Source organism: Xenopus tropicalis, chromosome 1, assembly GCF_000004195.4.
Source record: "Xenopus tropicalis strain Nigerian chromosome 1, UCB_Xtro_10.0, whole genome shotgun sequence".
NCBI classification, from domain to species: domain Eukaryota; kingdom Metazoa; phylum Chordata; class Amphibia; order Anura; family Pipidae; genus Xenopus; species Xenopus tropicalis.
This window is the reverse complement of record NC_030677.2, coordinates 37,461,558-37,533,646: the sequence shown is the minus strand read 5'-3', so window position 1 is coordinate 37,533,646 and position 72,089 is coordinate 37,461,558. Positions and strand designations below refer to the sequence as shown.

The following is a 72,089-nucleotide window of genomic DNA, read 5'->3' as shown; positions in this document are numbered from 1 at the left end:
CTAAAGGACAAACCTCTGCAGGCTTCTTGTGTATGTAACTTTATCCTATGGCATTACCTACTGTATTGTGATTAAAGGCTTCCTCAGAGGGGAAGGCCAAACCGACACAAATATTCAATGCAATCATTTGTTTTTTTGTGTTATAATATTTTTGTTGATTGTAAAAAGGCACACATTACTACAAAGAAAAACATCTACTGTAGCTGTATAGGCCCTAAGCCAACTCACTCTGCTCAGTGTTGGACTGGGGTACCTTGGGGCCTACCAGAGAAACTGACCTATAAGGCCTTCACCAACAACTGCTGCCACACCTTCCCATTGGGGCAAAAGGACTGGTGGCAGGTAGTGGGATGGCAAAGGGCTAAGCTTGGGGGGTCAAGGTCCACCAGAATGTCACCCAGTACCCCGGTGAGCCAGTTTGACCCTAGATTGGCTCCTCTACGTGGGTGAAAAAGAAGTAATTCATGCTTTATAGATTAACCAAAAGTAGTGGTTCCTACACTGTAGGACTGGCACCCCTGGGGTGGTGGGTTGGAGCATGGACCTCCATGCATTAACTAGGGATTTACAGATAAAATATTCTTCCATAATTTGGATCTTTGGGTACCTTAAGTGTTGTGAAAAATCTGTTTTTTTCAGAGTTTGGAGCTTTCTGGATAATGGGTTTCTGGATAACTGATCCCATACCTACATTTGGCTGTTACCTTAGCAGCAAAGAAAATATGTGATATCAAAATTCTCCTATAAACATTAATATTTGGGATATTTTTATTAAGTAGTCTGTTGGTTTTTTTTTCAGAAATATTGGGCAGTATATAGTAATATAGATTCTTGACCAGAAACTTTAAACTTGAAGACAAATCCACCATATCTGCAATACTGTTTCTTCTTGCCACGTTGCCTACAGCATTCTTTGCTGATTTCAGTCTTTCATTTATTTAAATAAAGTGGCACCATGTACTTTTTATGAAGTTTCTAAAAGTGATTTAATGAGCTATGAGACATAGATTCCGTATTAAGGATCAAGTCCTTTAGTGATTGTCTTGTTAAGGTCTTTCCCCCATGCTGTGACGTAGGGCAGAAAGTTCTCTTTATAGAAGGATAAGAAGAAATTGCCATACGTTAGATGTAAAGGATTTGTTCTAATCCTGTAGAAGTTTTCCCAAATTTGCACTGCATACAGTATTTCAGCTGATCCTTTACAAGCTCTTCTACAAGAAACTGAACACCAGTGTATCAGTATATCCAGTGAATGACAGGTTAAGTTTAAACTTCCAGACTACTATTCACTGGATAACTGTTTACAAATTCTATAATAATCTATAATAGTAATCTGGTACTGGGAGATGGGTAAATTATTTCTGCCCCCTCCATGTGATATATAGTTTGCTTAGAGCTTCATAGATATATGCAGAAACCAATATATTTTACATGACAGCAAGTGGTTTTATGCATAGCCATTTTTACCAACTAGAATTAGCAATAAAAGGTTTCATCTCTTTGTGTTAACAGCACAAAGGTTCTTCTGTAAGTGCTTTTTTTATGATATCAAATGTAGAGACATTGATGTACTTTGCAGCAAATGTAATGTATCTCATTCTTACGGAGATTGTGGATTGAATGTAATACCTCAGGCACCATGTCATTTGTAATATTGTCAGTGTTCACATAATGTAGGACAGAAATATTGTACAGCTAAGGTCATAGGGAGTGCTGTGTAGCACCTAGCACTAGTCATTTATATTGGTTCAAGTACATTAGAGGGGATTATAGGCAGATAGGGGGTGTTCTTTTTTCCCATAAAACTGACCAGCACACCGGGGGCCCCCTCTTTAGATTCGAGGAATGGAGTTTCCATTTGAAGCAGCGTAGGGGGTTTTCACAGTGAGGGCAGTGAGGTTGGGGAATGCCCTTCCTAGTGATGTGGTAATGGCAGATTCTGTTAATGCCTATAAGAGGGGCCTGGATGAGTTCTTGAACAAGCACAGTATCCAAGGCTGTTGTGATACTAATATCTACAGTTAGTATTGATGTTTGTATATATGGTTTATGTATGTGAGTATATATAGGTCAGTAAGAATGTGTGCATATATGGGTACTGGGGTTCATTTGGAGGGCTTGATGGACATCTTTTCAACCCAATTTAATGCTGTCTAAATGCATGTCATAGAAAAGTATCCAGCAATCCTATAGCTCAGCGTTTTTCAACCGCTGTTCCGCCGCGAGATGTTGCCTGGTGTGCCGTAGGCAGGGCTGCAATTTTTACTTTCAAAGGGGGCCCGGCTATGCTACAGTTTTTCTTAGTAGCTCGGGCCCCCTTTAATAAAATCCGGGCCCTGTCATTGGTTGCGGCCCGTGTGTACGGGTGACGTCAGTACGCACGGGGCGCAACGTTATAAAAGGGCCTGTGTGCGGTCGCGTGTAGGCAGAAGTGCAGAGGCGGCGCGCGTGAGGGGAAGATGCTGCTGAAGCCGCCGAAGAGTAAAATGCTGCTGGGCACCAATGTATTAGGGGGGGCCACGGGGCACACTGACTTATGGGGGCTCTGCTGCTGGGCACCAATGTACTAGGGGGGCTGGCTCTTGGCACCAATGTACTGGGGGGCACTGCTGCTGGGCACCAATGTACTAGGGGGGCACTGCTCTTGGCACCAATGTACTAGGGGGGCACTGCTGCTGGGCACCAATGTACTAGGGGGGCACTGTTCTTGGCACTAATGTACTAGGGGGGCACTGCTGCTGGGCACCAGTGTACTAGGGGGGCACTGCTCTTGGCACCAATGTACTAGGGGGGCACTGCTGCTGGGCACCAATGTACTAGGGGGGCTCTGCTCTTGGCACCAATGTACTAGGGGGGCACTGCTGCTGGGCACCAGTGTACTAGGGGGCACTGCTGCTGGGCACAGAGTTACATTTTTTAACATTTTCTAATGGTGGTGTGCCTCGTGATTTTTTTCATGAAACAAGTGTGCCTTTGCCCAAAAAAGGTTGAAAAACACTGCTGTAGCTAAACTGAAGATATTATAAAGCTAATCTTTTTTGCATAACCAGCATTCACGTGTAGGCTTGCGTATGTCTCTATATATAAGAAGTCTTGTTTTACACAAATAGGGGCCTAATTATTATTCTCCATAATAATTGGAGAAGTTTGCTATCCAAATGCAAGATTTTATGCCATCATTTTATGTAAGAAAAATTTTACATAAGAAAAAAGTGCATTAAAAAATTACACAGATTTTAAGGCATTTTTTACATGGCGAAACCTGACGATGTGTGACAAATTTTGTCGTGTTTTTGTCACAGCATAATAAATCTGCCCCTAAGTCTCTTCTGAGTAGCTGATTGCCATAGGGTCCAGCTAGAAGGTTGCACAAGGGAAATCAATCCTAGAGGGCTTCTCTTTTATTTGATTATTTTGATTTTATTTTTATACAGAACAAGGCAGCACAATCTATTGCTCCTGGGAGCAAGGCGGAGGGGGCACAATAACAACACAGCCCAGGGCAAAAATGCACTATTAATATACCCTTCCAAGTCTCTTCAAAATATAATCTATTGTGAATTTGAAATTGACCTATACAGTGATGAAATGGGAAAAGTAAGGATTAAATGAGGAAAAGAATAAGGTATTGTTATCATTTTACCAAGCTGCAGTGATGGTTAGTAATAAAAATGTAGTCAATTCAAAGTGCTGGGGTATCCCCATATATGATACATGATTTATTATGAATAGCAGGACTGACCTGTGGCAATGTATTAAGACCTGTGTAAGGCAGGGGTGGTTATCTTCCTTTACACTATAGGGGTATATTTATCATGCTGTGTAAAAAGTGGAGTGAAGCATTACCGATGATGTTGCCCATGGCAACCGATCAGCAATTAGTTTTCAACACTTATAAAACCAAAGCAAAGGCATGTGCTATGAGCAACATTTTTACACAGCATTAGTGATGAGCAAATTTTTTTGCCAGGCGTGGATTCGCATTAGCGAATTTCCACATTTCGCATTAGCGAATTTGTTTGTGCAAAACTTCTGTGAAAATACGCCTCAGAAAAATTTGGCGCGCAAAAATTTTGTTGTCGCGCGTCAAATTGGGTGCGGGCGAGAAAATATAGACGCAGGCGACAAAAAAGACGCAGGTGACATAAAAAAATTGCGTGACATATGCTTTTCGCAAATTTTCTAGCCGTTTCGTGAATTTTATGGCGAAACGGGACAAATTCGCTCATCACTACACAGCACAATAAATATACCCCTTAGTATTAGCAAGAGACCACATGGACTCTCTGAGGAGGACAGATGGATCTTCCTTCATAAGTACTTGCAGAAGTGCAATAGTAAAGGAGCCCTATGTAGTATGGACTAGTGAGTCCCAGGTAGTGAGTGGATAATCAGACTTAGCATAACGGGTTGCTTTTCATGAAGTAGACAGCGTAGCCTTCTGGGAATAATATTGCAGTGGCAAAATTCCCCATTTAGGGTGATAGCCTGCCTAGTGTACTGAGTTGTGGCAGATGTTCCTCCGCTGCATTATGGAAGGTCAGCCAAGTGCTCTCTGCTCGCTATCTGCCGTACTTATCTTGCTAATCAGCTTAATTGTATTTACTTTTGAATTAACTTACTGTCTGAGTTGCAGAATCCCTAGTGGCCAAGTTGCCTGTGGAAGTGTATAATCAGGCTGCCATGTTCCTTCCCGAATATAATGAAGACAAAATATATAAAGCAAAAAAACAAACAAGCAGCAACCTTGCTATGTCTGAGCCCCTTGCTGTACTTTTAACTTGAGGGCATGATTAGAATTACTTGTATTACAGTAAATTTCACTTCTGGTCTGTGAAAAGCAATGTACTGTTTTCCCTTTATTAATTCTACCTTATTATATTCTGTGCCACTTAATATTTATTGGTCCAGTGGCAAATACAGTGTGTATAGAGTAACAATCAGGCTGAACGTGCTGACGATGAACCAAACACTCCGAGGGACACTCAGGATTGTACTTGTTTCTCCTTTCAGATGCCGGTGGGGGGGTTTAGGGAATGTTTCTCACATAAAGCGCTGAGACCTAAGTGCCCAATACACTGAGCTTTTTCTGAACATCAGCAGCTTTTTATGTCTGTCCTCATTATCAACAAAAGAACTTCTGGGTTTTTTTGCACAATAAAGGCTAAGCCACTTCATTTGCTGCTTTCAATAAAATATTAAATAAACCATGGTGTCGATTAATGTTGTCTAATTAAAAAAAGAGAATAACTAACGATAAGTTTGCAATTTACATTCCCATGGCCTATAACAAGCCATAGCAAATTAAGCAATTGCTTAATTAAACATAATTTCATGCCTTTGAGAATGTTAATTAATATATTTAGAATCATTAAAATATGGAAATGCAACATAATGCTTTATGTGTTTTAATGTTCTCAATAGTATCACATAATACAGGCAGAAATTATTATAGTATATATAATAAAGTTGAGGTTTATTACAAAAAATATAATTGCCCTTAGACTGGAACACTGTGTGCAACAAGTATAGGAACACAGCTGTCCCGCTGATTGGCTATTACTTGTTGCTGATTGGCTATTACATGTTGCTGATTGGTTTTTACTTGTCGCTGATTGGCTATTACATGTTGCTGATTGGCTTGTCATTTAATTTGCAACCAAAACTGTCTCGGCAAAATGACATTTACTTTTGAAATTCCATTTAAATTCCATTTCCCTAATTATAGAGACTGAAGTACGTCCCTCACATGGAGTCAGCAGGAAGTAACAACTCAAACACTCCTTAACCCAGAAACGTCAGGCCTGTGTTTTGTGGCTAACCGTGGTGCTTTTTTTACTACTCTGTGGCCCCAGATACTTACCTGACTTAATGAATATTATTCTTTTAACTCCAGGTTTGTATTGGGCCGGCAGAACACTGGGAAAGAACCCAGTGGGCCCTGGCCCTTGTAGGCCCCTCCAACCCAGGCCCGAACTGTGCCAGTAAGTTATCCCTCCCCTAACAACATGCCGCAAGCTAAAGTAGGTGGCATGGAGTGTAATGCGGCACAGTGAGTGGGGGAGCAGAGGAGTTGCACCTGAAGCTTGGGAAATGGGGGCCCCCGAGGTGGCAGCCCGGGGACACCCCAGTCTTATTCTGTTTAACTTGGACTTCCATAACATTTGGGCTAAACTGCCTTTGCCAATATCTGTTCTTAGACTTAGGTAGATTGGTAGCTGCTACTTGTAACCATCTGGAAATTATTTTTATTGTTTTTTTATGGGAAATGTTGTATAATTATGAACTTTTTCCCTAGAACAGGGATTCCAGACTGTGGGGCTTTGAGCCATGGCAGGGGGTTGTAGGCCAATAAGGGAAAATTGGGGAGAATAACTTTACTGTTTTAGGTACACCTGAAAGCCAAGGTTGAGGGTCAGGAAGGGTGAGGTTTGGGCTGGCTGTGTATTATTGGAACTATGGCTGAATAACTGATATTTTCCTATATATTTGACACAAGCCACTGTGGAAACACTGGAGCTACAGCCGCCCCAAAATCACAGGGTAGCGCCAGGGTTCCCACAGCAGCCTGTGTCATACGCCAAACCGCAGTTGCACCAGAAGAATCCGTAGCCTTGGATGGTGCATTTTGGAGAGGGTGAGCATTCAGGATTGTGACTGGGTGGTGCCCCACAGATTGGCATCCCTCTTCCATAGTGAACTGGGTTATTATTCATTATACGTTAAAGGGGTGGTTCACCTTTAAGATCATTTTAAGTGTGTTATAGAATGGCCTATTCCTAGCAACTTTACAATTGGTCTTCATTATTTATTTTTTTTATTGTTTCTGAATTATTTGCCTTCCTCTCCCACATCTCTTACAGCTTTCAAATTGGGGTCACTGACCCTGGCAAGAAGAAAACTTTTGCTCTGTGAGCTTACAGTTTTATTGTTACTGCTACTTTTTATTCCTTATCTTTATATTCAGTTCCTCTCCTATTTGCTAAGATAAACAGGACCCTAGCAACCAGATAACTGCTAAAATACCAATAAATAAACAAAAAATTAAAAACAATTGCAAATTGTCATCGAATATCAATGTCTACGTCATACTAAAAGTTAATTTAAAGGTAAACAGCCCCTTTAATTTCCTTCAGCTTATGCCTTTTCTACTACATTATTATTTGCCTTACAAATAGTGAATGTCTCCTCCTAAGCCTGGGCCGATGCATTCACACACCGGTAAATTACATTTCAATCATTTTCACATGAATATATTTTGCAGTTCCATGTGAGAGGCTGCATACAGATTGATTAGCTGTCGGCCACTTGCTCTCTACTTGGGACGCAGCACTTTTCATTATAACACCAACATCTGACAAAGAAGACCAACTGTTACGTAAATTAACCTTTTAATGCACAGATGGGGTAGATTGCAGTTTTCTATTAAACCTGGCAGTTTGTACACTGGGAATTGTGCTTGCACATCAAAAAGTAACATAGCGCCCAAAGTGGCTAAAATGTGCTGAAAAAGCCCCAAATGAATTTATTTACAGTGTAGTACACAAATGACAGTTCATATTAAAAAGAAGCTAATGCAGGAATGGGTTCTATTATCTGGAAACCCATTATTGAGAAACCTCTGAAAAAACTTGACATTTTCAATAGATTTTCTACTTTTATTAAATCTTATTTTTTGACTGTTTTTCTAATACAAGTAAGGGATCACTTATCCGGAAACCAGTCACCCAGAAAGCTTATCCACAAGTTCATCTCCCTTAGACTTTAAATAATTATGAAAGTATTTCCTTTTTCTCTGTATTAATTAAACAGTAGATTGTAACTAACTTGCATGAATGTATATTGAGGGCAAAACAATCCTATTAAATCTTTAAATATTTTTAGAAGCCGTAAGGTAGGGTGATTAATGACGAGCGAATCTGTCCCATGTGGCTCCACCAAAAAATCCATGAAACTGCCGAAAAATTAGCAAAATGCATTAAAGTCAATAGGCCACAGATTGTACTTCAAATGCATTAAAGTCAATGGCTGTTTTTTTATCAGCAACATTTTTTTCTCTGCGTCAGTTTTGTGGCTGCAAATTTTTTCACAGCAAATTGCGGAAACATCTTGGGGAAACATCACGTCCCGGCCATTCTATACTTCTGTGCTAACAGTAATTGCATATTATTGCTGTGCCCGTGATGGGTAGAGATAAAGCAAATAATTGATATTCCCAAACAACATAAATTTAAACTTGTTTAAAGGGCTACTGTCCCTTTAGTTTATTTTTTTTTTCTGTTCGACCTTAATATATATTTGCTATTTCCCGCTTCTATGAAGGCACTAGTGGCTTAACTTGCAGTTTAATATTATGGAATGTCTCTGAAGCTTATTGGCCTCAAGTTTTCAATGCCAGTGTGACCATTGGCTAGATGTAAGTGGGGGCCTGGCTAGCTGAACAGAGTAATGAATGGAACTCTCCACAGCAGAGATCTGTACAGAAGAATACCCCAGTTCTATGCCTGTGCCACTATACCACTGCACTAACTATAATTCTGCAGGATTACACTGGAGAAGAGGCGCTTAAGAGGTGACATGATAACTATGTATAAATATATAAAGGGATCATATAATAACCTCTCTAATGTTTTATTTACCAGTAGGTCCTTCCAACGGACACAAGGGCACCCACTTCGTTTAGAAGAAGGGAGGTTCCGTTTAATATTCAGAAAGGATTTTTTAGTGTGAGAGCTGTGAAGTTGTGGAATTCCCTCCCCGAATCAGTCGTACTGGCTGATACATTACAGTATATACAGTGGAGGAAATAATTATTTGACCCCTCACTGATTTTGTAAGTTTGTCCAATGACAAAGAAATGAAAAGTCTCAGAACAGTATCATTTCAATGGTAGGTTTATTTTAACAGTGGCAGATAGCACATCAAAAGGAAAATCGAAAAAATAACTTTAAATAAAAGATAGCAACTGATTTGCATTTCATTGAGTGAAATAAGTTTTTGAACCCTCTAACAAAAAAAGACTTAATACTTAGTGGAAAAACCCTTGTTTGCAAGCACAGAGGTCAAACGTTTCTTGTAATTGATGCCCAAGTTTGCGCACATTTTAGGAGGAATGTTGGTCCCACTCCTCTTTGCAGATCATCTCTAAATCCCTAAGGTTTCGAGGCTGTCTCTGTGCAACTCTGAGCTTGAGCTCCCTCCATAGGTTTTCTATTGGATTAAGGTCCGGAGACTGACTAGGCCACTCCATGACCTTAATGTGCTTCTTCTTGAGCCACTCCTTTGTTGCCTTTGCTGTATGTTTTGGGTCATTGTCGTGCTGGAACACCCATCCACCACCCATTTTCAGTTTCCTGGCAGAGGGAAGGAGGTTGTCGTTCAGGATTTCACAATACATGGCTCCGTCCATTTTCCCGTTAATGCGAATAAGTTGTCCTGTGCCCTTAGCAGAAAAACACCCCCAAAGCAAAATGTTTCCACCCCCATGCTTGACGGTGGGGACGGTGTTTTGGGGGTCATAGGCAGCATTTTTCTTCCTCCAAACACAGCAAGTTGAGTTAATGCCAAAGAGCTCTATTTTGGTCTCATCAGACCACAGCACCTTCTCCCAGTCACTCACAGAATCATTCAGGTGTTCATTGGCAAACTTCAGACGGGCCTGCACATGTGCCTTCTTGAGCAGGGGGACCTTGCGAGCCCTGCAGGATTTTAATCCATTGCGGTGTAATGTGTTTCCAATGGTTTTCTTGGTGACTGTGGTCCCTGCTAATTTGAGGTCATTAACTAACTCCTCCCGTGTAGTTCTAGGATGCTTTTTCACCTTTCTCAGAATCATTGACACCCCACGAGGTGAGATCTTGCGTGGAGCCCCAGAGCGAGGTCGATTGATGGTCATTTTGTGCTCCTTCCATTTTCGAACAATCGCACCAACAGTTGTCACCTTCTCTCCCAGCTTCTTGCTAATGGTTTTGTAGCCCATTCCAGCCTTGTGCAGGTCTACAGTTTTGTCTCTGACATCCTTGGACAGCTCTTTGGTCTTTCCCATGTTGGAGAGTTTGGAGTCTGCTTGATTGATTGATTCTGTGGACAGGTGTCTTTTATACAGGTGACTAGTTAAGACAGGTGTCCTTAATGAGGTTGACTAATTGAGTAGAAATGTCTACCCACTCAAAAAAACCCAAAAAAAAGTTCAAAAACTTATTTCACTCAATAAAATGCAAATCAGTTGCTATCTTTTATTTAAAGTTATTTTTTCGATTTTCCTTTTGATGTGCTATCTGCCACTGTTAAAATAAACCTACCATTGAAATGATACTGTTCGGAGACTTTTCATTTCTTTGTCATTGGACAAACTTACAAAATCAGTGAGGGGTCAAATAATTATTTCCTCCACTGTAGCTTTAAGAAGGGGTTGGATGGATTCTTAGCAAGTGAGGGAAAACAGGGGTATGGGGGATAGCTCTCAGTACAAGTGAGGGAATACAGGGGTATGGGAGATAGCTCTCAGTACAAGTGAGGGAATACAGGGGTATGGGAGATAGCTCTCAGTACAAGTGAGGGAATACAGGGGTATGGGGGATAGCTCTCAGTACAAGTGAGGGAATACAGGGGTATGGGAGATAGCTCTCAGTACAAGTGAGGGAATACAGGGGTATGGGAGATAGCTCTCAGTACAAGTGAGGGAATACAGGGGTATGGGAGATAGCTCTCAGTACAAGTGAGGGAATACAGGGGTATGGGAGATAGCTCTCAGTACAAGTGAGGGAATACAGGGTTATGGGAGATAGCTCTCAGTACAAGTGAGGGAATACAGGGGTAGGGGAGATAGCTCTCAGTACAAGTGAGGGAATACAGGGTTATGGGAGATAGCTCTCAGTACAAGTGAGGGAATACAGGGGTAGGGGAGATAGCTCTCAGTACAAGTGAGGGAAAACAGGGGTATGGGAGATAGCTCTCAGTACAAGTGAGGGAATACAGGGGTAGGGGAGATAGCTCTCAGTACAAGTGAGGGAATACAGGGGTAGGGGAGATAGCTCTCAGTACAAGTGAGGGAATACAGGGGTATGGGAGATAGCTCTCAGTACAAGTGAGGGAAAACAGGGGTAGGGGAGATAGCTCTCAGTACAAGTGAGGGAATACAGGGTTATGGGAGATAGCTCTCAGTACAAGTGAGGGAATACAGGGGTAGGGGAGATAGCTCTCAGTACAAGTGAGGGAATACAGGGGTATGGGGGATAGCTCTCAGTACAAGTGAGGGAATACAGGGGTATGGGAGATAGCTCTCAGTACAAGTGAGGGAATACAGGGGTATGGGGGATAGCTCTCAGTACAAGTGAGGGAATACAGGGGTATGGGAGATAGCTCTCAGTACAAGTGAGGGAATACAGGGGTAGGGGAGATAGCTCTCAGTACAAGTGAGGGAATACAGGGGTATGGGAGATAGCTCTCAGTACAAGTGAGGGAATACAGGGTTATGGGAGATAGCTCTCAGTACAAGTGAGGGAATACAGGGGTAGGGGAGATAGCTCTCAGTACAAGTGAGGGAATACAGGGTTATGGGAGATAGCTCTCAGTACAAGTGAGGGAATACAGGGGTAGGGGAGATAGCTCTCAGTACAAGTGAGGGAAAACAGGGGTATGGGAGATAGCTCTCAGTACAAGTGAGGGAATACAGGGGTAGGGGAGATAGCTCTCAGTACAAGTGAGGGAATACAGGGGTAGGGGAGATAGCTCTCAGTACAAGTGAGGGAATACAGGGGTATGGGAGATAGCTCTCAGTACAAGTGAGGGAATACAGGGGTATGGGGGATAGCTCTCAGTACAAGTGAGGGAATACAGGGGTATGGGAGATAGCTCTCAGTACAAGTGAGGGAATACAGGGGTAGGGGAGATAGCTCTCAGTACAAGTGAGGGAATACAGGGTTATGGGAGATAGCTCTCAGTACAAGTGAGGGAATACAGGGGTATGGGGGATAGCTCTCAGTACAAGTGAGGGAATACAGGGTTATGGGAGATAGCTCTCAGTACAAGTGAGGGAATACAGGGGTAGGGGGATAGCTCTCAGTACAAGTGAGGGAATACAGGGGTAGGGGAGATAGCTCTCAGTACAAGTGAGGGAATACAGGGTTATGGGAGATAGCTCTCAGTACAAGTGAGGGAATACAGGGGTATGGGAGATAGCTCTCAGTACAAGTGAGGGAATACAGGGTTATGGGAGATAGCTCTCAGTACAAGTGAGGGAATACAGGGGTAGGGGAGATAGCTCTCAGTACAAGTGAGGGAATACAGGGTTATGGGAGATAGCTCTCAGTACAAGTGAGGGAATACAGGGGTAGGGGAGATAGCTCTCAGTACAAGTGAGGGAATACAGGGGTAGGGGAGATAGCTCTCAGTACAAGTGAGGGAATACAGGGGTAGGGGAGATAGCTCTCAGTACAAGTGAGGGAATACAGGGTTATGGGAGATAGCTCTCAGTACAAGTGAGGGAATACAGGGTTATGGGAGATAGCTCTCAGTACAAGTGAGGGAATACAGGGTTATGGGAGATAGCTCTCAGTACAAGTGAGGGAATACAGGGGTATGGGGGATAGCTCTCAGTACAAGTGAGGGAATACAGGGGTATGGGAGATAGCTCTCAGTACAAGTGAGGGAATACAGGGGTATGGGAGATAGCTCTCAGTACAAGTGAGGGAATACAGGGGTATGGGAGATAGCTCTCAGTACAAGTGAGGGAATACAGGGGTATGGGAGATAGCTCTCAGTACAAGTGAGGGAATACAGGGGTAGGGGAGATAGCTCTCAGTACAAGTGAGGGAATACAGGGTTATGGGAGATAGCTCTCAGTACAAGTGAGGGAATACAGGGTTATGGGAGATAGCTCTTAGTACTAGTTGATCCAGGGACTGGTCCGATTGCCATCTTGGAGTCAGGAAGGAATTTTTTCCCCTCTGCGGCAAATTAGAGAGGCTTCAGATGGGGTTTTTTGCCTTCCTCTGGATCAACTAGTAGTTAGGCAGGTTATATATAGGCATTATGGTTGAATGTGATGGACGTATGTATTTTTTCAACCCAACTTACTATGTTACTATGTAGGAATACATAATGGCCCTCCCCTATTGTCTCAAAATGCAAATCATCATTGAGAACCATGGGCAAAAATTTGGACCCCCAGTTATAGGGGCGCTGCTGCCACAAGTTTCTCAACTCGCCAAAAGGCAAAAAGCCGCTCCTGGTAACTTTAAGAGCCAAATTTCCATTTTTTTAAATGAAAATTCAGCTCTGCTAGTGCCCCTGCCTGGTTCCAACTCCTATGCTTTCAAGCAATAATTATAGTTTTTCATCTTTAATAATAAAACAGAACACTGCACTTGATGGTAACTAAGCTGCATGAACCCATAAAGGTGGCAAAACAATCCTATTGGGTTTATTTCATGTATAAATGATTTGTAGCAGATCCAAATTATGGAAAGATCCTATACCTGTACATAACAATTTATATATTTTCAGTCATTACAATATTTTATACTCTTCTTTCAAGAAATAGATTTTTTTTCCATAAAATGATTTCTTTAATTTGTGAGAGGAGGGAAGACAGAACCAATTAAATCACAAGCTGAGCTGAGCATACAGCACTTGTGCTTCTTTGTTGTTGTTGTTCAAATTCTTTGGCAAATCTTAATGAAAACAAATGGGAAGAAATCAAATCAGTGGAGTGCGGCAGCGTTTTCGAGCGGCTTCCTGAAACACAATGAGATTGATCATTACAGCCGAAGATAGAGATGTTATAATGCAGTGTTGGAGGAAATATTTGTTGTTCAGCAGTGAGGCATTGCAGGATTCAAGCTCCATTTGCCCTTAAGGTGGCATAGAGACATATTAAGATACTTCTGTTTTTAACAACAATTGTGGCAAATTGACTGGCAGCTGTTATTTATTATCCAAAATGCCTACTGATACGTGCCAGGCTGATTGATTTCATCACAGAGCTACTTTTTATTTTGTGGGTTATCTTACAATTAGTAAAGTTATCAAATGAATGAGAGAATTCTGCTACATAAACTTCAATACATGTTGGTAAAAGTTTAAAACAGACAAATTAAATACATTTTTTTAAAAATGCAGCCGGACAAGATGTGTAAAGAACAGCACCAGGAGCACCAGGGTCAGCCCCGTCTTTAGCATCTGCCACAGGATAGGTAGTATGTATGGGCCCCGTTACGGCCTGCATCTTGGGCTGCTCTTAAAGGGATACTGTCATGATTTTTATGGTGTACTTTTTATTTCTAAATTACACTGTTTACATAGCAAATAATTCACTCTACCATTTACAATTGTATTCTTGAACCAACAAATGTATATATTTGTAGCTGTAATATTGGTGTGTAGGCTCCATGTCAGTGCATTGTGCCTGAGTCTGAGCTTTCAGAAGGAGCCAGTGCTACATATTAGAACTGCTTTCAGGTAACCTATTGTTTTCTCCTACTCCCATGTAACCAGAGGAGTCCCAAGCTGGACTTGGATTTCTTACTATTGAGTGCTATTCTGATACCTACAGGGAGCTGCTATCTTGCTCCCTTCCCATTGTTCGGCTGCTGGGAGGGGGATGATATCACTTCAACTTGCAGCGCAGCAGTAAAGTGTGACTGAAGTTTATCAATGGTTGTGGCACCCTGGGAAATGAAGAATATGGCTAGCCCCATGTGAATTTTCAAAATTAAATATAAAACAAGTCTGTTTGCATTTTTGAAAAACAGATTTCAATGCAGGATTCTGCTGGAGAAGCTCTATTAACTGATGGGTTTTGAAAAAAACATGTTTTCCTGTGACACCTACATGTTTTGGGGGTCTTTTATCTGCTGCTGCTTTTAAATATGCAAAAGGCATAGATGGACAGATGATAGATAGGATTATGCCCAAGGGGGGGGGGCATTTACTAACGCTGCCTTAGAACAGATGGGGCTGCCTTTCTTTCCTTTAATGTGTTACAAATGTTTATTATGGTTTATGTGACCAGTAATGTATGCATGCAGTATAGTCATTTTCTTTAAGTTAGAACTTCCCACTGTAGGTAGCAAATAAAAGTACAATGTGGAACAAGCTGATTTGACTTATTACCCATAGGCACAGGGTCTACATGGCCTTCACTAAAGAAAATACAAATATTGAAAAGTGGTTGGACAATATATTAAGCTGGAATATGTAAGTGCTTGCAGGCAGGGCCATTATTGCTGTAAATGTTTATCTTGTTATATCCCCTTATGTACAGTGTGGTAGTAAAAGTTGGCGCTTTAAAAATAAATGAAATAATAATAACAGAAGGTGAAGTGAGCAACAGGGATAAGGCAAAGTTTCATATGATAAAAGCACTGCTGGAAAGGCTTGCTACGTAAATAATGAATATAACCAGCACCACTCACCCCCTATAGATTGTGATGTGTTAATGCGAAGAGAAGAGCCTCGTTTGCTCCCTGTATTGATTGCATGCACGAGAATTGATGCTAATGCGCTACATTAATCATGGCACCATTGGCTTTACATTTGGAAAAGGAATCCTTTAGAAAGGGCAAATTACTGATCTTCCTTCCCCTCTAACTGAAAATGGTTCTGTGGATAAACCATACAGAATGTTATATACACAACTAAGGTTACCCAGTTACCCAATCCTAGGGAACTACTGATAAAGTGGCTTCATCAGGTCTAAACATTGATGGGAAATAACCTGGCTCCCTTAACCTAAGGGGTACTCAAGGAACCTTAAGTTGTGACCAATACACTCACTATTTGCTCTTCTCCTCATGGTTGATACTGCTGTACTCTGTGCCTAAAAGGTGAAAATAACCATAATCAGTGCAACATTCCCTGGTGTCTTCTGTCTTGCCCATGCTCAACTACATATGTACAGGGGTTGCTGCATCACCCCTTTAACACCGGGTGCATATGGAATCCACATCCTGCAGGGATAATTAGCAAACAATTTAGATGCATGTTGCAGACTAAACTGTTCAATGTGCAGCCATGCACTATGCATCTAAATTTTTCATTGGATTTAACCAGGATCAGGATTTAATATGTGGTTGGACTTTCCCCTTTAAGCCAAAACTCCCCCCAACAGTCAGAATTACTGGGTAAATATGAAGGTGTGCAAGTTATATCCCCTTAATATAATACTCACATATAAAACAACATCTAAGATTTAAGAGGAAATGTATTGTGGGCAAATAATAATGTATTTTTTCCATTGCATTAACACATGACACTGATCTGAAAAGGAAATAGGGAGAATCCTAAAATAGACTTTGTGATGGGTCTGTATTTGATAGAGTTAATGAATTCCTCACAGTGTGTATCCATGCAGAAATGCAATTAGGGCAGTTTAATTGCAGTTTAATTAATAAGTCCTTTAAAGAGGAATCTTTACAAATGACATATGAATTCTAAAGGAAAGTAGAGCAGTGTATAATAGACGAGGTTCCTACGCCTGCCCCTGATCTGCTGAAAGCTTAATATGCTATGAGCCTCTATTTATTATCAAATTATATCATTTTATCTCAAGATTCCTATAAATAGCTGTGCATTATTCATTAGCCAGATGCAACTGGTCACAGACTAATCCATTACAATTAACTTGCAAATTAAAGAATCAAATTAAAGCCCTCACCAAAATCTCCCTGCCCAAAATAACATTATTCCATAGAATTTCTATGCAGTATAGCATTATATTTATTATATATTATGTATATACGTCAGGTGGCTCACCATGTTTTACAATATAACTAAATATAAACCCTATTTCCACTGAAATGAATGCCAGGACATGATTTGTCACTGTGTAAAGACCTTTAACAATAGGCCCAGCCTGGTGGGGACAAATGTGAAAGTTTGTTTCATTCGCCAAACAATATATTCAGGATGAAAAAAAATGCTGTCAGTAGTATGACTTCCATGCTGCCCGCAGGACATACAGTATGAGTAGTGAGGGCAGAATAGATGGTTATGTCTGGTGCAGTAATTATAGGCCAGTAGCACACACACACACATACAGGTCCTTTTCAAAAAATTAGCATATTGTGATAAAGTTCATTATTTTCTGTAATGTACTGATAAACATTAGACTTTCAAATATTTTAGATTCATTACACACAACTGAAGTAGTTCAAGCCTTTTCTTGTTTTAATATTGATGATTGTGGCATACAGCTCATGAAAACCCAAAATTCCTATCTCAAAAAATTAGCATATTTCATCCGCCCAATAAAAGAAAAGTGTTTTTAATACAAAAAAAGTCAACCTTCAAATAATTATGTTCAGTTATGCACTCAATACTTGGTCGGGAATCCTTTTGCAGAAATGACTGCTTCAATGTGGTGTGGCATGGAGGCAATCAGCCTGTGGCACTGCTGAGGTGTTATGGAGGCCCAGGATGCTTCAATAGCGGCCTTAAGCTCATCCAGAGTGTTGGGTCTTGTGTCTCTCAACTTTCTCTTCACAATATCCCACAGATTCTCTATGGGGTTCAGGTCAGGAGAGTTGGCAGGCCAATTGAGCACAGTAATACCATGGGCAGTAAACCATTTACCAGTGGTTTTGGCACTGTGAGCAGGTGCCAGGTCATGCTGAAAAATGAAATCTTCATCTCCATAAAGCTTTTCAGCAGATGGAAGCATGAAGTGCTCCAAAATCTCCTGATAGCTAGCTGCATTGACCCTGCCCTTGATAAAACACAGTGGACCAACACCAGCAGCTGACATGGCACCCCAGACCATCACTGACTGTGGGTACTTGACACTGGACTTCAGGCATTTTGGCATTTCCCTCTCCCCAGTCTTCCTCCAGACTCTGGCACCTTGATTTCCGAATGACATACTTTGGACCACTGAGCAACAGTCCAGTGCTGCTTCTCTGTAGCCCAGGTCAGGCGCTTCTGCCGCTGTTTCTGGTTCAAAAGTGGCTTGACCTGGGGAATGCAGCACCTGTAGCCCATTTCCTGCACGCGCCTGTACACGGTGGCTCTGGATGTTTCTACTCCAGACTCAGTCCACTGCTTCCACAGGTCCCCCAAGGTCAGGAATCGGTCCTTCTCCACAATCTTCCTCAGGGCCCAGTCACCTCTTCTCGTTGTGCAGCGTTTTCTGCCACACTTTTTCCTTCCCACAGACTTCCCACTGAGGTGCCTTGATACAGCACTCTGGGAACAGCCTATTTGTTCAGAAATTTCTTTTTGTGTCTTACCCTCTTGCTTGAGGGTGTCAATGATGGCCTTCTGGACAGCAGTCTGGTCGGCAGTCTTACCCATGATTGCGGTTTTGAGTAATGAACCAGGCTGGGAGTTTTTAAAAGCCTCAGGAATCTTTTGCAGGTTTTTAGAGTTAATTTGTTGATTCAGATGATTAGGTTAATAGCTCGTTTAGAGAACCTTTTCATGATATGCTAATTTTTTGAGATAGGAATTTTGGGTTTTCATGAGCTGTATGCCACAATCATCAATATTAAAACAAGAAAAGGCTTGAACTACTTCAGTTGTGTGTAATGAATCTAAAATATATGAAAGTCTAATGTTTATCAGTACATTACAGAAAATAATGAACTTTATCACAATATGCTAATTTTTTGAAAAGGACCTGTATATATATATATATTTATTTACACTTGCTGGCTAATGCTATGTACACACAACAGTATTACTTTACCTACTGGGAAACAAGGTTAAAGGTGCCCTAAACATGTTATGTTACTGCCTTTCCTTCAATTAGTTTTATGTTTTTCAAACCTTTCTGTATAGAAGGGGGCAATAATCAGTGCTTAAAGGAAGTCGAAAAAGGTAGAGGGATTGCAGGGTGCAGCAAAAAAGCAAAGCCAGTGTGTTATAAAGTGTATTAAAGCCACACAAAGTACAGAGTGCAAAAGAGAAAAGCTTAAAAAACCCCAGTGCAAGTGCAAAACAGGCGTTAGAGTGCAGCAATTTGCTGTCTAGTAACACACTGGAACCTGTAGCTTTCTAAATGCAGCAGCAGAAAGAGAGAAAAATGTAAATGTAATTTAATAAATAATGACAGGGGATATTGGTTTGTGACCCAATTCCCATTGCCATTTTCCCATGATTTACCCATTTAGCATTTTCCTAGATAATTTGCCTATGCTGCCCACCCATCCCATTGGCTTATTATTTACAGGTTCCATGAACTAGCTTGTGGGTACCCCCTTGTGCTGCTCAGATCACTGCATACAGATTAATGAACTTTTTCTGGAGATTTCTCTACTGGGATGTGCATATGCCATGTTAGAACTGCTACAAAGGATACCTGGGAACCGGGAAGAACATGGAGGCAGCACACTCTGCACAATTTTTTAAAAAAGAGGAGTAACTTTGTTGGTTGGAGGGATGGCAATTAGAATCACTGAGGGGTGCCTAGCAAAGTAGTACCCTGGTGATTTTACATTGAAATACGCAAGTTTTTAAGTAGCAATGAAGCAATGTCATTCTTTTATTCAGACTGTATCCCTATTATATAGTATTTGGTATTATATAAAAACATTTATATTCATTAATAGTGAAAATGAACATTAAGCAATGACATTTCCAAACTTGGTTGGTTAAATTGGTCTTTTTTAAAGTATACCATCGCCACCTGGTGGCAGTCATGGGGTTTTTGTGGGTTTTTTTTACAACATATCTGTTACAGAAAGTTGCAGCAATAAAAGAAAAGTTCTGTCTGTCTACACGTATACTTTACATATAAAATTTATTTTAATTAAGGATATAGTGCTCAGATAAAGGGCTCATGGATTACACTGACCATGCCCTAATCAACACGGCTGGCCATTTTGGCCCACACGTGTGCGCAGTGAAGACACGGAAGGGGGAGATAGGAAACTAGCGGGCAAGGGCCCAGACTGAACATTCTGGATAACAGGTTCCATACCTGTACTAATGTTAAAGGAAATGGAAATTCTCAAAACATATTAATGCAGAATTAGTGAGTTACTTTTTCTAATTTCTATATATTAGCAGTTTTTAAACTGCTAATATAACCAACTGAAAACAATGGCTACCAGCAGTCCATTCCGGCTAACTGGCTGTGACTGAAAATGAGTCAATAAAGGAACATGTGGTGATGCTGTTCTGCTTAAAAGAGACCAGACGAATGTCATCTGACTTTTGCAGTCTGTTTGTGTTGATGCTTTTACTATCATTATGATTCAGGTCAGGATTTTTTTCCCACTGTGGCAACAAATTCAGATGGAATTGTTTGCCTTTTTCTGAATTACATAGCGGTGTAAAAGCAACGGGATGAGCTTAATGGACATGTTCATGGGCAGATATACTAGATACCTCACTAAGTCACCCCTATATGTCCCACTGATTACTCAGGAAGTGAATGCAGAACAGGGCAAGCTCAGATACAGAACTGCAGAACTGCTGAAATATAAATATAGTTCCAAAAAATGCACTTCAGCTGAAAAACAGAACCAAAGTCAGACAGACCAAAAGTCAGCATAGCAAGTCAGCAATCAGGGGGAGGAAGGGCGAGAAGCAATCAGGAGAGAAGTCATAAGGGGTTCCAAGCTGAGAGTCAATCTGAAGAATATTCAGCAACAAGCCAATGTCAAAAACCAGAGCCAGCATAGCACTGAGGTGGCCTTTGGTGGCTATTTAAGTAATGAAAAGATTTAAATCGTAATTTTAGCTGCAGCCACCTGCATTTATAGGTGCTCTTTTGTGTCAGGCAGTCATTGATCAGCAACACTGACTGCATCATTTCCAACAAGCCTGCAATAGCTATATATGCTACTTGTCTTTAAATGTATTTCATTAATACAGAGGTCTATATGAAAGAAAATTCCTACCAACAACGGCACTGATACTGTGCAATTTTATAGGAAATAAAGCATCTTTTTCATATTAACTCACCCAGGATGCCGAGGTTATTGTTTTGTGTATTTTGGAAAAGTCATTTACTTGTTTAACAGCTTGAGGCAGCCGAGGAGGACTGGAGACTGCAAATTCTGATCAGCCTTAGCAGTATGACTCTGTATTATATATAACCTATATATATATGTAGGGACCCATAGGTTTTAGAGTCCCTATGGCTTTAATTCCCTACTGCCTCTTTTTTATTACTGTTACTGGGCAGAGTCCCATGTATCTAGTTCACTATACCTTATGCCTTATTGGTTTAGTTAGGATGACCCCTCCCCTTGCAGACTGATAAAGTGTCTAGCAAGGAGGGGTGGCTTCCTCTTTGGCTGCCTTCTGACTCTCAAGGAACAACTCCATTGAGCCTGGGATCAGAATAGGCCCCAGTAAAGCCACCTGCCCTAGAGTAGCCCTCTGTACTCTAGTGAAGTGGGGGACAGGGCCCCGTGAATGAGGTGAAGTAAGTGGTAGGATTAACTCTGTTATAGCACGCTCTAGGGAGTGTGATATAGTTAGGGATATCTAGTAAGAGCAGCTGTCGCTCCAACATAGGAGAAAGTAAGGGTTTAGCATACCCAGGCTCTGTCTGCCTTACTGTAGGGACCTCAGTTAAGACACAGGTATCAGGCTAGTATCTACCCCTGAACCATCGTTGGCTGTAGGGATCCGGCCCAGTAAAAGGTACTCATCCTTGGGACTCCTAGCTATCAGTCTTATCTCTCTCCGCTGTGGTGCTGCACTGTTTTCTGTGTTTCACAACTGCCACCGACCATTGTGATAACCTACCTCAACTATTGTGAGTAAAACCCTGCTTCAACCTTGTCTGTGACAATAAACCGTTCTACAGTTATTCATCAAGAACCTTCTGGCGTCCTATTTACTACATCTACACCACACAGCATCAGTGAGTTGTAGTTATACTACATCCTCATCCCCGATCCAGCTCCTATAGCCTATCTCCCACATAGTGGAGGCCCATCCTGGGAAAGGGGGTCACATGTAACACATGCTCTACCATATTCTAGTCTGGATTAACCCCTCCTTTGCCAAACAAGTGTTACATATATATATTATATTGAGGCAAAATGTCTAATAAGAACACTTTTAACCTTGCAGAATTTGTAGCTTTTCTGTTAAATGCATGTACATGTGTGTGGGATCTGTTCTGCCGCTGCTCCGAGTCCAGCTGTACACTTCTTGTCTAAATAATTGATTTAATAGCGAGCTAAGCACTCCAACTTTCTGTGTAGTGTAAATAATTCAAAATGTTTCTCATCGAGTGCTTTTGAGGTTTATTATGTGGGTTAGTGGAAGGGATTAGTATTAGTGAAGAAAAAGCTTAACTAGTATTAAAGGAGAAGGAATTTACTGCCAATAGATTCGCCACATTAGTGCCACCTAGAACAATATATTTATTTTGCAGAAAGCTTTACTGTACCTGAGTAAACAACCCTAGAAGATCCCTAGCAGCTCATACCAGATAGTAGAATAATTATTAACACTGTCCCCTTGTACAACTGTGCTAATTCTAGGTTACAGTGGCCATTTCTAATGTCACTATTCAGGTGCAGCTTGAGGTGGAAAGTGCAAAGAAACAGGTGTAATCCCCCTACACGCTGCTACCTGCACTGTACTGTAAATTGGCAATGGTTTCTGTGCCATGAAAGTGCATAGATCTAAGTTCCCCCAGTTAATACAGGGCTGCCTGGGTTTAGCAGCATTGTATCCTTAAGTGACTGGTGGTTGCTGGTGGTTTCTGCCCTCTAGCAGTCACATTCAGATGCACAAGCTAGGGAGGCTGCAATGGAGCCCTGTACTTATTCTGTCCTATGGTGACAGCGCTGCCTCAGAACTTGGTGCAGAGAACATCCAGACCCCGGGCACAAGTGCTCTTTTTAATGACCACCAAGTGTGGTGCTTTTGTGCCACTTTGCTCTTTCGCATTTGTGTCCAAAGTCCTTCCCAAAGGTGTTAGTTTCAAGACATAAGTATAATGTCAGGATGTTATTAACACATACCAACACATTCCCCTACAAACCTATGGTGCGTAGTTTAAAAAGTTATAAAAACAGAAAATTATGTTTTCTGTTTAAGAGCCAAAGAGGACCTCCATCCTCCATCCTCTTGTGTCTTTGACTCTTATCTTATTACAATTGTATCTTTTATTTATTTGTGCTTACTGTAATACTTTGTATTTATCTATTATCTTAATACCCCGTTTATATTAATGTATTCTACTGTACAGTGCTGCGTACAGTACATACAAAGACAAGAGAGTTTATGCAAGTTCACAATTATTTCTTGATAATTTCCAGTCAAGTCATATGACTTAAAAATAAACATTTTTAAAAAAAATTATGAAAGTAAACACATATGTAGAAATTTGTTTTATTGATGTTAATGTCATTCTTTATATATAAAAAAGCATGTATGAAATGATATTGCAAAATGAGGTTAAGCAAAGGGCTTTTGTGTGTGAATTATCCAGCACAGTTTTTACAGCGCTGTAATCCATTTTCATTACAGGCAGTGCACTTCAGAGCTTTAAAAGAGTCCGTGAAGCAGTTTCGGAACACTGACATCTTGCTGCCATGGCACACTAAACAAGGAAGGAAGCCAAAGCCACCGCAGAAGGCACAGGCATGTGGGTGCTGAACTCTCTGGATAAAGGGGGAAGAAAGGGAAACATAAAGCTTTAACACTTGGGATAAAGGTAAATATAAATTGAATACAGGTAGAAATGATGGTCACCTCTATCTTCATTAGCAGGTCTTGCAACTCTCCTGATTCATTCATTGCTAGTATTTTTTCAGCACCCTAAAAATAACACAAATAAGAATTTAGAATGTGATATTACTGTGACCCAGTGAGGGGCATTTATAAACACAGAACAGGTTACTCCACAGCAGTTTTGCATTTGCTAGTTACTAACCCCCCCCCCCCCACACACCATCCAGCCTTTAGGGAAAATGATCATTTCTATGTACACTGTCACATAAATTGGCTCAGCTGATTCATTTGGTATCTCTTTTTTCGACACTTTGGGGCACATTCATTAAAGTACAACAGGTCCGATTACTAAACATTTGCATTTTTTCTAAAGTTTAGAACTTTTGCGCATTTTCTACGATCTTTTCGTTAATTTGCCCGACTTTTCCGTACTTTGCGACAATTTGTTCGACAAAATCGTATTTATTGCAATAAGTATGAAAGTTTCGGATTCATTCAAACTTCGGTATTGTGACTTTCCTTGGGTCAGGTTGGAGCAGCAGAGTGCCATTGAGCCCTATGGGAGACTTTCCTTGGGCCGGGTTGGAGCTGCAGAGTGCCATTGAGCCCTATGGGAGACTTTCCTTGGGCCGGGTTGGAGCTGCAGAGTGCCATTGAGCCCTATGGGAGACTTTCCTTGGGCCGGGTTGGAGCTGCAGAGTGCTATTGAGCCCTATGGGAGACTTTCCTTGGGCCGGGTTGGAGCTGCAGAGTGCCATTGAGCCCTATGGGAGACTTTCCTTGGGCCAGGTTGGAGCTGCAGAGTGCCATTGAGCCCTATGGGAGACTTTCCTTGGGCCAGGTTGGAGCTGCAGAGTGCCATTGAGCCCTATGGGAGACTTTCCTTGGGCCAGGTTGGAGCTGCAGAGTGCCATTGAGTCCTATGGAAGGCTTCCAAAATCATGCACAGAAGGTCTGAACTCCCTTTACCTAAACCAATGTATTACAGCTGTCTTTACAACTATCCAACTCCGACACAAAGCTGTGTGAAGAGAGACAGATTGCTGAGAGGAGGAGATTGATGAGCAACATGATTAATTCAGAATAGTGATGAGTGAATTTGTCTCGTTTCGCTTTGCCACAAGATTTGCAAAATAGCGAAAAGTTAGCAAAATTCAAAAAATGAAGTGCGTCCAAAAAAATTATTTTTGCCGCACATCTTTTTTTTGCCGCTAATCCATGCCTGCTGAAAAATTTTGCTCATCACTATTTCAGAAACACAATACAGAATTTTTAAGTAAATATATTTAGAAACGTCCTTATTTCCATGAAATGAAGCTCATACTAAATGTTTATTTTCATCACAGTGCAAAACCCACAGAATAAAATAAAGTAATAAATAAAGAAATTAATACCAACTCCAAATTGTCAACAAGATGAAAAATGAAATTTTAATGCAAACTTCATATAGCGACATAGATGTCCGTTTACTAAGGTGCGACAGACAGCGATAACACATGAGCAGGTTTATCACAGTGCAAGCATTTCTGCCACTAGGGATCTTCTGGTGCACGTATACACTATTGCCTATTATCACATTGATTCTACGGAAGTTGTCTCACGAGGCGTAATAAAGATTATTGCCAGAAGTGTTTTCAAATATAGACAAAATTGTTGTCAATTTTTATCACCACCTGGAGAGTGGCGTTATGTAAAAGAAAGACAGATATTGTTTCATGGGAGTGAGCAGCAAAAATTAGAGATTACACTGGGAAAGAATGATCCTTATAATTGTATTACAGGTATGGGACCTATTATCCAGAATGCTCAGGACCTGGGGCATAAGGGATATTTCTGTAATTTGGATCTCCATAACTTAAGTCTGCTAAAAATCATTTAAATATTAAATAAACCCAATAGGGCTGTTCTGCCCCCTAATAAGGGGTAATTATATCTTAGTTGGGATCAAGTACAGGTACTGTTTTATTATTACAGAGAAAAGGGAATCATTTAACCATTAAATAAACCCAATAGGGCTGTTCTGCCCCCAATAAGGGGTAATTATATCTTAGTTGGGATCAAGTACAGGTACTGTTTTATTATTACAGAGAAAAGGGAATCATTTAACCATTAAATAAACCCAATAGGGCTGTTCTGCCCCCAATAAGGGGTAATTATATCTTAGTTGGGATCAAGTACAGGTACTGTTTTATTATTACAGAGAAAAGGGAATCATTTAACCATTAAATAAACCCAATAGGGCTGTTCTGCCCCCAATAAGGGGTAATTATATCTTAGTTGGGATCAAGTACAGGTACTGTTTTATTATTACAGAGAAAAGGGAATCATTTAAACATGAAATAAACCCAATAGGGCTGTTCTGCCCCAATAAGGGGTAATTATATCTTAGTTGGGATCAAGTACAAGGTACTGTTTTATTATTACAGAGAAAAAGGAAATCATTTTTAAAAATTAGAATTATTTGCTTATAATGGAGTCTATGGGAGATGGCCTTTACGTTAATTGGAACTTTCTGGATAATGGGTTTCCGGAAAAGGTATCCCATACATGTATAAGTGAATGAAAAAAGAATTATTAATGCAATGTGGAAATAATGTATTCCTGCTGTTACTTTATTTGCCATAAGTATGTTTAACAATATTAAAAAAAAATATATTAAAACATATTCATAAATTGTTAATAGATACTATTTTATGTAAACTATTCATTAACGTGGCCACTGGCAGTGGCACCCTAAAAACTCAAGATTTAGAGCCGATTATGCAGTTTACCTAAATGAGCGCCAAAACACACCCCAGGCGCTAAAACTAACGGCTCCAATTGCATAAATATCGCTGCTTATAATAACACATATTTGTCTCATTGCACTTTGAGTAAACATGGGAGTAGTGTTCATTTTGTCACAAGAATATTTGTAGTGATAATGGGTAATGGTTGGTTTATAGACAATTTTTATGAACTTTAGTAAAGGGACACCATAGTTCTACTTTGAAATCGTGCGTGTTGTCCTTACCCCAAGATAATGGCCATCAATAAACACCACAGGTAATGATGGGACTTCAGACACTCGCCGACACCGTTCATCAAGTTCTTTGCCAAAGTCACCATTCAGAGCAATGTTCTTCTCCTCAAATTTTACTCTGTGGTTTTGGAAGATTTTCCTCACCATTTCACACCTTTCAAAAGTGTTTCGCACGACGCGCAGACTTGTGGTGTATATTACTATTCGCCCATATTCAAGTGTTGTGGAGGGCTGCAAGACAATTAGAAAATACGTTTAGTTGCAGGTATTGCAGAGTATAATGCTGGGGCTAAAGAGATTCATTTTCAACAGATTTTCTATGAAAACAGGGCCTAGAAACTTTTACAATTATATTTCCCAAATATTCCAATAGAGTGTTCCCCTGGTCTCAATACTAAAAGACGTGGGCCCCTCCCACCTTAGCCACCTTCTCCAGAAAAAGGCAAAAAATAAAAAGGTATTTTTATTTACTGTAATTATTTGTGATTGTGAATACTGGTAGGCTGGCCAGCCACGTCTTAACTTGTTTTTAATGCAGTAGTTATACTCAATACTAATAAATTGTGTTTCCTAGGAACTTTTACAGGCAGTGAATATTTCATTCTTTTATTTGAAAGAAGCCCAAGCTACATTTTATTTATGCATGAGAACACAATGCTGGATTTTACTGTGCTATGGAGAAACATCAAAGAAAAATATAGCTTTCTTCAAAATCAGGCACCCAATACCTGCAGGATTCAGTTCAGAATTCGGCCACGTCTGAGCAGTTTTTTTAGGATCTGAATTCAGCAGAATGTAACTGAATCAGAACCATTAAATGAGGTTGTTGAGGTGTTGGTCTAGATTTCTGGATTAGATGATAGGGTCCCAATTTTTAGATGTTGCAAGTAATTTGGATCATTTTTCTTCTCTAAATCCACAAATTAGGGTTCAGATTTGGTTTGGTATTTAGTCACATCTTTTGTGAAGGATTCTGTATTTGTTTAAATCCAAAAATTATGAATTTTCTGTATCTCTATTCAAAAAGGCAAAAAACACACTCACAGCCAGTTTGGCAAAGAGGCCAAACATGGCAGCCAGCAACCCTGCTAGGCAGCTCTGCCTTAGGATGACAGATATGGGGGAGCAGGGCTGTTCTCGGTAGCCATGTAACAATTGGAAAGGGAAACCCGGTACAGCAATTGCTAACTGAGGGTTCATGGCATCACTGCCAGGCAGGGGTTAATAGCTGGGTGTAATGTGGCCATACATGGTAGGATTCACTTAGGTTGCCAAACAAGCAAATCTTTCCCCCGATATGCCCACCCTGGGTGGCCAATATCATGCTAATGTGATCATTTGCCCGATGAGGTCCTTGATCCGACAGAAAAATCAATCCTGCAAGATTGACATCTGCCCAATTTTTGGCCAGATATTGTTAGGGAGGCCTGTCGGAGGGCCCCATACAGGGGCAGATACGCTACTGAATTGGTCTGAATGGCCCAAATCGGCAGCTTAAATCTGACTGTGTATGGCCACCTTTAGTTGTGTAGCATTGGGGGGTAGAGTATTAGATGATTTAAACCGGGAGCAGTTAGGGAATTCAGAGTCCCACTCACTCTCCCATTTGCTACTCTTTGTGCTAGTTGTTACCATTGTGGCCAGAGTTACTGGGATCCAGGCTAAGTTGACCCAGGAAGGCGAGTATTCTGGGGCCACAATTAGGTAAGGGTTTAAAGGAATATAGTGCATTGTCCCTGGTAATAAAATTAATTTGTTGGCAGCACTGAGTTCAGCAAGCTCCCAATTTATTCAGAGGGACATGGTGTTGCTGTTACCTCTCTAAGAGCAATAGGTCTCAGGGACGTGTTACGTTATATATATAGGTTCCTTAGTTGAAGCATGTAATCCTGCGTACCCACAATGCTGGAGGGCATAAGCGGCTGGTCACCTGGTACGATTGTCCTGCACCTACTTGGGTTCATTGCCAGGGACTTTAGAGCTTCTAAGTATTACTGACTAAGAAGGGCAGGTATTTGGCCCTACCCATGTCAAGGGGGGGCCTGTGCAGGGTACCTGTGGTCTGTAATTGTGTTTAGTTTATTTACAAACAGTCTTATATTATTTTGTTTAGAAATATGAAAATTTCTCAAACATGTGACCTGTCTGTAATATCCTTTAAATGAGAAGGAAAGGCTAATAAAGAGTTAATCTCAAGCTGCAGGCATACCTTCAGTCCTCTCAATAGTGCCCTTAAGTCTCCCCATACTTCACATGTTCAGAAGATCTGAAGCCAAACAAGAAGAAAAAACGCTGAGCTGTGTAAAGAGGATTCCCATAATGCCTCGCTCCTGCATTGACTATGTGACCGGGACACTGTAGGTGGCGCATGCGCATTGCTCGTTTGACAAGCAGGCGCGCTCCCCCCTCCCCTCCCCTCCCCTGGCTCATGTGACATGCAGACACAATGAGAAGCACAGAAGCACAGGCAAGCACTCGAGCAAGCGACGGGGGGGGGTTGCAATCAGGGTGCTGTTTGATCGCCAGAGGTGGGGTGTGAGCGGGGGGTCTGTTTGATCGCCATGGGGGGGGGGGTGCGAGCAGGGGAGTCTGTTTGATTGAGTGGGGGAATCCAAGATGGCGGCCGTGAGAGGCTGCAAATATACAGCTAAATTAATCCCAATTTTTGAGAGAAGTGACCATTATTTTAAAAAATAAATTTGGCGATTTGCTATGGGCATGGGGGCTCTACACTATGTTAAAGGGACAGTAACACTAAAAAATGAAAGAGCTTTAAAGTAATAAAAATATAATGCACTGTTGCCCTGCACTGATAAAACTGGTGTGTTTGCTACAGTAACACTACTATAATTTATATAATAAGCTGCTGTGTAGCCCTGGGGGCAGCCATTCAAGCTGGAAAAAAGGAGAAAAGGCACAGGTTACATAGCAGATAACAGATAAGTTCTGTAGAATACAATAGTGTTTTATCTGTTATCTGCTATGTGCCTGTGCCTTTTCTCCTTTGAATGGCTGCCCCCATGGCTACATAGCAGCTTATTTATATAAATTATAGTAGAATTTCTGAAGTAAACACACAACTTTTACCAGTGCAGGGCAGCAGCACATTATATTTTAGTTACTTTTATACACTTTCATTTTTTGGTGTTATAGTTCTTTAAGGGCTACAGTAGTAGCCTTTCCTTGCTCTTTAAGTAGAGTATACATTTTCTAGTCTTTCACAATGTGGCATGTTAGGTTAATCTGGAATCTTTATATAGCTTATTGTACATTTCACATTACACATTATTCTGTTCAATTATATGACAGAAGGTCTTTTTATTTTTGTCCATCAGTTTAAAGAGTTAATATCCAGATGAGAATCTGGTAGCTAAAATGATTTTCAAGGACAGACGGCTATGTATAATGCCTACTTGAACTTTTTCTCTTTCTGTGGTAGTGTCGTTATTAATGCTGGCTGCTCACAATGTGTTAGTAATTATGACTTAAACATATATATATATATCATTTATAGTAAAGTTTATTTTGTCTGACTAGCACAATAGAAAAGGATTTGGAATGATTTCTTAGGGCGACAGGTCCCCTTTATTTAGAAAAAATTCATATCCACAATATAAGTCATGTTAGTTCCCTTAAAGGGGACCTGTCACCTTGAGAAATAATTACAAATTGTTTTCTATTGTGTTTGTCAAGCAAAATAAACTTCACGTACACCATATAAATTATTTTAATCTTATTTTCTTCAGCCTTGGAATTCACATTTGCAGCAAGCAGGCAGGGGCCATTTTGTGGACACTGTTATCAAAGCAGGCATTGCACCCTGCCAATATCTTGTTTCTGTGCCAGTATGGGGGGGCCTGATGCTCATGCCTATGCACTGGTTACACATTTAGATGGTGAGGAGGGAGGGGGAATGTGAGCAGTGCAGCAACATCTAAGAAGTTCTGAATTGAAAGTGAAAGTAACTGTCTGCCTACGGCATAGAGGAGGGGCAGGTATTATATGATTGACAGCTGGGATATTTAAATGCCTTTATAATGGGTTTGGATGTGGTAATAAAAAAATGATTTGGGTTTCTTGTTTAATTTGAAAAGGACTTTTATTATACAGCTTTTTATGTCTGGGTGACAGGTCCACTTTAAGATACTAAAATTGAACGCACACTCTGTAAAGACTGAGTGCATTTAATTCTGCAGAATATAGGGTGTATGTTATAGATTTATTATTTTTTATTTATATAGCTCTTGCTCTTTATATCATTCATATCAGTGGAGTTTATAATCTAAGTCCTAGCCTTACCTTCAGTTAAGGTGGCCATACACGCACCGATATTATCGTACGAAACCTCGTTTCGTACGATAATCGGTGCGTGTATGGCATGTCAGCGAGCCGACCGATATCGCAGGAAGCTGCTGAAACGGTCGGCTCGCCGATCGGCCAAGTTAGAAAATTTTGATCGGGCGCCATAGAAGGCGCCTGACCAAAATTCTCCCTTCAGAGCTGAATCGGCAGAAGGAGGTAGAAATCCTATTGTTTCTACCTCCTTACCTGCCGATTCAGCCCTGAATGGTGTGTGGCGGATCTGACGATGTTTCGTGCGACCGACGGTCGTACGAAACATCGTGAGATCGCCACGTGTATGGCCAGCTTTAGTTATTTAACCTAATCTTATCATATAGTCACACACACTGTGGTCAATGTTATCAGGAACCAATTTACCTGCCTATAGATTGTTGGAGTATGGGAAAAAGCCAGAGCACCCAGAGGAAACCCACAGAGACACTGGGAGAACATACAAATCCCTTGCACAACAAGATGGTGGGGTTTAACCTAGGGCCCAGCAATGTATTGCAGCAGTGTATTACACAACCACGTTGCACATAGTAGTAGTATTTGCCTGACTTTACAAACATGCACATATTTAGCAAGATTCATTTACAGACCTAAAAAATAACTTTGTTTCATACTGTAAGATAAGACAGCCCCTTGGTGCAAAGCCAAGAGCTAAATAGCTTCAGGAACTATTGCATTTGTGCCCTGCATTTCATAGGAAGACAAAACTATGCCATTCAAAGGCTGTCGAGGTCTTTCATCATTTTATTGTGGTTTCAAAAAACTCTAAACCTACTTTAATCAGAATGTTGATAAAAGGGCCTCCTCCTGTACAGTATGATTAAAATACAGTATGTTGCTTCTAACAGGGAGTGGGGATCCTAGCATTACAGGCAGAATAAAATCCACTTTGTCCACGGTGACAGATAAGAGACAAACCTTACACACAAATCAACAATTATTTCCAATATATTTCCATATTGCACTCCTAGACTGGTTAAAAGTTAAAAAAGACATATTTTCACATATCTTTGTGATATACAGATAAAACACTTGACATTAAACTTCCTGTGTGATCCCTAAAGATATGAGTTTTGTACGAGATCTCCTTCCATTTCAATGAATCAAGTTCATATAATAAGCCCCAGGAGATCATTTACTACACTTACAATGCTCTTTTTTCCATTTGGCTTTTTTTGCCACCTTTTGGCTAATAGGATTTATTACTGGCAATCTGTGGGTTCTGGCAAATGCCAGAGGGGCTGCTGTAAGATGCCATAGACAGTCACTATTTAGTGGGCTTGTGAAATGCCAGGGCCTATTTTGAATCCCAGTCCGGGCCTAAATGAGGGATATACATCTAATAATATACAAAAAAGAAGTAGCTCTGTCATAGAGAATAGCTATTGCTTTGTGCGGGTGAGGTTTTGCCTGAGCTAGGATCATTTGCAGTTCCTAAATTGTTTGGCATATTTTTACCTGCCTGAATAGAGTTTTCTTCATGGAATGAACCTCTATGAATCATTTCTTGGTACACCAGCACAGGTTGGGCAAGATCTCTGAGCCAGTAATTAGTTACACTGATTTAGAATTAGGAGCCGTTGGAAGCCTAAAGGTGGCCATACACGCACCGATATTATCGTACGAAACCTCGTTTCGTACGATAATCGGTGCGTGTATGGCATGTCGGCGAGTCGACCGATATCGCAGGAAGCTGCTGATATCGGACGACTCGCCAATCGGACCAGTTTGAAAATTTTGATCGGACGCCATAGAAGGCGCCTGACCAAAATTCTCCTTTCAGAGCTGAATCGGCAGAAGGAGGTAGAAATCCTATTGTTTCTACCTCCTTACCTGCCGATTCAGCCCTGAATGGTGTGTGGCGGATCTTACGATGTTTCGTGCGACCGATGGTCGTACGAAACATCGTCAGATCGCCACGTGTATGGCCACCTTAACTCTTATAGTGGCCATACAAATGCAGATAAAAGCCGCAGACTTGGTCATTCCAGGCAGGGTACAAAGTGCAAAAAAACTGCTGCAATCCTCTACATTTCTTTTTTCATGCCCTGTTTCCACTAAATAAAACTGCACGCGGCTGGGGGTGTGGCGGTGCGACGGTGCGACGAATGGGGTCGGCCTCGGGGTGCCCGGATAAGATATTAAGCACTCACAGCAAACAAAGAATAGTGTATTTAAACTATGGTCTAGGAATGAACAACTTTTACTTGCTTATCAGTTTATTTCAACAAATGCTCCTCTCACTCACTTTAATAAGCACTTTTAGCTGGCACTTTATGTGAAGGCTCCAATTTCATAGTTGTTTGGAGAAGGGCAGACAGAAATCTATAAGTAACCTCCACCCTCAAAGCATTTCTTTCTATTGTTAATTGTTGACTTTAAACTGCATATGGAATAGCTTGACATGGATATTTATTATCACTATGAAAATGAGTAAATGATAACAAAATAATTATCTAAGAGTAATAATGAAAATATTTCATCCCTCATCCAAACAGCTTCTTCAGTTCTAATCCCTGCATGCCAGAGATTCCTCGTTTTCTCTAAGTTCATATTCTTCATTTTCTATGAGCTTAAAAGAGTGGAGAGACTGCAACTAAACTGGTAAAGGGGATGGAAGATTTAAACTATGAGGTCAGAGTGTTGAGGTTGGGGTTGTTTTCTCTGGAAAAGAGGTGCTTGCGAGGGGACATGATTACTCTTTATTAGATAGTGGCAGGTGTAGCTCCCTTTATAGTACACTCTAGAAGTGTAAGGCAGTTAGAGTTGAGCTAGAATGAGCAGTTCTGAGCTCCTGCATAGGACTTGCAGTTTTGGAGGTATCTCTCCCAGGCCACATTGCCTGTAGTGTAGGGATCCAAGTGAATCAGGATAGAGAATTCCCTGAGGGGATCCACTACGGGGTGTGTCGCAGAGGGAAAGTGAGATTCCTGCCATGTCTGCCGCAGGGGAGTGTCAGTCTGTATTACACTCTGTATGTGTTGCCTGTACCACTGGCCTCTGAAGCTGTATTGTGAGAAAACTCTGTGGATGTTCAATAAACACTTATTATTTTGTTATTTGCAAGAACCTCTGGCGCCCTCTGACTTCATTTTTCTGCATAGCAGCAAGAGAGGTGTAGTCGCACAACACCCTCACCTTCCTCTTCCACTTAGCGAAGGCCCATTCTGGGTAAGAGAGTACAGTGTAACCCATGTTCTACTGGTACTAGTCCGGGAAGGCAGCTATTGAGCTAAAATAGAAGTTACAGATAGTTTGCTAAGAATGTGTGTATATCTGTGCACTGGGGTTTGGCTGTAAGGGTTGAACTTGATGGACTTTGGTCTTTTTTGAGCCCAACTTAACTATGTATCTATGTAGGTAATTCCCCAACCAACTTGCCAGGGCTTTTTCAGTTCAACCAAGGGAAATGGCATCCTCCTTGGACCATAAAGAACTAAAGAAGTCTCTTGATGAGCAATGAAACTGCTTCATACTGTATATCATGACCTGGATGAATAAAAATCTTCATAGACAACTATGAATTTTAGCTTTTTGCCATAGCATAAAATGCATCAAATATCTAATAGGCTGCTATAGGTTACTGGTTCAGAGTTTCCTTCAGGAGAGCTAATCCCTTTTGGAATAGGACCAATTGTTAGAATGAACATTGGATAATGTGTTTCCACATATTTTCCAGTGTGAGCAGAGTTGGTCTATAGCAATTGCTGGTGTGTAGCTTGATTATGGCTGTCAGCAGTTCTATAGACATGGATTTGCTGATTATTAGCTGCAAAACAAGCTCTGTCTGATCAGTAGAGCTCTGACATATAATTATTCACTTGTTTGTGTGCACACAGTAGCATTGAATACCTAGCATCAGATTCATTTTATGCTGCCAGAAAGAAGTAAAAGGTGCAAATGCGTATATAAATATAAACACCATGCTTCAATCTCAGTTGGGACCTAAATCAAGGAAAATCAACAACAGGCAGTAGGTAGGGAATGCAACCACAACCAGGCCGTTTGGCCTAATGAACCCCACGGGCACACAAAAATAGATCATTTGACATCACTACCCTGTCTACTATGCACAGAATTGTTTATGATTGATATTTGCAGAAACCTGAATTATTTAGAATCCGCTTGATCCAGCAGCAACAATAAAAGGCAACAAAATGTGAATCCAGCATGTGTATGGCTGTCATCTACCATCATTATATTCTCACTGCTGGGAACATGTTGCGATTTACAAAGATACATCAGTAGAAGATCCTGCCCAGCATAATCATCTGAGATCAATCAGCAGCCAACAGTTTCTGCTGTTATTTTCATGTTACATTTATGTTACAATCGCATCCTATTTTGTCATTTTCATGAAGTCCATGCACTGAATGTGAGACTTCCATCCCTGGCAGGGAAGACTGATATGGGTAATCTAGTTACTGAAGTCAGAATACTATCTCCTGATCACTTCCTCAACTAACGTTGGGATGATAGTGCTGTGGCCAGAACTCATTCCAGGAGGTACTTTAAAGGCTAGATTAGGGTAGATTAGTTGCCCGCGACAAATCTCCCTGTTTGTGGGCGACTGATCTCCCTGAAATGCCATCCCACCGGCGAAAATGTAAATCGCCGGTGGGATGGCATACGCGGCGGCGCTATTTCAAAGAAAAAAACTTCCGCGATTTCAGTGAAATCGCGCCGCCGCATATGCCATCCCACCGGCGATTTACATTTTCGCAGGTGGGATGGCATTTCGGGGAGATTAGTCGCCCGCAAACAGGGAGATTTGTCACGGGCGACTAATCTCCCCGTGTGCCAGAGCCCTAAAGGGCTGGTTCCCCTTGTAACTGGTCTTCATTGTTTTTTTTGTTTTTTTTCATTTTTTAAATTATTTGCCTTCCTTTGCAAAACACTATTGCTCTGTGAGCTTACTATTATCTTTCTATTCAGTCCTTTCGTTAGTCATATTCCAGTCTCATTCAACCCACTGCCTGGTTAAACAAGACTCTAGCAACCAGATAGCTGTTGAACTTGACAGCTGCTAAAACTGAAAAAGTATGAAAACTAAAAAATGGAAAAAAAAACAGTAACTGCTATTTGTCTCAGAATATCATTGTCTGTGTTATACTAAAGGTGCACAACCCCTTTCCCTTGGGTTCAAAACATGAGCAATAGAGCACACGTTTCCTGGAATTGATTGCTTTGTCTCCCTTTTTTTCACAATCGCGTTTGGACATTATCTACAAAAAGTTTGTATGCTTTCCTTGTGTACTCTCCTCTCCAGGTACTCTGGTTTCTTTCCCATGCTTCAAAAACCAGACTGACTGTCTCACAATGAACAGACCCCAGTGTGTGAATATGATAGGAAACTTGAACTGCAAGCTCCACTGGGGCAATAATAGCTAAAAATAATATGTATAGTATTGGGACTATAAGTGATTTGTTATTCCATATCATTCAGAAAACAAAATGGTACTTTTGCTCACTGCACTTGCAGATGTACTTGCGCCCTTATGATTCTATTTCCTGAAATACTCCCCTGGTGCCAAACTGGCAATAAACTGTGAGCCAATCATCCCACTCATACAATGTAAACATACAATGTTTATTGCTATATTTAAAACAATAAAACCCATGCATTTAAACTAAGAGCAGGTGAGCTCTGTATAATAATGTGCACAATATAAAATATAAATAGTAAAAACTAAACAGAGATTGTGTTTTGGTCCAAACAGCAATATCTAAGTTCATATCATTCTTGACAATCCAAACATAAGTGCCCATGAGTTACAGGGCATCTGCTCCAAGGAGGTTCCAAAAGCACAGAGTATACAAATGAAGATTTGAGAGACCATTTGTACAAGTATATTTGCTTCCAACTGAGGCTGATACTTTATTTCATGTGATATGGAACTAATTATACACTCAGGGCAAGAAGAGGCCAGGGGCTGCAGGTGGAAATGATGCCATGTACAGTATCAGATATCAGCAGTGCAGAAGTGCTAGAGTGTCAGCGAGCAGCCTCAGCTAATAACACTAGGTAACGTGACACTATAAATATAGCCACAGCCAGGACTTTGCAGTTTTACAGAAGATCAAATCTACTAAGGCAAAGGGAAGCACTGTGCTACCTCCCCAGATATATTGAAACAATGGCAGGCACAGTAAATCCAAAAGTGTATTTTAAGCATGTTGTAAAAGATAGCAAAGATGGTTAATTCTTGGAAGGGTATTTCTGGATTCCTATCCATTTTATATCTGTTGAAATTCAACCAAATTACCCTATTTATGCAATGAAAATCATCATTTAATACTTTCCCAGCCTTGAAAACCTCAGACCCCCAAAGATGATCTGAATAAGTTATTGGCTTTTGGGGAAAGTTGATGTATTCAACCTATATCAAAATGTCAGTTCCAATCAATACCACTCTTTCTGGAAACATGATCCTCCTTTTCAGGAATTATGATCTAATCTTGATAAAATTCTACTGATCCAATTAGTCATGGTGCAATCTTCTATATGTAATAAGTACTATTGATCACTATGGATCACTCAAAACCGATCAATCCATAACAATCTATAGTAAATCTGCCCCAAAATGATTTATGAATACTTTTTAAAGAATTTATTGGGTGATTTGTTTGTTTCCCTAACCTTTTTCTAAACAAAAATAAAAATAAAACACACTCCCTATGTAAACTACATGGCACTTTGACAAGTGCAGAGACTCACAGAGTAGGAATTATCCCAGAACCAAAACTACTGTAAAGTTTGACCCCCCCCCCCCCCGACATTTTCCATTTGATTCTACGCCTTCATAATGTAACTTAAAATGAAAATAATTTTCCTGGACTTCACTGAGAAAAGATCCTGCCACAGCATTTGCAGGATTTTTTCAATTTTAATCACTTTTGGGGTAATGTAATAAAACACACTATGCTATGAATTTCTGCTACTGGGCAAACTTTGTGCCTTTAATTACATATGGGGGGGGGGTTGTATTTTTGTACTTATTTTGCCCTCTCAGTTTATTTTGGATGGTTATGCATCCTAACCTTAGTTATTCACATATAGAATTCTAGAATTATGCTGTAATATATTTACTTTATGTTACATGGATGCTATAATGTCAAAAAAGGACATCAGAGTTCAAAACAACAGGGCTTATTAAGTAATTCAAACACATAAGCAATAATGCAATAGGTTAGTAACCCATAGCAAACTATAATTGGTTTTTTCATGATTTTTCCACCTAAAAGACAAAACTATCTATTTAGACACCAAAATAATTACAGTTCTCTCTTGCATGGGGGGAGGGGCAGTTGTATTTTGTTGATGCTTGTGTGGATCAGTTCTCTTCTCTGAGGAAGCTAGCATGCCGGAAAAAAGCCATATGAACAGAGTTCTTACGTCTAAGTTTGTAAATGAGTGCCTGGATGCTGTTCCAATCAGTTGGACGGTTGGCCAAAATGAACAATACGATAATATGTATGGCCCCTCATATATTTGCCCACAGGCTGCATACCATACAAGCCAGCCAGGGTATGGCCACATTTAGTCTGCAGCTGTTTTACATTTAATCTGCAACTGTGTATGGCCTGTATGCCCATAGTGATTGCTGCCTTTGCTTTATGCACCCCATACTGAGGGTCTGGTGCACCTGGATCTTTACTTGGTGAGTGTCTTTTTACCATTGGTACCTTCACCTCCTTGTACCTTCATTTTTGGTTTTGTATTTTCATGTTTAGTCTGCCGCAATGTGCATGCTCATTTTGCTCTAGGCTACTGTAGGTGCTGGCAGTGTTCATACTCCATGAATTTATAGAGATGCAGTGGGGCAAATGTAGGTTTCTGAAAAGCGGGCTTCTGAATTTCCACTGTGGCACAGCAACTCTAAAGTACACAGAGAGAGGCACAGCAGCAAGCTGTGGAACTGTATAGCAAAAGTGTGACAGCTTACTATAGATGGCAGTGATGGTCTCCTCAGGGGTGCTCAGAACCCTTGGGTATTTTGGATGACTTTAAAGTTAGAAATAGATACCAAGCAAAAACTGGTTTATCTATTTTTTTTTATATCTAGTATAATGGCAATACATTCTCTGAATCTTTTAGCTCTCCTAAAATTCAATATAAGCATTATGTGGATGATGATGGCATCTTTCTTCCATAGGTTATTCCTTGCGATGCTGAGGGTTAATGTTGGGTCTTCTTTCACTGTTATCACAATCAGTCTATTCTGAGATAGCTGCCTTGGATTCAGGCATAAATAAAACCCCTGGCTCCAGTAGATGCTTAGTATCCAAAGTAGATGTAGGCATAGATTCTACATTGAACTGGTCAAAAAGACTTTCTAATTAGGATCCACAGCATTTGCTAGGTCTTTATCCCGAGTTGTCTTTGTCTTGGTTCCTTTTTTTCTGGCCATGTCCTAAGGAAGGGAGTTTATTTAAAATTACATTTTGTTTTTGAAAGTAGTAAAATGCATTATTCCTACTTCATTAGGACAAGGACAGCTATTGAGTCTAAACTAATAACAGCAAAGGACTCCCAGCATATAGATTCCTCAAGGTAATGCTAACATGCAAGTCAAGGATTGGCAGGAGGCACAGGCCACAACATGGTTCTGTCCTTACAACCTGCCATATGTCAGGCAGTAAGGACAGGGTTCGGCTGTGCCTCCAAATGCTGCGCTCTGCTCCTCAGGTCAGATTATTAATCCAGCATTGAATCCAGCATGAGAAGCAGAGTGAAGCCTTCCTTGGGGTACAAGTGATTGTTAAGTGAGTTCTATCACATGTGATTTCTTGCCATTTAAATGTATCCTTATTTGACGTGTTTCTGCTATAATTGGTTTCCTATGTTGGTGAATTAGATCTTTGCACCCTTGAGGAGACTGTATAGCTCTGGAACTGGAATTGGTGGGAGCAAAAGATTCCCATTGGGACTTGTCAATTGATTTTTAGACTTGAAGGAACAAGTTGTAAAATGAGTTTTAGCATTTGGGGGACATCATGCAAATGGTAGCTTAAGTCATATTTGTAACAATAGAGGTTCAAGCAGGATGTTCATAATCTCCATGTTGGCATTCTATCTGAACACCATCTCACTGATGTCCCACCTCCAGTTTAACCGCAGGCTACTCAATTCTTTACCATTGAAATTAGTACAAATGGATATTGGCGATGGGATGATGAGCAGCGTAGATGCTCCAAACGCTTAAAAAGGGACACAACTTGTGGGTTTATTGTGTTTACAATTCATCCTGGATCTGAAAGTTTTCTAAATGAAAAAAATCTGTCAAATACTTCTCTTTAATATTCATTAAATATCTGCGCAGGTACTCATTTTAAAGAACAACTGCAATATATGACTGTTTGTAAATCATGGATATTAGTTGCTAGGATTGGTATAATGCTGGCCATACACGCACCGATAATATCGTACGAAACCCCGTTTCGTACGATATTCGGTGCGTGTATGGCAAGTCGGTGAGTCGACTGATATCGCAGGAGGCTGCTGATATCGGTCGACTCGCCGATCGGCCAGGTTAAAAGATATTGATCGGGCGCCATAGAAGGCGCCTGATCAAAATCTACCTTCAGGGCTGAATCAGCAGAAGGATGTAGAAATCCTATTGTTTCTACCTCCTTATCTGCCGTTTCAGCCCTGAACGGTTAGTGGCCAATTGTACGATCTTTCGTGCGGCCAATGGTCGCACGAAAGATCAGAAATCGCCACGTGTGTGGCCACCTTAAGTGTTGTAACCTTTATGTTAGTCCATTAAGCTTTGTTAGATTACTGAAACAGGATTTGGCATATTTTCTTTTAAGAGAGGAGGTTGGTGTATCAGCTGCCAGACTGGCAAAAAACATACTTTTGATAACAAGGGTATGTGGGTCATTCACCATGAGTCAAGTCCCAATGTATGACATAAAGATGGCGAGTTTCATATTGGTGTACAACAACAGGTTAAGGTGGATGCTAAGGCCTATGGAGGCCCATCAAGCCATATCTTAGGAGAAAATTGCTGGGTCTTCTCTTTTATTTTATTGCATTCTCGATTGATTGAATTTTCTTATATTTAATATGCAAATAAATATTTGTGATATGATACAATATGGCCGACATATTTATTTTGGACTGTAGTATCCACTTTCATATTGAAGAGGAGATGCTGGAAGAACAAGAGGGGTTGTGTGCTGGCCCAGCCATTACCAACCATCTTTAGGTGGTAATAAATTGAATTATATATTCATAGAAATGTTCAGTAAAACATATGGATACCATTAATTCCATTCATCTATCCACATGTTGCAATAACCAGTCTGCTGTTTTATAAAACAAAACCCTATTTGCTTGCTCTAGGTTACCAGACGTCAACCTTCCATTGGCCCAATAATTTTTCAGGCAAAGTTACACTGAAGGCAGGGAGCCTTTTTTATAATCTGAAGACTGCACTTGTTAATATGGGTAGAAATCTGCCATATGGCTTCTTCTTTCATGGTATAATAAAATACCAGGGGACTATTATGGAACAGTGATCTTCAATTATTATGAAACTGGCAGAATACCATAACTTTTAGACATGGAACTCCCTCTATTGCTCACCAAGAAAGTCACTCAGAGCATCCATTGTTAATAAAGTCTAAAGCCATTGTGTATAATGGCCTTTCAAGAAAGGCAGGCACATCAGCTGATGGATACATTTACACTTGCATTAGCTACATTAATTCATGCCAGGTCTTGGAACACAAGAACTCAATAAAGGTCAAAATACCAATGAGATCATAATTGAATGTTATTTATCACATTGAATGCAAGCAGCTAACCCTCCATGAATATTTACAAGCAGTGGATAACATATGTTATTCTTAACCTGTTAAATTACCATATCACTATCTATTGGTTTCGCTCTTGTGATCTTAAAAAAAAAAAAAAGGTTTAAATAAATAATGTTATCTAGAAAGTGCATTCTCTTGAATTGGCCCCTGGGGTAAAACTAGGAGCAAATAAAACTGCAGAATAAAGAGCAGAACTGGGAGATCAAACTGTAGAACTGAACCAAGCAAATGCAGAATTATCATAGAAAATAAAACTAGGAGAGCAAAATGGCAAAAAGTAGAATTAGCAGAGAAATAGCAGCACTGGCACAGCAAATTCAGAATTAGAAGAGCAAGTAGTAGAACCGGTAAAGCAAGTAGTAGAAATAGCAAAGCAGTAGGAGAGTAGAATTGGAAGAGCATATAGCAGAACTGGCAGACAAAGTAGTGGAACTGTCAGAGCAAATAAAGTTACTGCCATAAACAGCAAATTATAAATGTAAACACATGAGTTAAAAAATATATAATAATAATATGCATTTTAAAAATGGTGAATTTGTCATTTTTCCAATGTAAGTTTTCTGTCTTTTTTTGCAGCCCTCCCAATATCGGTCAGAAGGGGTGAAGGGTGCTGTGGGGTTTAGTTCAATAACTTATGCAGAGCCAAAACTCCTGTCTAGTCATTATCAAAGTATTAGGGAGTAACCTGAAACCCGCCTATTATAATCATTAAAGCACCCAAAATACACACACATTCAAATATTGCATTCCATGTTCAAGACTTATTCTTATTAAAAATGCACTTATTTACCTGGAATACTTTTGCTAAATTGTCGAACAGGGCTTGGCCGGCACTGACTTTGTGTTTGACTCCTCGGACGGTTCCATTTTTACTTAGAATGTTCACTCTTTTTGTTGCAAACCCTCGATCTTTGGTAGCTCTGGCTAAGACCAGCAAATCATCTGGTTCATTTTCGCTTTCGTCAAACTCTGATCCGAGGAAGCCATTTTGAGCCCCGTCGCTCTCACTTGGGACGCTGTTCTGGTCGGTCTCAGAGCTGCTGGCACATTCAGAATCCAAGGAGTCTCCATCAGTGTACACTTCCCTCAACACCCTGCCGCTGTGAGAGGAAGCTACTCTGAATCGGACTTTTCTTGGTTGTCTGTCCATATCAGGCTTCATTTCCATATTTAGCATCACTTCATCCATTGATTTAAAAAAAAAAAAGAAAACAAGAATCAGTTACATTGTTTGGCCTCAGATTGTCACCTCTTTTGCCAGTTTGTCACACTCGCAACAATGGGGAAACTCTTTCCACTGACAGCAGAACCCATAAGGAAATAATGTCTGGTATGGAAAGGTCTAGCTGAGTCGGAGACTGTGCCATTAATAATGAATTTCTTGTGCTATGGTTACCTTTAAACTAAAACCTGCAAACTGATCCGGTTGATTCATTATGCATAGCCTGCTGTGTACTTTCACAACAGATCAGGCACAGGCAGGTATCACACAAAAGGTTCCGGTCATATATGCCTATAAATATATACACTCTATATATATGCAATTGAGAGTTCAAGCCCTTGACCATTTTAATGATAAATTCTATCTTGGATCTCCTCCTATCTTTCCAACTGTTCCTTCAGTGTCTCCCATTCGGCCTCCACCTCCACTGCTCAGCCTCTCTCAGTTGGGGTACCTCAAGGCTTTGTTCTTGGACCCCTTCTATTTTCAATCTACACCACTGGTCTGGGTCAACTAATCAGGTCCTTTGGATTTCACTATTATTTATATGCAGACAATACCCAAATCTACCTCTCTTCCCCAGACCTACCCTCGTTCCTAGATCGTGTCTCCGACTGTCTAACTGCAATTTCTGCATTCATGTCCTCTTGCCACCTAAAAATCAACATGGACAAAACTGAGCTGGTCATCTTCCCAACTCCGTTTCCCTGTCCGTCACCCTCCAACTATGTTTCCCTGTCTGACATTACTGTCTGCGTGGAAAATATTAATATAACCCCAGTTCCACAAGCTCGCTGTCTAAGAGTCACATTTGACTCTGCTCTCTGTTTCACTCCCCACATTCAAACACTCTCTTAATCCTGTCGGTTTCACCTCAAAAACATTGCACGCATTCAACCTTTTCTCTGCCAAAATTCTCATCCACGCCCTTGTCATATCTCGCTTAGACTATTGCAACTAACTGCTCTGTGGGCTTCCCCTGGTTAAACTGACCCCACTCCAATCCATTATGATCAGTGCTGCCAGACTCTTACACCTCTCCTCCCGCTCCACAAGTGCCGCCCCTCTCTGCCAATCCTTGCACTGGCTACCCGTCAAGTACAGGATTCAGTTCAAGATTCTAGTACTCACCTTAAAAGCACTCACTGGTGCCGCACCACTCTTTTTAACCACCCTAATCCCCAAGTAAACCCCCAGATGTAACCTTCGCTCTACACATGACCTCCTTCTCTCCTCCTCACTCATCACCTCTTCTCACTCTCGCATCCAGGACTTCTCACGCACTGCACCCATCCTTTGGAACGCTCTTCCCCGTCCCATTAGGCACTGCCAGACTCTCAAAGCCTTTAAACAGTCTCTTAAAACTCACCTTTTCACTCAAGCCTATAATATAAACCCTCAGAAATGTGATTACCCACTGAGCACCCCTAATCTTCCCTCAAACACTCACTAACCACTGGTTTTCACCTCTCACTCTCTTACTGTCACTTTACATACCTACATGAACTCTAACACCATGCTAGTTACCCTGACCTTGTGTCTCAGCCCCCCCTTTTAGAATGTAAGCTCTTGCGAGCAGGGCCCTTCCCCTAGTGTCTCCAATCCTCATCCAAATGCAACTGCAAACCATTTTTGTGAATTGTTTATATGTACACGTTAACTGTTCTGTCTTTTTTACCCCTCTAGTCTGTAAAGCGCTGCATAAATCGATGGCGCTATATAAATAATAATAATAAACAAATCCTGTGGAAACAAATCCTGGTCTCTGTAGTATTTTTATTTCAAAGCAATAAAAAATAGTTTTAAAAATGTGACATTGGGGGTTATTTATTATGCCCACAGGCAGAAGTGCCAGAGCACAAAGGTGGTGCAATTGCTGTCCCCTTAAAGCTCATTCACAGAGAAATTTACAGCAGATATAATATCCAGTAGCCACAGGTCAGCTCTGTCCTCATTGCTTGCAGCCTGTGTCCATCTATGAGCCTACCCCCCCACCTGTCCCACATGAATAAATTGCTTCCCCCTGCAGTGGCATAACTATATAGGAAGAGGGGAGTGGGCTGGACCATGGGGTCTGCTTCCCCTATAGTTAGGAAGTTAAAGTAAAAAATAGTTTAAAAAATCCCCCCTTCCCCAGTCACATACTCACCTGAGGACAGTGAGCGGGGGTGGCAGGCTATGGGCAGGCGGGATATAGGTTGGGCAGGCGGGATATAGCTGGGCCCCGCTGAAGATTTCTTTCAAAGTGGGGCTTGGTGCTGACTTGCACTGCTTTCCCCCTGTATCTATGGGATTAGCAGTAGGTCACTCCACTTAAAATGGAACACAGAGATCTGTTGCAATTCTTTTGCACACATTTTTGCACACTGTGTGGTATATTGTGCAACTAGCCACAGGCCTGAATGACTGCGTTAGTCAGTTCTGTACAAGAGCAGGGCACGGGAGGAGCGGCACATAGGTAGGCAGTAAGTACAGGCCTGAGCTGCGCCTTCTGGTACTGCTCCCATGGAGGACAGCAACCCAGTGGCACCAATTGTTCTGTATGTGAGCACTAATGGTGCCTTCTTATGTCCCTTAGTGACCTTGCACTTGCACCTAAATAACTGTAAATGCCCAATTTGTATACCCAAATCATAGTTAGGTGTGACACAGTATCAGTATTACATCCAAATATATTCTCTTTGCAGTGTCGGACTGGCCCACCAAGATACCAGGAAAACTCCCGGTGGGCCCAGGTGTCAGTGGGCCCTCCTGCTCCTGCCCATTTGGCCTGCTTCATGGTCATTCCCTATCTTTGAATGGGAACAAATGGGAAAAATAGAATGAAGAATAGATGCTAGCATGCAAATAAAAAAAGACTAGAAGAATAAAGAGGTTGGGTGAGGAAAGGGGGGGAATTTAGTTTGGAGAGTTGGCCTATAGGTTTTCTGGTGGGCCCCTGGGGTCCCAGTCCGACACTTTCTCGTTTGTTGAATTATCACAGGAAACCAGGGAATGGCTGAATCTGTACCAATACACAATAGACTTCCATTTTGCTAGTAAATCACAAAAACTCCTATTGTTACCCTGTGGTTTTGCCATGCCACACAAGCTTAACTGTATATCTCTCTCAGACAAATCAAATTCTTTATACACATGAAAAATCAATTTCTGCTGCTCAGTGGGACATTGGTATTTGACAACACGGGAGACGATGTGAATGGTCCAATAGGCTCCTTATCATCCGCGTTCAGTGGGAACAGCAGCGCCACATGCAGAGCTGCAGACTTATAAAAGCTATTAATATCACAGGATTCTGTGTGAGTTTCTTTGTCTCGATAGTAACCTGAGAATTGTATTATGTAGGCAGAGCTGAAGTTAGGAATGTTTAACCTGGGACCCTCCTGCTGCTTAAACTACAAAAAACTACAAATAGCTTTGTAATATGCGCTTATTAACATTTTTCTGCACCACCATGGGGCCCCCCTGATGCTAGAAGGCCATGGCAATTCTCTCCTCAACCCCACACCCAAGCAGGAGGGTGTATATACCGTACATATTAAGAGAGACAGAATAAGATTTGAAATATGACTTTGTTTTGCAAAAGCTAGTAGCTATGGTGTAAGGGATACAGGGATCATACTTTGTCTACTAAAAAATAATTTAAACATTAAATAAACCCAATTGGATTGTTTTGCCTCCAATAGGGATTGATTATACCTAAGTTTGGATCAAGTACAAAGTACTGTTTTATTATTATTATTATGCAGACAATAGCAACCAATTAGATGCTTTATTTTGAAAAGCCCCTAAATGCTCCCTCCCTTTTGCTTTCTGTGGGTTACTAAAACTGGAGCAAACATTGCACTGTTTTAACATTCATACACAGTCTCTGTATTGCTTGTGGATTCTGAGATATGCTTGTAACTTCAAACACTGAACTCCAAAATAGAATGATGGCATTGCATTGAGACTGTACATCCATGAAATCCTATTGCCAGGATAGTGAGATGCAGATAAAGAGCAATATCTTTCTGTGCCCAGAATCCTCTAGGCACCAACAGAAAAATCATTCTTGTGATTCAGTAGAGCAAAATGCAATTAGCCTGGGAAGTGAATCTTCAAATCCGTATGAAATCTAACTGTTTATCGTGTTCATTAATCAGATTTGCACACTCTTAAAATGAAAACTGAGCGCAGATGTTCTGTGTAGTTGCATTACGCCTTACTGAACAGTGGGAGCAGCCATGTGCATCCCTTGCACAACATTGTTAGTACACTGCTGGAACTCAGACAGTCGGTGCTTACTCTATATAAATGGGATAACCGGCGAGACATATTACAACTTGCCAAAAACCCTTGCTTATTATTGTTAATAAAGAGGGAATAACAATGATATATTTTGTAATAATATGAATTAAATTATTTTATTACAGTCTTGTGGGACGAGGTTGGCCAAATCAGGCTGATACAATCGCTGACCCAAAGGCCAATAATCACATCATACAGTGGGGATATGTAGACTTGGCTGAGGAAGGCCACATCAATGTGCCACTGCTTTCTTTGCTCTGCTGGATTATTAAACCTGCCCAATAGATATCAGACTGATTTTTAGGCCAGATATTGATTGGGCAGGCTCTCAAGGAGCTCTTACATTGGCTGGTAAACTCAGTCTGGAAGGGCTAAGCTGACAGCTTTTATTGGCCCGTTTATAGCCAGCTTAACCTGCCAGCAAGTTCCAAACTTGCCAGTGTGACCTTTAAAATAAGGTTACCAGGTTATGTAAAAAAACAGAAATGCTTCTAGGAAATTAAACTAAAAGGATGTGTAATTTAAGTACAATCAATACAGTCGATCAACTTGCATTTATTAGAAGTGTTCCAAATTTCTTAAATGTTTTGGTAACCAGGCAGTCATGCCCCTTAGTTCACCACTTCATTCTCTTTTCTGTCTGGGCTGATATTTGTTGGGACAAAAAAGTAGTGACCCAATTACCCTTTACCTGCACCTCGCATACTCACACGTTTCAGCGCCGAAATCCATTCTATGTGCCTGCATCTAGGCCAAAACAATGGCTCTGGTTACAGGCACAGGAAAAGGCTAATGCCAGCATAGGGGAGCTAAATCAGCCCTGTTTGGCATTAGCCTGGTTGTCCAGGTGGCCAAAAGCAGATTCCAACAGATTACTTGTTAACTTATTAGCAAACAAGGTTACAGTATGTATATCCAAATGCTTACGTCTTCCACTGCCCTTCTAGTAAGATGATGACACAATGTACAATGACACCGATAAGCAGTGTATTAGAGTCATTTTAAAACAACTGATTTATCTGGTTAAGATAATGTGCATGATTAAGACACAGGGTAAATGCTAACAACTGCTTTCCACTTACATGTAATTCAGCGCTGTCCAACTTCTGTGGTACCGAGGGCCGGAATTTTTCTGGCCAACGCAGTAGAAGGCCGATAATGGAAGCCAGTTTGACCACTCCCACTTTTTAAACCACACCCACTTAAAAACCACACTCATGTTATCACAAGAGCTTTTAAGACCATACCCACATTAATGGTGATAGCACAGCAAAACCCCAAATGGTTAGTGCTCACTGTAGGGATATCACCCTTCATTCATATGTGAAAGAATTATATTATGCCATATTAAGACACAACCTTAAATCCCTATGCCTCCTCTTCCCCTGTGGATAGCACAGCAACCCCCAGCACATAATTACACATCTTAGGGACCATATAATGACTATTTTCAAATGCTAACAAACTACCAGAACAAACTCCTGCCAGATTCACCTCCCACAGGCAGCATAGGGCAGGCAGAGTATGGCACACATAGGCAGCATAGGGCAGGCAGAGTATGGCACACACAGGCAGCATAGGGCAGGTAGAGTATGGCACACACAGGCAATATAGGGCAGGTAGAGTATGGTACACACAGGCAGCATACGGCAGGTAGAGTATGGCACACACAGGCAGGGTAGGGCAGGCAGAGTATGGCACACACAGGCAATATAGGGCAGGTAGAGTATGGCACACACAGGCAGGGTAGGGCAGGCAGAGTATGGCAGACACAGGCAACATAGGGCAGACAGAGTATGGGACACACAGACAGCATAGAGCAGGCAGAGTATGGCACATACTCTGCCTGCCCTACCCTGCCTGTGTGTGCCATTCTCTGCCTGCCCTACCCTGCCTATGTGTGCCATACTCTCTCTGCCCTATGCTGCCTGTGTGTGCCATACTCTACCTGCCCTATGCTGCCTGTGTGTATGGTACACACAGACAGCATACACTGACATAATGCTGGCACTGCTCCTACAGTCTGAGTCTCAGGTTTGAACGGGGGAACAATGTGGGTGATTAGAGCCTGAGCAATGTGTGAACAATAAAGGGGGTTACAATGAATGGATTAAAAAGTGTGAACAGTACAGAAGATTACATATTTAAACAATACAGGGGGATTACAGCCTGAATCTGAGGTGTGAACCATGCAGGGGGGCAGTTAATCTCAGTACTGATACCATTTAAAGCTTCCACAAAAGTAAATCATCAGCCAGACAGGTGGGGGGCCACACAGAGGGGGGTCGTTATCCATAGTGAAAAGTTTGAAACATGTAGGAAACCAGCTCTGCTGTCTCACTGCAGGGGATTAATTGCACGAGTTGCACAGGGGGTGAATGCCGAACCAAGGGTGACAAGTGGTTAGCTTTGGGGCTATTAGGGACCAGGGTCTTGCCTTGGACGCCCTGACATTCAGACCCAGCACTACAGTAAAAAGATGTAGTCTCTGTATTTTTAAAAGTGTTTCCTTCCAATTATTTTTTTATCTTCATTATCTTAACACCATTATATTACACCATTGTGTAAGGTGTAATTTTTGACGCAGGTCGCCATGCTTTTTACCTATAATGATGCATGTATCCCCCATATTTCCAGTGTAATGGTGGGCATGGGGTGGCAATGTGCATGATGCGTTAAAATGCATGCCATTACTTGTGCACTTTGATATGAATTGGATGCTGTGAAAAACTTTCATGTTGGGATATTGGAATTTCCAGTGTCTGGCATAAAAATGACATCTGTGCCGGACTCTTTAGACGTTAGTAAGCTGTGTATTGATGCAGGGCACTGTGGGAACCCTGGAGCTACCACCAGGTCTGGCATGGTGCCGAGAGACTGGCGGATTGCTAATGTGGTGCCGTTATTTAAAAAGGGATCCCGTTCTCAGCCTGAAAACTATAGGCCTGTTAGTCTGACATCAGTAGTAGGAAAAATTTTGGAAGGGGTAATAAGGGATAGGGTACTTGAATACATTGCAGTTCACAATACTATTAGTTTGTGCCAGCATGGTTTTATGCGTAACAGATCTTGCCAGACTAATTTAGTCGCCTTTTATGAGGAGGTGAGCAGGAACCTCGATGCTGGAATGGCAGTTGATGTCATCTACTTGGACTTTGCTAAAGCGTTTGATACAGTACCTCACAGAAGGTTAATGATCAAATTAAGGAATATTGGCCTAGAACATAATATTTGTAATTGGATAGAGAACTGGCTGAAGGATAGAGTACAAAGAGTGGTGGTAAATTGAACATTTTCTAATTGGGCCAGTGTGGTTAGTGGAGTACCGCAGGGGTCAGTCCTTGGGCCTTTGCTTTTTAACTTGTTTATTAATGACCTGGAGGTGGGCATAGACAGTACTGTTTCTATTTTTGCTGATGACACAAAATTGTGCAAAACTATAAGTTCCATGCAGGATGCTGCCGCTTTGCAGAGCGATTTGACAAAATTGGAAAACTGGGCAGCAAACTGGAAAATGAGGTTCAATGTTGATAAGTGCAAAGTTATGCACTTTGGTAGAAATAATATAAACGCAAACTATCTACTGAATGGTAGTGTGTTGGGGGTTTCCTTAATGGAGAAGGATCTAGGGGTTTTTGTTGATAACAAATTGTCTAATTCCAGGCAGTGTCATTCTGTGGCTACTACAGCAAATAAAGTGCTGTCTTGTATAAAAAAGGGCATTGACTCAAGGGATGAGAACATAATTTTGCCCCTTTATAGGTCCCTGGTAAGGCCTCACCTTGAGTATGCAGTGCAGTTTTGGGCTCCAGTCCTTAAGAAGGATATTAATGAGCTGGAGAGAGTGCAGAGACTGCAACTAAACTGGTTAAGGGGATGGAAGATTTAAACTATGAGGTGAGACTGTCGAGGTTGGGGTTGTTTTCTCTGGAAAAGAGGCGCTTGCGAGGGGACATGATTACTCTGTACAAGTACATTAGAGGGGATTATAGGCAGTTGGGGGATGTTCTTTTTTCCCATAAAAACAATAAACGCACCAGAGGTCACCCCTATAGATTAGAGGAACAGAGCTTCCATTTGAAGCAGTGTAGGGGGTTTTTCACGGTGAGGGCAGTGAGGTTGTGGAATGCCCTTCCTAGAGATGTGGTAATGGCAGATTCTGTTAATGCCTTTAAGAGGGGCCTGGGTGAGTTCTTGAACAATCAGAATATCCAAGGCTATTGTGATACTAATATCTACAGTTAGTACTAGTGGTTGTATTTATAGTTTATGTATGTGAGTGTATAGATTGGTAGGTGTGGGTTAGGTGTGCTGGGTTTACTTGGATGGGTTGAACTTGATGGACACTGGTCTTTTTTCAACCCTATGTAACTATGTAACTTTGAGGTGGGGTCCCTCCATGGTTCCCCTGGATCTATCGAAGCAATGCTTGCTATTGAAGCAAATGGACTGATGGAGTGTATAGGCACTTCACAGCAAAACACACAAGTGGAAGGAGTGGCTTTAGACATAAGTACCTTGTAAGTAAAAAAGTACAAGTACAACTGCAGTAAAAACTAGAAAAGTAAGTTTGAGAACAAACTTCATGTTGGGTTGAAAAACATGAAGTCACTGAATGGGCTCTGTCCACTTTCCCTAACCTTGGGCCACAGTTATACAGTAACAACCACTGTGCAAAGTTTGGGGACCCTGGTTTTAATAGTGTCTGAATGGCAGCAATTTAAATTTCCCCACTGAAATTCAACAAGTGACATCTGATTGGCGGTTGGTGGCCCCACCCCCTTTTTCTAACCTGGAACTGAAGTTAACCAGTGACTAACTGCAAAGTTTAGGGACCCTAGGATTAATAATTAAAGAACGGCAGCAGTTAAAATTTAAACCAATAAAAGTCAATAGGTGAATTGTGATTGGTGGTTGGTGGGTGTGCCCCCTTTTTCTAACCTTGAGTGGAAGTCACCCAGTGACAAACAGTGGGCACTCTGGCATAAATAGTGTGAGAATGACAGCATTTTAAATTTAAACCAATAAAATTCAATGGATGAAATCTGATTGGCTGTTAGTGGCCCAACCCACTTTTCCTATTTTTGAACTGCAGTCCCACAGTGACCAACTTTGCAAATTTTGGGGCATAAAAATTGTGAGACTGACAGTATTTTACACTTCACCATTGAAATTAAATAGGTGAAATGTGATTGGCTGTTGGTAGCTCCGCCCACTTTTTTTCTAACTTTGAACGCCAAATACCCAGTGACAAGCTCTGGAAAGTTTAACAACCCTGGAATTAATATTTAAATAATGGTATCAGTTTAAATACAAAAAAAATGAAATCTAATGGGTGGAAATGGATTGGCTGTTGGTGGCTCCTCCCACTTGTTCTAACCCTGAATATGTAGTCATCTAGTCACTGACTGTGCAAAGTTTGGGAACCCAGACAAAATAGTGTGAGAAAAGCAGCATTTTAAATTTAAACAAAAAATATTCAATAGGTGAAGTCTGATTGGCTGTTGGTGGCTCCACACACTTTTAAAAACCTAAAAATTCTGTCCCCTAGTGGCCCTGGTGTTGTGAGAATGGCAGCAGGTTGAATTTCACCATTGAAAGTCAATAGGTAAACTCTGATTGGCTGTTGATGGCTCCACCCACTTTTTCTAACCTTTAACCGCAGTTACCTGGTGCCTAAGTCTGCAAAGTTTGGGGACCCCGGTGTTATTACTGTGAGACTGGCAGCAGGTTGGATTTCCCCCAAGTCAATAGGTAAAATCTGATTGGCTGTTCACAGCTCCGCCCACTTTGGGGCATCCAACAATCATCATATTTTCATTCAGGCTGACCCCATGACTATGAGATTCAAGTTTGAGGGTGTGCAGCCTCAAAGCTGTAAGATTGGCAGCAGTTTCAATTTTCCCATAAAAGTCAATGGGTAAAATTTGATTGGCTGTTGTTGGCCCCTCCCACATTGCATTTTTTTTTTTAAAAACTTGAATGCGTAGTCACCCAGTGACTGACTGTGCAAAGTTTGGGAACCCTGGCATCAAACCAATAAAAATCAATAGGTGAAATCTGATTGGCTGTTGGTGGCTCCGCCCACTTTTCAAAACAAATAATGCAGTCCCCTAGTGACCAAGTGTAAAAAGTTTGGGGACCCTGGTGTTATTACTGTGAGAATGGCAGCAGATTTCCTTTAAATCAATAGATAAAATCTGATTGACTGTTCACAGCTCCGCCCACTTTTGGGCATCCAGCAATCAACATATTTTCATTCAGGCTGAGCCCATGACTATGTGATTACAGTTTGGGGAGTGTCGCCTCAAAGCTGTAAGATTGGCAGCAGTTTCAATTTCCCCATTAAAGTCAATGGGTGAAACTTGATTGGCTGTTGTTGGCCCTTCCCACTTTGGGGTCATCCAACAAATGTCACTGTTTCATTCGGGGTGACCCCATGATTATGTTATTCAAGTTTGGGGGGTGTAGCTTCAAAGCTGTAAGAGTGGCAGCAGTTTGAAAATCTTCCCTGTCAAAGTCAATGGGAAAATTGGGGGGTTCGGAGCGGCGCCACAAAAAGACGGGGGGCGGGATCGCTTAGAAAAGCACAAGCAACCTGCTCCGCTATAGGGCGAAGAAGTGTGGGGAGTTTGGGTGTTGTACCCCTAAAACTGTAGGAGGAGTAGCGTTTAGAAAATGGGGGGCGCTAAGAAGAAGAAGAAGAAGAAGAAGCGGAAGAATGAGCCAAAGTGGAAGAACAGTCTGTGGGGTTTCAACCCAACACAATTAGCATTAATCATAACGTAATCTATTTGGTCAATGGGAAAAATTCAGGCAATAGGAAATTTTTCTGCTCGAATATTACACCAGTTTATCCCATTACTTAAAATCAGCACTGCCGCATGGTGTAGTTATTTGCCACATTTTACACACCTTGATTGGCCCTTTTTGAATGCTTTTTTGTTTTTCGTTTATCTAATCTTCTAAAAGAAACACATCATCTGTGCTTATTACTCTATATAACTATATTTTCTGCCAGTACTGATACATTATTTTCTCATTAAAGGAGTTGCAAACCCTATTAGAAAGTTAATGCTAATCGGCTTAAAGTGTGCTTTTAAGCACTTTTGAAATGTACAGTAATTTATTTCATCATACTATTTCTGTATGGCTCAGAAGAGCATTTTGTTGTGCATTGTGTAGCAAGTTAACAGCCTTTTTATTACTATTAAAAAACACAAAGCCAAGTACAGGTATGGGACCCCTTATCCAGAATGCTTGGGACCTGGGGTTTTCCAGATAAGGGGTCTTTCTGTAATTCAGATCTCCTCCCTTACGTCTGCTAAAAACATTATTTAAACAGTAATTAAACCCAATATGATTGTTTTGGCTCCAATAAGGATTCATTATATCTTAGTTGGGAACAAGTACAAGGTACTGTATTATTATTACAGAGAAAAGGGAATCATTTAACCATTAAATAAACCCAATAGGGCTGTTCTGCCCCCAATAAGGGGTAATTATATCTTAGTTGGGATCAAGTACAGGTACTGTTTTATTATTACAGAGAAAAGGGAATCATTTAACCATGAAATAAACCCAATAGGGCTGTTCTGCCCCCAATAAGGGGTAATTATATCTTAGTTGGGAACAAGTACAAGGTACTGTTTTATTATTACAGAGAAAAAGGAAAACATTTCTAAAAAATGTGAATTATTTGATTAAAATAGAGTCTATGGGAGATGACCTTTCTGTAATTCCGAACTTTCTGGATAAGGGGTCTGATACCTGTATTGAGCCTGCAATGCACTGCTTGGCCAGTCTGAACGTGATACATGCACAATACAAAAGCAAAGACAAAAAAGAATCCCTTTTCATCCATTAGGTGCAGCTTGTATAATGAAAACCTGAAACCATAAAATGAGCCACAAGAGGCTGCTCTCTATCAGCCGGTATAATCCTTCTTATTGCTGTAAGTACTGCAGAAAGTGTGCTGTCAGGATTCTGCCGCACATGCGTTGTATAAAGCAGCCAGACCTATCTCTCTTCATCTTTACAGGACACAGGTTGAATAGTGTATCCAAACAACCTAATATGTTACAGCCTTATTCAAAGTCTCCATTAGATGTTTTTTTGTGTAAAAAACAGTTTCGGTAGCATTATAATGAGACACAGACTGTATTGTAACTGTGCTATTTGCTATCAGTATTCTATCAACACATTGGAGACATGTTTTTCTAGAAATATTTTTGTAATCTTTTGCAATGATATTTACTGGTGCCCATGTCTTTGTTCTTGTTCATGTCCTCAGGAATAAATGTTAATAATAATAATAAATAGGACATCCTAACTTACTACAGAATTTGAATGTGCATATACGTTCCTATCAGCTGCCCGATATGTGCTTGGTTCTATGTACCCAAATGCCACACTGGAGCAGGGCCCTCCCTCTATTGTCTTCTAATAATATGCAATTGTGACTGTGTATCTATTCTGGGCAAATGTTTGCCTGCATGTGTAACTGTTATGGCTTATTTACTCTGTAAAGCACTGTGGGAGACGATGGTCTACTGTATATAAATAATAATAATAATAATTGAAGCTTAATCTTGTTCATACTGTATGTTATATTCCTGTGACCCTGGCTGACTTCACTCTGCATGTTTCTGCCTGCCTCAACCTTGGTATAGTTATTCATACTGAAGCTGTTCTCATCTGTTTTGACGAGTTTGAATCCCGAATGGGAAAATTTGGATTGGATATGAAAATGTCTGAAGATCGCAAATATCACGAAAATGCTTACGAAAAAATCGTATTCGTCACGATAATATCATATTGGCGATCCGATAGTCACAAAATTTTCGTACCGAACGATTGTAAACAGTGGGAAAACCTTTCCGATTTTTTTGTGCAAGTGTACGAAAAAGTCGAGCGGGCGTTGAAAAAGTTGCGCAAGCGACAGAAAATTCGCGTTCGAATGAACACTCCGAGCATTTGTGTCTTAGTAAATCTGCTTTTGATTCAAAGGTGCTTGATACCTGGTTGACAAATAAATTATAAAAATATTACAATGGATTTATTACCAAAGAACGTGCCACGTGCCTTAAGTGCAAAAAATGCCTACAATAACTGAAGACTTAGCAATATCATCTATAGTACTTATTATACTTACAATAAGTGCTAATGCCAGTTATAGATGGTAAAATTCTCATTTTAATAGATGGCAAAAGTCTCATTTCAATAGTTATTTAATGCCCGGGACATTCCCAGAGAATGAAAATTAAAGCACATAAATGCCACAGTGAATTGCTAACCACCCCCTATGAATATATCGTACAAGCCTTTTGCCATAAAAAAGCTTTATGTGAAATGCATGTCGGTGGGATTCTCTAATTGATTTTATAGAAAATGTAATTTTAACCGAGAAATCTCTATTTATTAACATATACTAGTGCAATATATTCGTAGGAGGTGGATGGCAATTCACAGTGGCGTTTATATGCTTTAATTTTCATACCTCGCTTAAGGTGGCCATACACTAGCAGATCCGCTCGCTTGGCGATGTCGCCAAGCGAGCGGATCTTCCCCCGATATCCCCACCTACGGGTGGGCGATATCGGGGACCATTTAGGTAAAAAAAATAATAATCCGATCGTTTGGCCCTGGGGCCAGATGATCGGATTATGTGGGCGGCAATGGGGCAGTCGGATCGGGGACCGCATCAACGAGCCGATGCGGTCCCCGATCCGACCAGATTTTCTAACCTGGCCGATCGAGATCTGGCCAATTTCAGGCCAGATATCGGTCGGCCAGGCCGATCTGCTCTCCCCATACACGGGCCGATTAGCTGTCCAAAATGGCAGCAGCTGTGTTAAGCAAACAGAGAAAGGTTCTAGGGCTGTTTACTCAGGTATGGTAAATACACTGTTCTAGTTGGCACTAATGTGGCGAATCTATTGGCAGTAAAATGCCAAAATGACTTTCCTTCTCCTTTAAATAGCAATTGAAATGAGACAGAAGTTTTGAGAATATCTCCACCTTCTATAAATTTTTCATTTCCTAACTTGTATTCAAATGAATTGCAAGCACAATTTTTGTTTGAACATAATTCTTTTATATATAGATTTTTCTTTTGACAATTAATTTACACTTTAATTGGAAAACTGGCACTTTATAACAATGAATTAAGTTATTGAATTGTACCATCTTTAATTGGCCTGAGCTTTTATTGCAGCTAACCAATTACTATAGATGATAATAATAATAATGATTAATATTGATAAGTCTTCATTTATTGTAGGCATTTTTTTTGTACTTAAGGCATGTATTACTTTATCAGTTCTTTGGTAATAAATCCATTGTAATATATTTATAATTTATTTATTAATCAGGCACCAAGCATTTATCAATCATTAGAATAATTGTTTGGAATTCTGCAGGGGTTAAATTTACTCTTTCCTGAATTTTAAACACAAGAGATTGTAATCATTCTAACGTTGATATTATCTGCTGAACATATCCATTAAGAAGGTACAAAGAATTATCTTTGGGATTTAAATCAAGTTGCAAGCTAATCTTTTTAATTAGTGACTTAGGGGCAGATTATCATGTGATAAAATGTGAGTTAAGAGATTAATACATAAAAACTCACTCATGTTCTAATCATTCCTATGGGGTTTTTGGAAGTGTATTTATAAAATGGTGAATTTTAACTTTCACCTACTGATAAGTATGTTTCTAAAAACCCATAGTAATGAATAGAATGTGGTTGAGTTTTATGTACTACAGGTATAGGACCCGTTATCCAGAATACTCAGGACCAAGGGTATTCCGGATAAGGGGTCTTTTCATAATTTGGATCTCCATACCTAAATAAGGATAATAAGGATTATTTATATCTTAGTTGGGATCAATTACAAGGTACTGTTTTATTATTACAGAGAAAAAGGAAATCAGTTTTAAAATTCTGAATTATTTGATCAAAATGGAGTCTATGGGAGACAGGCTTTCTGTAATTCGTAGTTTTCTGGATAATGGGTAACGGAAATCCCATACCTGTAAAAGCTCTAAACTCACATTTTGATATATCTGCCCTGTAATGTGGTTTCCCTTTGAAAACTTTCTTTTGACTCAGTTCTTATTTTCTTCTGGCCCCATTTCACTAGCTCCCTGTTTAATCCTCGGGTTAGCCCTGTGTTGTATGAGAAGCTTATGTCTTTGCATTTTCTATAAGGTAATAACCAGGATAATTCTTTGTACCTTCTTAATGGTAAATGTTTAGCAGATAATATCAACACAAGAATGATTAGAAACTAAAAAAAAAAATCTATTTAACGGCTAAAAAAAACATTTTGATGCATCCAAATCCAAAACTGTATTTCAAAGTGTCTGATGACATTTCGGGACATGTGGTTCCACAAGAGCTGGAGATTTCCATTCCTGATCTAAAATTGTGCCGGTGTGATGCAGAAGTGTTAATGTGACATTTAAGCTGGCTCTTTGACAAAGTTCTCTGTGTTTGCAGTAAAAAACAATATGATTTATATCAGTAAAGGTGAAAGCCTGATATTTCTACTGACAAATTAGGAAAACTTGGTTTTTTTTGTACCATTGCTACTCTTTGTTCTGCTAGATGACCTAATAAAAGGGCATAGACAAGTTTGATTCATCAACTTAGAATCACTTATCATGTGCTAAATACTGGGTGCCATTGGTCTATGCTTATTTACTATGACCCAAAGGATATGATTGCAATGGAAAGTACTCAAATTGTATCATATTATTACTGCACCAGGAAACAGAGTTTCTCAGATAACCAACATGTCATTACCTAATGTAATCTCTGGCAAATCAGAGAAAGCAATGCTGAGGAACATAATGATTTGTGACCAAAGCTCTGCAGTATAACTCTGCTAAAAAGGCATTCTCTTTATTATAATTTTATTTTGCTGTAACCTGTATGGATAATCTGGGTGAAGGTCCCTGTGGATGATTATTCCAATAGTGCAGCACCTTAAGTAGGAAATCTAGATAGACTGGCACACAGTGAAACACATAGATAATATAATAATTAATAATTATTAATGATAATTATTAGGTTGCTGTTACCAACAGAATCATTTATACATGTGTCTAGGGGTTACATAAGGATGTACATTTTCCTATGTGTAATGACACTTACAAGATCTTTTCTTATGCCATTATCCTTTTAATAGGGATTTGCTGGATGACTAACAGATGTGCACACTCCTACACAACTCCTTCTATATCATGACTCAGAAGATTCACAAGTCTTATGACTTACTAATTAGAGCCATTCGCAGCCATCTGCCTGTGATTAAAAACCATGATAATTGCAGGTGCATTAATTCAAATTCACTAGAATTAGAATTATAGCCCTATTCTTAATCATATGATGGCTGTCTATGTGTTATAATTCTATATAGTCTATAACTAAAGCTATAACTATGAATAACACAACATACATAAGGTATGTACAACTATCAACAGTGCAGATTTTATTGATCTTTAGCTCCGTGCAGTGGCCTAACTAGTGTGCGCCGGGCCCCCCACAAAACAATCTTCAGAAGGGCCCAGCGCACGGAGATCCCTACCATGCCCCCTGACTGGCCACCCCCTGTGGGAGGGAGTTTTTTACTGACATAGAGGAAGAGGTCTGGGCCCCCTGGCTTGCCCAGGCCTCAGCAAAAGATGGATTATAGGGAAGACAGGGCAATATCTTGCCCCTTTCACTGACCTTTACTCATTATTTCACTATCGTTTATAGTCAAAGTTTTTTAGTCAAAATTACCTGAGCAAATTAGTCCAGTAAAATGAATTTTATCAGTCAAACCATTGTAACACTCACTCATCAGCCACACTAATCTTTAAAACTTTATCAAAACCAGCAAATGATTACCATGTGGATTTTCCTTTCTTCACACCATTATCTGAAAAGAGTTACTTATTTGGCATTGCAGTTTGTCAAGAGTTCCAGTGATACATCAGATCTACATGTCGTGGTTTTATCAGCCAGGAGTTGTATTACGAAATATAGAGCAAATGTCTATGCCTGAACCTTGCATTCTTCCTTTAAAAGTCAAATTGAAAAATAGGAATGATGAATTATTATATTGCACTAAACTCTAAAATATACTCAATTAGTTTGTCCACAGTTTGTACTAATGCTTTGGTACCTAGTAAGGTGCTGTCATATTCTTTAATTGTTATTCTAATAAATTAATTATTCTTTAGCTCCCTTTAACTGCCTTCATTTATGGGTGTGAACATCTGAATACACACTCCTGTGTCACTCCATCTGGGGCAGGTTATTGAGCCCTTTTGGGCATATAACTATTTATTGTACAGTACTGTGAAATATATGGGCACTTTAAAAATATATGCTAATCATAATAAGCATGGACACAGGCGCCACTAGGTCTCACCACTGCATGAAACTTTAGCTTCAGCTGCCCAAACTAACTTCTAAAACTGGGTGCAGAAATTCTTGGGGGGACCAAGGCCCCCTGGCCATGACTAATTTCAATAGAACCTTAAATGTATCATTAATGTCTATTGAGATAGGGATATACATGCCCAAACATGTATGTGTAAAAAAAAATTTAAACATATCCTTCTTCCAATGCTAGAATGACAATGACGCCCCTCGCCAATGTTGCACTGGTTAATGAAGCCAGCACTGTATTCATGGGGCAAGTGGAACTCCGGCTTCCGAATCAAAATTTGTTAAGAGTCCCTCACAACACAGAAACCCCTAATATACCTATCACTGTAATCTGTTCCTCCAAAAAGTATCAATAAATACCATTTTTATATGCGGCAATTCAGCTGCAAAACAGTTTCTCTCTTTCTGCGTCACTTGAAATCCCGGCAGGAGAGTAGGGACTTCACAGCTTACAGACAACATGCAGGAACTACATAACCCACAATGCATTGCACAGTGATGTTCCTTTCCTTATTGACATCATGTGTGCAGGGGATTGTGGGATTTGTAGGATGCAGGCTGAAGGCAGACAGAGGACAGTCGACTACTGTTACATTTTTCTCAGTAGTCAGCCAGATCAGCAGGGGAACCCTTAGGTAACTGCTCCAAACCATATTATTACATTACAAATCATGAAAAGGCTGCATATTTTTTAATTAATGTATATTGCAAAGTTGCTTGAAATTATGTTTGATGTTTAAAAAGCTGTGTTTAGGTGGAGTTCCCCTTTAAACAATGGGACAGAGGGAGACATGGAGAGTGAACTGGTGCAGAGGGAGATATGGAAAATGATTGAATATTGACCTGGGATGTAAAAGAACTGATATAAGCACTAGGGACAGAGGGGGTGACATATGAACTGGTGGAGGTGGAGAGACTTACATGAATCAAAGAGGGGAAATGAATTAATAGGACTTTACCAGAGGGGAGAAAAAAATGAAAATAAAGAGGAATGTGGCTACAACCCCCCAAAACTATGCCCATTTTACAAAAACACACCCTTTTCCATGTTTGGAAAGGCAGCATCAGAAGACAGACAGACACACAGTGGCCCCAACCATTTCATTATGTACTGTGGTCCTAAACATACCAATTAACCCCAGATAGTCCAGTAAGATCATTGCAGAATTTGCCATGAGTACTCTGTTGGCTGGAGGGTTTCAGCTCTTGTGCTTGCCAGTTTCCTTGGGCTCTCAGTAATTGTCCCTTCCACACAGTCAACTCCCTCTGCCTCATTTGCAACATGTGTTACTGATCAAGTAGTTAATGTGTACCTATCAACCAAAAGTTGCTTTCCCTGGAGTGTTTCCCGGGTTATTCAGCACACAGGCTCCTAGCTGCCTGTCACCCCCCAGTGGCCAGAGCTGACAGTTCCTCAGCGCAGCCTCAGAGAAAGGAAAATCAAAAGACCTATGTCTGTGGTGCCTGATTTACATCATATATTTAGACTACACTTAGGATACTGACTATGCTATCCGCCACAAATTATGGGTGTTAAACTGATTAAGGTTTGACTAGTTAACTAACAAAAAAACATGTTGAAGCAGAAAATACTGATGAAATTATTGACAAACACGTAAACTGCTAACTGCTTGTAAAAGAGGGGAAAGGAAGCGTGTCTGCAGCTGAGAGAAAAACATATAAAATATCTATAAAATAAATCAATGAATATTACATTTTGGTGACAGTTAAAAGGAAAGAAAGGAGTTTTTCCTAGATTAGGAAAATCATTGCCTAGGGCTTACACTAAAATAGTGAATTGGATTGCCTAATTGCTTAAAACTGTACTGTCCAACTGGTGGCCTGCAGGCCTGCTTACCTTTGTGTAAGTTTTAAATGTATCAGTACTGAGATTAACTGGCTCCTGCATTATTTACACCTCAGATTCATGCACCCCCTGTATTGTTTACACCTGTAAGGCCCTACATTGGTGACACCTGTAGGAACCCAGACTGTAGGTGCCTGTGTTGTTCACCTGTTCACACCTCAGACTGATTGTAGTTGCTGCACTGGCATTGTGTCACTACAATGTACCACTATGTACTGCAGTATGAAATATTTTGAAGTCGTCATGATCAGTTACTTGCATAGTAATGATAGGTTTTCCTCTCTCCTTCCCTATTCTGCCTGCCCTTCCTGTTGCTGTCTGTGTGTGCCATACTCTGTGTGCCCTGCCCTACCCTGCCTGTGTGTACCATACTCTGCCTGCCCTATGCTGCCTGTGTGTGCCATATTCTGCTTGCCCTATGCTGCCTGTGTGTGCCATACTCTGCCTGCCCTACCTTGCCTGTGTGTGCCATACTCTGCCTGCCCTATGCTGGCTGTGTGTTCCATACTCTGCCTGCCCTACCTTGCCTGTGTGTGCCATACTCTGCCTGCCCTACCTTGCCTGTGTGTGCCATACTCTGCCTGCCCTATGCTGCCTGTGTGTGCCATACTCTGCCTGCCCTACCCTGCCTGTGTGTGCCATACTCCGCCTGCCCTATGCTGCCCATGTGTGCCATACTCTATGTGCCCTGCCCTACCCTGCCTGTGTGTACCATACTCTGCCTGCCCTATGCTGACTGTGTGTGGCATACTCTTCTTTCCCTATGCTGCCTGTGTGTGCCATGCTCTGCCTGTCTAATGCTGCCTGTGTGTGCCATACTCTGCCTGCCCTATGCTGCCTGTGTGTGCCATACTCTGCCTGTCTAATGCTGCCTGTGTGTGCCATACTTTGCCTGCCCTATGCTGCCTGTGGGAAGTCAACCTGGCAGGAGATTGTTCTGGTTTGTTAGCATTTGGAAATAGTTGTTAGGGTGTCTCTAAGGTGTTTAAGTATGTGTTAGGGGTTGCTGTGCTATCCACAGGGGAGGAGGATACATATGGATTAAAGATTACGTCTTGATATGATATAAACTTCTTCATGTATAAGTGAAGGGTGATATTTCTGCAGTGAGCTCCAATTATTTGTGGAGTTTCTTTTGGTGTGCTACCAACATTAATGTGGGTATGGTCTTAAAAGTTTTTGTGATAACATGGGTGTGGTTTTTAATTGGATGTGGTTAAAAAAGGGAGTGGTCAAAAAGTGCTTCCATTATTGGCCCTCCAACACAAGGCAGAAAAATTCTGACCCTCGGTACCACAGAAGTTGGATGGCACTGCTTAATACCAATAGTAAGATTTGCTTTTGCTCATCTTCACTGCATATGGGACATTCCATTGTAGCTGCAAATATATAGATATCGTGACTATACACAGCATATTTATTTATGGTCTATTAATCTTTGGCATATTAAAATTAAATAATTGTGTCAGTTTTTCTCAGTGCACAGCAATAAAGCAAAGTCAAATTATGAAAATGAAGTTAGATATCCTGCTAACGCTAGCTCTCGTTTTGATAAAGAAGAGTAGGTATCTGTATTAGTGCCAGATTTTCATTACATTGTGTATTTTTGTTTTCCCTTAGGTACTTCATTATAGTAATGTATGTGCCCTGAAAGCTTTTCCTGGAATTAGAGTGGATGTGGCAAGGTTTAAATAATTGTTTTCAATAAAGATAAGTGAAGCATAAAGTAAGTAATTTGATTTTGCCAGGCTCCCAGTTCCTTTGCTTGTACACTTGAAACAACTTTAGTTCATTCATATTTCTCAGTTTCTTTTATGCAGCCAATGGCAAATTGCAACCAGTGAATGACAATTATACTATCATTGTTTAAAGTTGTTTAGGTCACAAAACAGCAAATCTCACACCTAGCAGCATTTTAGCAATATACTAACATACCATTACAAAATATTAACAAAAAAATACTAGGGCTAAAGTCTGTGGGTGGAATAATGCCAAAAGTGGCTGGGTAATTGATTCAGAACATAAGAGGCTCTTTAAAATGACTTTACTATGGAAAAGAAGAGACTTGCAAACCACACACCTATTAATGGAAGCTTAGGAACACTAGACATTCCAGAAGGCTACAAATCTGTCTACCTTCACCTAGCTCAGGTGTGGACCCCTGGGTGCAATAGTGTTTCTAATATAATTTCATTCCTGTATGTTGTTTACATTGTTTCTCTTGTAAAAGATATTGTTCTAATTGTCTCTTGTCTCTAAGAAAAAAAAAAATATAGAAGAATATATATTTTTTTATGCAATTTAAGTGGACAGAAGACATGTGCACTTTGTGTAGTGTGCCAAAAACAAGCCCCCCCCCCCACAAGTATAAGCCACACCCACTGTGTGGGCTGGAAATTACAGCTTCTGCAAACACAGCACCCTGCCTATGTAACACAGCACAACCCCAGCATATTCTATATTACCCCACATTGTGAATTATATTTGTTATAAAAGTGAAATGGTCCGGCAGTTTGGCCAGTGTTTCCCTAAGAAGATAAAAATGTAGTTTTGGGTGTAAAGGACAATATACAAATAGTTAAGGTAAATAATTCCCTTTAAAGAAAATTGGGCAATGAAAGGGGTAATGAAGCCAGCGTCGGACTGGGCCCAGACCCGAACCCCCAAGGGTGCCGCAGGTAAGTTTCATTTAGGTGTGGTCAAGGGAGGGGGTTGGAGGGTGTTGGGGGCCCCTGCAGGTGGAGATGTGAAGGTGGCGGGGGCCACTGGGGGGTGCAGGGGCCCCTGAGGCAAAAGCCCCAGTGGGCTTTGCACCCCCAGTCTGAACCAAAATGACATGATTGTGTGCAATTCCATTGGGCCTGGATCAAGGGATCTAGAAAATCAAAAGGTTTAGTTTAAAACTATTTTCTTTATTGTCTCTGTGAACCGAAATTGCAGCAATTGTTTCCATATCCTAGCATGCGCATAAATAATTTTTTAAATTTACTATGCAACAGTTATTATTTGCTGAATGCTGGCAAGGAAAATGTAGTTTGCAGCCTAGTAAATACTCCCACTTATATGTACACAAAGACAAAGGGATAAAAACCTGTTCTTATAACAACATCTTACTTACAAGTTTGTGAGAAAAGAATAGAGTATAAATTGTTGTGCAACTATTTCACCTAATATAAGTCACACATTGCATAATATTATTTGTTCTAGGAAGGGCACACTCGTGATAATATCTGAAGTTTCCTTTTCCCTAATAGGTAGTTTTAGTCATTAGAATAGCAGAGACATATTCCTCATTTACCCCCATTTTATTATTAGTATTCTGTATTTAAATAGCACTGACATATTCTGCAGAAACTTCATTCCCCGTCCTAGTGGGCCTTACATTCTAATGGTCCTTATCACATACAGTATGGTCAATGTTATCAGTAGCCAGTTAACCTAAAAGAAATGTACAGTATGCATTTGAAGGAAAGTGTAGTACATAGAGGAAAGCCACAAAAGCACAGACAAAAACATCCCAAATTCATGCAGATCATGCCGCAGACTGGTATTAAACCTAGGATGTCAATGCTGCAAGGTAGTCATGCTATACATTACACAACCCTAGCTGCCCATTTGGCTTAGTTGACAGAGTACTCCCATAATATACTGTGGATAAGTAACATCTCTGTACTCAGGACATTTCCCTGGCTAGATTAAAGCTATGTGACTCTGTTTCTATCAGTGTATATTAAGCCTTATATCAACTTGCTCATTTCCCTGTGAAGCACAAGTAGATTAATCAGTTACTAAGCTGCACAGAATGACTCAAACCAACTGGAGGTTTTGCCTCTAAACTGAGCATGCTGAGGACTAATGCAAATATTCTTTGTTTACAGAAACAGCATTTTGATCTTTGAGTGTTTCTATGAACTTTGTGTTTGTAAAGAACACTGAACTGGACAAAGAACAAACAGCCCCTTAGTGCTAAAAGCCGTGGCACATAAAACACACAAGAATATATCATTACAAGAGGAAGGCTTGTACACTTACCTAGTTCATCAAAGAATCCACCGAATGCCCCAAATACTTTTTTTATTAGAAGGAAAATACTAAGACCTTGTCTCTGTTGGAGAGCCAAGAGTTGGTTTGGGGGGCTTATGGAAATAGAATCCTCTACTTTTTTCTTATATACAATGCCATCATAATGTTGCAACAGAACTGGATTTTTATTTTTGTAATGTATATAAAGCAACATTTTTTTGCTGACAAGGCTAACTTTTGATCAGCTGTATTTTCCAGTTCATACAGTAGCTAATTGCCTGTAGAAGATGGCCCAGCGGTTAAGCAATCAGCTTTTAATGTGGGCTCTTATATTAAAGTCCCTTGTTGGTTCCTTGTGTACTTGAAAAGTCACTTAATCTCATGATACCCTACCTAATTTAGTGTGTCTGTCATGGCTGCCCTGATTGCAGTGTACCTTCTTGGCCTTTGAATAGGTCTTGATTGGCAGTGCACCTCTTTGGCTTAAACTAGACTAAAGCTACTCCATGTTTAGTCCATGCAAGGTAGATAACTAGACTACCAGCACAGATTAATGACTAATTCTTTGTGGGTAACTGTGCTCTGCTGCATGTTCTGTTTGTTGCATTAATGCTATACAAGCTGAGAGCAGAGAGCAATACAGTGGATACAGACAGACTGCAGGGGATAGCACAGATAGATAGACTGCAGCGGATAGCACAGACAGACAGGCCCAGTGAGCAGGCAGAACATTTCTATCCCCAGGGCCACTCCTGCCGTGAGTAAAGATGAGAACCTTGCCTCAGGCGGCAGTGAGTTACCAGGGAGCAGCAAAAAGCTTAAAGTAACTTTAAAAGCTGAATTTTTGTTTTTTATAATGGAAATTTGGCTCTGCTAGTGCAGAGAGCACATTAGCCAGATTATATAGCCTAGATTACATAGTTGTTTAAAGAATATGTTAGCTCTTGATCTCTCATTTACACTGTGCAAATTATTTCTGAGAAACCCCACTGCCAACTCTACAATTACCAGCCTCCCTGGATTCCCTGACCCCATCACACTCTTTAACTTATTATTTCCTATCTTTCTTACTGCTGGGAATAAATGAAACTTAAGCAGAACCTGAAATTCTAGGAAGGAGTTAAAGGGGTGGTTCACCTTTTAGTTTGTTATAGAATACCCTATTGCCAAAACCTATTACTATGTGGCTATGATTTCACTGTTATTGTTACTTTTTATTATTTCTCGTCCTATTAAGGCCAACGCCTATTCATATTGCTATCTCTCAGTCAAACCACTGCCTGGCTGCTAGGGTATATAAGACCCTAGCAACTATATTGCTGCTAAAATAGCAAACTGGAGCCCTGCTAAACAAAAAGCTAAACCATAAAAAATGAAGACCAATTGTAAGTTGGCTCAGAATAGCAATCTCTACATCATGCTACAAGTTATTTTAAAGGTGAACTACCCCTTTAATGCTCTGTGCTTCAGAAAGGGCAAACAGCCCACTAAGGCCAGAACCCACTGAGAAAAGTCCTGTCTTCTGGCAGGCCAGTCTGACACAGTAAATGTTCATTTCCACCAGTGCAAAAGCCCATTTCAACTTGCCTTAGGGAAGGTAACATAAGAACAATGAATATCCATGGGTTACTGCACTGGCCATTTTGCCAGTAAACTAAAGCACAATAATTGCAAAAGGGTTGTGTGAGCAGCAGTTATCTGTTTGTTGATTTTTCTCCCATATTGACATTATTGCTTTCTCGGACAGTTTATTTTTAGTACTGATATCTAGGTAACTGAAGCACAGTATTTCCCTTTGTTTATTCAGCAGTGACTGACACTATATGGCATTTGCCATATCCTCATACCCTCTGCCATTTTAATGTAAGACAGAGGTTCATAACTACATTGCTTGAAGGAGAACGAAAGGTGAAAACATGGGGGTTGACAAAATGTTAGGCACCCCCCAGTGATTAAGATTGTTTACCAGTGTGTTTTTTCTACTAAAAGGAACCAGGTATATGTATACAATTACAGGGCGGTGCCTAACATTTTGGCAACCACCAGTGATTCTGCCTTTCCTTCTGCTTTATGACTTATTGTGGCCACAATTCTTAAGATATGATTGCAGGAATAAAGGTAAATCTGTCAGACATCTCCACAAGCTCACTGATCTCTGACACTTTTAGCATATGATAATAACAAACCACTAGCAGGATAGCAGCAATAATGTTATACTGCTGTATTGTAAAGGAGCTGAGATTAAGGGGCAGATTTACTAAAACTCTTTAACATTTCTCATTTTTTTCTTTTTAAAAATTTAAATAAACTAATTTTCACGAAAGTCTGAGATTTACTAAAAAGTCTGAACTGAAAAAGTCCATGTGGGAAAAAGCTGCTGAAAAGTCCTGAATTTTTTTAAATGTTGCACTAAAACCTCTACTTATTTCAATTGTTGCACAAAAAAACTGTGTTAAGATGCGAAATTGTCAGATTAGGATTTTTAGCAGTTTTGTTGCATAGTAAATCTTGAAAAAGTGTGTCTTTTTTTTCTTCCACTGTATCACTAAAAAATCCAAATCGGAAAAAAAATCTGATTGTTAGTAAATGGCCCCCATGACCATAGGTGACTAATCTCCTTGTGGGCCATCAGCTTTACCTCTGGCTGGAACAGTAAGCATTATACATAAGGAACTTCATTTCTAGCCTAGGGGCTGATTTACTAACCCACGAATCCGACCCGAATTGGAAAAGTTCCGACTTGAAAACGAACATTTTGCGACTTTTTCGTATGTTTTGCGATTTTTTCGGCTTCTTTACGAATTTTTCGTTACCAATACGATTTTTGCGTAAAAACGCGAGTTTTTCGTAGCCATTATGAAAGTTGCGTAAAATCTGGCGCTTTTTTCGTAGCGTTAAAACTTGCGCAAAAAGTTGCGCTTTTTTCGTAGCGTTAAAACTTACGCGAAACTTTGCACCTTTTAAGTTTTAACGCTACGAAAAATGCGCAACTTTTCGCGTAAGTTTTAACGCTACGAAAAAAGCGCAACTTTTTACGCAACTTTCGTAATGGATACGAAAAACTCGCGTTTTTACGCAAAAATCGTATTGGTAACGAAAAATTCGTAAAGAATCCGAAAAAATCGCAAAACATACGAAAAAATCGCAAAATACCGATTAAAAACGCAATCGGACTCATTTCGACCCGTTCGTGGGTAAGTAAATCAGCCCCTTAGTCTTTTGTTGAGCTATATTTGCCATTTAAAGCAAATAAATGCTAAAAAAAAAAGGCTGAACAACATCATTATAAAAAAAAAATAATAACACTCACTTTTATAGTAAAATATAGAATGACATAAAAAATGTCATAGCAGATTGGTGGGAGATATTATCTTCCACCAATAAACAACAGTCACAGTGGAGGTAGGTAACAGGGAACTGTAAAATAAGCTCCATATTTGCTCTCTGCTTAAGCATGGTCCTGGCCACTTTTGGCTATCCTTGGACCTTAAGCATTAACTGAAAGCCCAGTGTTGTTTGGGGTTCTTGGGAACTACTCTGGTGCCACCTTGCATCTAGCGGCAGCTGGCTACGGAATTGCTCTACTGGGGCACTAGTGCCATGCCAGAATTGTGCCATAGGTGTGGGACGTAGAAACTACCAGATGTGTGGATCAAATGACCACAGTGTGTGTGAATGTGACAGGGACGTTAGGTTGTAAGCTCCACTAGAGTTGCTACTTTACCCCTTTAGCCACATATTAAATCCACATCCTGCATGGCTAATTAGCAAATAATTGCTGCCGTCTGAACTGATTTATGTGCAGCCATGCAGCATGTATCTAAATGAATTGCTAACTTGCCATGCAGGATGTGGATTCAATATGTGGCTGGTATTAAAGGGGTGAGGTAGCACTATGCAAATAACGAATAGCAGTAATAATAATGTGCCCCGAAACTCCATGAAAACAAAGCGCAATAGATAAGCTTTCGTTTCTACGAATAACAAATGAATTTAAACAAACCATTTATAGTGCGGCTACATGAAATGATTTGGCTTACAGTGTGAGATAGGGCTCTGATAAATGTCATAGTTTTCTGTTGCGCTAGAAAGGAAGAAGTGAAAAGGAACACAGTCTGCTGATTCACTCTATTGATTTTCTATGGTACAAAGAGTAGATTACTAGCTACAGACGTGCACTATGGCTCTCAGAGAAAATAATCTGTTGGCAACAATTCATCAAAGAGATACAGCAGCTGTTTAGAAGAAACATAAGTGCATGGAAATGTTTTCTGCATGTGAACACTGAAATACACAGTACTACACTCCATAACTCTACTCAGGGCACTCCCTAAAATCAGTATTAAGTATTGCACATCAAGGTTAGACAAAGAAATATGCTTATAGCAGTCAGGATATGAATAAAAAACATTCAGTCCTATAAGAGGCTGTGATTTGCATGTGCACCCCAAAAAGGCCCTAGCCAGCCAGTCATATCTTTCTCTCTGCCAACTGACCCTGTGAAGGTGGACACAGTTGGCAATAGAATAGCAGAAAACACATAGATTCCCAACAGAGGCTTATACTCCTTTTATTAAAATCTTTATTGTGAGATACCAAGGTGCAAACAGTACATTGCATGCAACCCTCAATCTCTTTTTCTGCGAAAATACAGTTGGCAGCCACATTGTGAATTTAAGGGTCCTCAATGCGAGTCCTGCTGCTTCATCCAGACAAGATTACCTGGAGCCCATGCATAAGGAGAATAATGCTGGATGAAAAAAGAGTCACTGATATAGGTTACTGTCCAGATGTAAATTTGCCCAATGTTGATAAATGAGCCCCAGTGTTATCATTCTATTGACCATTTACTTACTTTTATAGTAAAGTAGAGCATTGCTGCTATATACTGACTGAAAGGGTATCCAACAGATTAGCAAGCAGGCAGACAGCCTGAATGAATAGAAAAACAGGAATAGAAGAGGAGCTGCAGGGGTAATTTATGACCAAAAGCAAGATTGTTCTTGCTGTAGCCAGTTGCATGAAATATCCCACTCATTAAAGAAGAACTAAATCTTAACAAAGAAGGCTAGAGTTCTGCGCCAGTCCTATGCAGTGTGCACCTTCAGACAAGGTGCAATATTTTCCATGTTTACCTCACTTACTTTGGCTTTGATACATTTTTTAGCCTGAGATGGTGGCTTGCTAGCTATGTTACCCAACAGTGGCAATGCAAGTTTCATGGGTTCCTCTTACGTTAGGAATGCTTTTTGAAGTAATTTGATTTATTAAAAAAAAAGTGTCACTGGCTAACATGTAAACTAAATAGCATTGGGCCATTTGGTCCATTATTAGATCTACAATCTAATAAGAAGTAAGAAGTGAGGAGGAGCGGCAACCATAGATGGTAGTCCTT

The 72,089-nt window shown here is 40.5% G+C and overlaps 1 protein-coding gene across 1 annotated transcript; it reads right to left on the bottom strand.

Annotated features, from left to right (window-relative positions):
• Positions 1 to 23,285: 23,285 nt before the first annotated feature.
• Positions 23,286 to 62,040, bottom strand: grxcr1 (glutaredoxin, cysteine rich 1). The gene is made up of 5 exons (XM_012956174.3): positions 61,934 to 62,040; positions 42,636 to 43,024; positions 26,657 to 26,896; positions 23,665 to 23,730; positions 23,286 to 23,573 (listed from the first exon to the last, which is right to left on the bottom strand). The coding sequence occupies exons 1-5, from the start codon at positions 61,977 to 61,979 to the stop codon at positions 23,394 to 23,396; spliced, it is 921 nt and encodes a 306-aa protein (XP_012811628.1). The 5' UTR covers positions 61,980 to 62,040; the 3' UTR covers positions 23,286 to 23,393.
• Between the last annotated feature and the right edge of the window lie 10,049 nt (positions 62,041 to 72,089).

Excerpts from the sequence above, each read along its gene's own strand:
- grxcr1 (XM_012956174.3), bottom strand. The coding sequence starts at position 61,979 with ATGGCAAATTCTGCAATGATCTTACTGGACTATCTGGGGTTAATTG. Across the intron at positions 26,897-42,635 it reads ATTTAGCAAAAGTATTCCAG|CCCTCCACAACACTTGAATA; the intron begins GTAAATAAGTGC and ends ATTGTCTTGCAG. Across the intron at positions 23,574-23,664 it reads ACCTGCTAATGAAGATAGAG|AGAGTTCAGCACCCACATGC; the intron begins GTGACCATCATT and ends CCCTTTATCCAG.